The following is a 72,089-nucleotide window of genomic DNA, read 5'->3' on the forward strand; positions in this document are numbered from 1 at the left end:
CTGCGCGATTTTTATCGCGTCTGAGATCACGAGAGGCATTCTTGAGTCGACCCCTATCATTTTCGGGTCGATCAAGGAAGAGATTGTGGAGCTGATAGAGGATCACCTCCGAGCATTCAGGAGTGATATGGCGTCTATCCAGGTGGGTACACGCACGCTGTCCTTCAAGGACTTTTGAGGGAGCGGTGCGCCAGATTTCCATGGGGCGAAGGACCCCATTGCTCCCAGACGATGGATTGTAGACATTGAGTTTGCACAGCTGACTAGCTTCTATCCCGAGGGATCGAAGGTGAGGTATGCAGCAAGATGCTTGAGGGACAGGGCCAAAGATTGGTGGGAGTCGGTTGGTGACTCTCTGGGAGCCTTGGCTGTTAAGGCTATGACATGGCCGGATTTTGTGACCCGGTTCAAGGCTGAGTTCGCACCTGCGGTGGAGCTTCAGCAGTTGACCAAGGAGTTCCTGTATATATATAAGACAGATGACTGAGACAGTGGCGAAGATCACTGCCAAGTTCCAGGAGAGGGCACTATTGGTGCCCCAGTATGCGGGAGATGAGGACATGAGGAGGACCCGCTACCATGATATGCTATGAGCTGACATTCGGGAGCATGTTAGTTTCTTAGCTTGTCTTACCCTGGATTCCATTATTGCCAAGGCTAGGGAGAGGGAGATTGATCTGGAGTACATCGAAAGAAGAAGGCAACAGAGGGGCTAACGATGGGGGCTTCGGGGAAGAAGCCCAAGGGATCCGATGGTAGGCCGAAAGGCCAGTCAGGGCGGGACCGCTGTGGGAAATGCGGTCGGACACACGAGGGAGCTTGTCGCACTGGGTCGGGTTCTGGTTGCTATAAGTGTGGCAAGGTTGGGCATTTTGGTAGAGATTGTGCTGCCCCTACTCCTGCGATTCAGATATATGACCTGATTTGCTTTAATTGCAATCAGAAGGGCCATAAAAAGGCCAATTGCCCTAGATTGATAGCAGCAGCGGCGCCGGCAGTGGCGCTAAACTCAGCGACAGCACGAGTTGTGGATGGCCGGAAGGCCAAGGTGGAGGCTCCAGTGGTTCGGAGCCGAGCATTTCAGCTGACTGCCGATGAGGCATGAGCTGCACCCAATGTGGTGACAGGTATGATTTCTTATTTTATGCTTTTATGATATGTCGTTGAGGTTTTGATATATTATGTACTTTGCTTAGGATCGTTCCATGTGAACGGTATCCCAGTTCAGGTGTTGTTTGATTCGGGTACCACTCGATCATTTGTCTCTCTTGCGCTCAACAAGAAGTTTCCGGAGTCTTCGGGCATGTTGGATTGCCCTCTAGAGGTCGAGATTGCGGACGACCGGTCGGTACGAGCGTCAGAGGTCTACTAGGATTGTGTTTTGAGGCAGTTCGAGGAAAGTTACCTGGTGGACTTGGTTCCCATACCTTTACAGGGAAACAAGGTTATAATTGGTATGGATTGGCTGAGCCCCAATGGGGCAGTTATTGACTGCGTGCAGCAGTCGGTACGGATTAGGACCCCAAGTGGGGGAGAGCTGGTGTTTCAGCGCGAAGGGCCACAGCGAGGACCAGCTTTATGTTCGGTAGCGAGGGCTAGTCGCTACCTCCAGCAGGGTTGCACAAGTTATATCGCCTATGTTATGGATACCCGGGAGGCAGGTAGGGCGATGGTGGGCAATGTGCCCGTGGTACGAGAGTCCGCGGACGTATTCCCCGAGGAGTTGCCTGGGATACCTCCAGAGCGACAGGTGGAGTTCAGGATCGACTTAGTCCCTGGTGCGGCTCCGATAGCCAAGGCACCGTATCGGTTGGCTCCTCCTAAGATGCAGGAGTTGTCTTTACAGCTGCAGGAGCTATTAGACAAGGGATTCATTAGACCGAGTAGTTCTCCCTGGGGAGCCCCGATTCTGTTTGTGAAGAAGAAGGACGGGTCGCATCGGATGTGTATAGATTATCGGGAGCTGAATAAGGTAACAGTGAAGAACCGTTACCCACTCCCGAGGATTGATGACCTCTTTGACCCGCTACAGGGAGCATCTTGGTTCTCCAAGATTGATTTGCGATCAGGGTATCATCAAATGAGGGTCAGAGAGGAGGATGTACATAAGATTGCGTTCTGGACACGCTATGGCCACTATGAGTTTGTGGTGATGCCTTTCAGGCTCACCAATGCTCCTGCCGCATTCATGGACCTCATGAACCGCATGTGTAGACCGATGTTAGACCTGTCGGTGATAGTGTTTATTGATGATATCTTGGTTTACTCCAAGACGCGAGAGCAGCATGAGGAGCATCTGCGAGAGGTTCTGTAGACTTTGAGGAGGGAGAGCTTGTATGCCAAGTTCTCCAAGTGTGAGTTCTGATTGTGTGAGGTGCAGTTTCTCGGACACCTTGTCAACCAGAACAGGATATCGGTGGACCCGACCAAGGTTGAGGCCGTGATGAGGTGGGAAGCCTAAAGGTTTCCATCTGAGATTCGGAGCTTTCTGGGATTGGCAGGCTAGTATCGGAGATTTATTCAGGACTTCTCCAAGATATCCGTGCCCCTGACCAGGCTGACGAGGAAAGTCGTAGTCTTTCGCTGGGGGCCTGATTAGCAGGCCGCATTCGAGACACTAAGACAGAGATTGTGCGAGGCGCCAATCTTAGCCCTGCCAGAGGGCACGGAGGCTTTCATTGTGTACTGTGATGCGTCCATCTCGGGTTTGGGCGCAATATTGATGCAAAGAGGGCATGTCATTGCTTACGCTTCGAGGCGGCTGAAGCCTCACGAGGCGAACTACCCGACGCACGATTTGGAGCTGGGGGTTATTGTGTTCACCCTCAAGATTTGGCGTCATTACCTCTATGGGGTTCGTTGTATGATTTCCACGGACCACAAGAGCCTGAGGTATCTCATAGACTAGCCAAATCTGAATATGAGGCAGCGTCGGTGGCTTGATGTAGTAAAAGATTATGATTGCGAGATCCTTTATCACCTAGGAAAGGCCAATGTGGTGGCCGACTCGCTTAGCCGCAAGGCGGCACCGATCAGGGGTATTGGTCTGAGGATGACAGTGGTGACTTCGTTGTTGGAGCGGATTCAGGAGGCCCAGCAGGAGGCCATGAAGGAGGAACATCGGAAGAGCGAGCGGATTGTGGGGCAGGTTTCCTCCTTCGATTATGATAGCCGAGGGCTGTTGACACTACACCGTAGGGTGTGGGTGCCATATCATGGGGGTGTACGCCAGGTTCTGATGGAGGAGGCACACAAATCTCAATTCTCCATTCATCCCGGGGCAACAAAGATGTATAGGGATCTTCGTCTCGACTATTGGTGGCCCTGCATGAAACGGGATGTAGCGTGGTACGTGGAATGGTGCTTGACCTGCAGGAAGGTCAAGGCCGAGCACCAGAGGCCACACGGCAAGATGTAGCTGTTTGATATCCCGCTATGGAAATGGGAAGACATTACGATGGATTTTATTACAAAACTTCCCAGGACTGCGCGGGGAGTGGATTCGATTTGGGTCATCGTCGATCGATTGACCAAGAGCGCCGATTTTATCCCGATTCAGGAAAGTATTTCGGCCGAAAGGTTGGCCGATATCTATATTCGGGAGGTAGTGGCACGGCACGAAGTACTAGTATTGGTGATTTCGGATAGGGATGTGCGGTTCACTTCCAGGTTTTGGAGGAAGTTTCATGACGAGCTGGGTACTCGTCTGCATTTTAGCACCGCCTTTCACCCGCAGACGGATGGTCAGAGTGAGCGGACCATCTAGACATTAGAGGATATGCTGCGGGCATGTGTTTTAGACTTCGGAGGTAGCTGGGATACCTACCTCCCGTTGGCAGAATTCTCGTATAATAATAGCTATCATGCGAGTATTGACCGTCCTCCTTTCGAGATGTTATACGGGAGGAAGTGCAGGACCCCGATATGTTGGGATGAGGTTGGCCAGAGGGTCATGGAGAGAATCGAAGTGGTGCTCAAGACGACAGAGAGGATTCAGCAGGTTCGGAGCAGACTTCATACTGCTCAGAGTCGGAAGAAAAGTTATGCCGACAAACGCCGATTGGACCTGGAATTTCAGGTTGGGGATATGGTTCTCTTGAAGGTGCCTCCATGGAAGGGCGTCATCCGATTCAGGAAACGGAGCAAGTTGGGGCTCAGGTATATCGGACCTTTCAGGGTTATAGCCCGAGTGGGCAAAGTTGTAACACCCGTAGATCCGGGCTAGTCAATTTAGAGGCAATAGGGGTCGAAAACGACTTTTCGACAAAAGATTTTTTAGAATAAATAATCTTAACCAAGTTGTAGAATATGTCACAAGGTTTCCGTGCATATAAAGAACACCGAAATCTGAGTTATAACGAAGAAGTTATGACCCGTCGAAGTTTCGCGACAGAACCGGCACGACACCGAGAAGCGTAAATAGTAAATTTACGATAGAGCGAGATTTAGCCTTAGCGATCTAAATGAAAGTCGTAGAATATGATAAACTAAGAACATCGATAAAAAGAACGCCCAAATCTGACTTCGTATGAAGAAGTTATGATTTTTCGAAGTTTCGGACTAGCAGTGTACAACCCGAAATTCGAATATTAGATCAAGCGGTTTTTAGCCGACACGACCTGAGCGAGAATCGAAGATCTCGTTAAGAGTAGCGTAACGAGAAAAAGATGGGCAAAAACGGATGTCGGATGAAGAAGTTATGAGGATTTAACGGACCAATCCTGTCCCGGCCCGTTAATAATATAAAATTTAAATCGAGCCAAAATTAGCCGACAAAGTCTAAACAAAAGTTGTAGAGTACGTTCCCACCTTCGCGTGGATATAAAGAACGTCGAAAACGGAGCTCGTATGCGAAAGTTATGATTTTTAGAAGTCGGAAAGTGAATTTGCGAAATCTGTTGCGAGGATGATGACGTGGCACAATCTGGACCCTCCATCGCTGACTCAGTACCCGCCTCGGATGAGTGACGCGTCGCCCCTCGCTACGCCCAGCGTTCGGTCTCGTACGCGCCGCGTTCGCTTAGCCATGCTCGGTCCAGAAGAAGCCACGTCGCACCACCGAGCCTTCACCACCTGGTCATCTTATCCGAAGTTACGCCCCGCGTAAGGTCCTCGGTACGCCCAGCGTACTCTGAGGTTGCGGTCTATAAAAGGGAGGTGAAGCCTCTCGGATTTTTAAAACCTTCCACCACAAGTTTCTCTCTCTACTTTCTCTCACTAACCCCCTAACCTTCTCCTAAGCCTAGGTAAACCCCTAGCACCCCGAGGCTCCCAGAGTCCTGAGAAAAAGGAGTTTTCCGGTTTCGAACCGCTGCTCCAATTAAGTTCCGGTTTTCGATAAACTTCGTTGTAAGTGTGCTACGCTTACGCAATTTTTAATATAGCTTTCAAATAATTATAGGAATGTTATTAGGTCCTTAAAATAATTATTTGGGCTATTATTATGAGTTATATCGAGTATTATTAACACTTAATAATACTCAGACTAATTAATTTGTCGCGGTTATCGTTAGACTAAACCCTAGTGGTGTTGGTACTAGGTTTTATCGAAGGAATATCGTTTTGAGAGTATCGAAGCGCTGTCCGAGTGCTGAGTCACCACCTTTCAAGTGAGTGCATAGTTACTTTCAACTTACACATAGATATGAAGTATTTTATATAAATTACGTGTTGTGTGTGTATATTATCTGTATACTTGCTATCTATGTTGGATGAACGTTTTATACATGTTTTCAATGATTTAAACTGTATATGTATTTTATATCTACAAAATGTGTTGGGTAAAACATGGGTAGATGTAATAGTTGCTGTGTGACAAAATAAAATAATGAGAGGCCTCGTTATAGTTGTTCTTGATGATCTAGTCATCTAGCGGAGTATAGATGACGACCACGGACTATTCTAGACAGTCCAGTGGAACACTAGCAGGCTCGCAACCTGTAGGTGTTTATTCGAACTGTGTGTTTATTCGAACTGTGTGAACTGTGTGCTCATCAGGTATACTCCATCCCAATGATAGTCCTTTGACTAGGTCCCTTGTGTTAGATGTTTTAGGGACGTAATGTGAGGATAACGGAAATGGGTAATTGGGTTGATTGTTTGATGTTTAAAAGTAATCATTATATTATTCTGGGTTGAAAACCCTATGTGCTCACCAGGTTTCCCAACCTGACCCACTCAGTTTATTTATATCACAGGTGTTGATATGAAGTGACATTACACTGAGAAATTTAAAGAGATGTAGATCACTAGTGTAAATAATTGTAAGTTCTGTTTATGCTTATGTTCCTGTATTAACGATGACATCCCAAACGTTTTAAAATGAAATAAATACGTTTCTTCGAAAATGTTTTAATAACGTATTTACCATGTTTCTCTGGGAACAAATTCCGCAACATTTTTATGAAATGAAGTACTCTGATTTTATAAAGCATAAACAAAATCGGTCTTTTCTGGCCGTGAAAATGGGGATGTCACAAAAGTGGCATATAGGTTGGATCTGCCATCCGAACTCAGTCATATTCATAGCGCTTTTCACGTCTCCCAGTTACGGAAATGTTTGGCGGACGACTCGGCAGTGGTGCCATTAGAGGATATTCAGGTCGATGACAGTCTGAATTACATTGAGCGGCCTGTGGCGATCCTCGACCGGAAGTCGACGGATCTGATAAAAAAGAGAGTGGAACTCGTGAAGGTACAATGGCAGCACCGGAAGGGCTCAGAATGGACTTGGGAGCCGATGGACAAGATGATGAAGCACTACCCAGAGCTGTTTCAGGGTCAAGCAGCAGACTTCGAGGACGAAATCTAAAATAAGTGGGGGAGATTTGTAGCACCTGGTTCCTGGTATGTATTTTATTTAAGTATGTGTGCATTTTTGGCCTTGGACTCAGCGAGTTGAAGGACCAACTCGCCGAGTAGAAGGGGACGAGACGCGGGGTTTAAGTGATGGACTCGGCGAGTCGGTTCCCGGACTCGACGAGTAGGCTCTGTCTGGACAAAAACCCTAATATGAGGGTTTGCACCCTATTTAAACAACCTTATGCAACCCCCATCTCCCCTTTATGCTTCTAGAAACCCCTCATAGCAAACCCTAGCCGTTTTTGAGAAGAACTAAGGCATTTTAGTGGATCTTGCTAGTTGTGACCATAAGGAGGAAGAGAAAGGCTTGAGGAAACAAGTAAAGACCAAGGGAACCCGAGTTTGTGCACATTCTGCTGCTCATTGAAGGTAAAAGCTGATATCTTGCTCATTCATTTGTTAGATCCCTCTTTGAGGTGATTTAGGGCTTTTATAAGCCATTTTTGGTGGCCAACCATGTTTCCAAACATGGTTGGGGGTTTGAGCTTCTAAATCACGTCATTAAAGGAGTCACAAGACAGATTTGGGTTGATTTTACACCCATGAAAGGTCCCATGCACCATAGGATCTTGTTTTATGTCTTTTGAGCTCATTGTCCCATGCATGCATGTAAAGTTTGTAACTTTACGACTAGATCGAGTTTAGGGGCTTGGATCTATCATTTGGACAAGTGTTGTACATCAGAAATCAAGGATTTAGACTGTGGACATGACTGACTCGGCGAGTTCGTTCTTGGGACTCGGCGAGTCCAAGACTTTGAGTCCCATATCTTTTGGGGGTCAAAAGAACTCAGTGGGCTGTTAGAAAGGTTGTAGCAGGACAGAAAGAATGACCCAACGCATTGACTTAGTTTAAGAGTTGGAGTTCATGGGACTTGGCGAGTGTTAGAACGAACTCGGCGAGTCCAAGGCAATCTTCTTAAGGATGAATATGAACTCGGCGAGTTGTTCATCAACTCGGTGAGTCGGATGAGTTTCATGAGATGTTCATGTGAGGGTGGAACCCGTCGAGTTGACGACCCAACTCGATGAGTCGGTTCATGGATAAGGACGAGTAAAGGATGAGGGACTCCGCGAGTTGACGACTCAACTTGGTGAGTCGGGTCAACTTGAAGTTGACTTTGACTAGACTTGGACTGACCCTGTTTGGGGTTGTACTTGCTGTGTGTTGACTTGAAGGTTGTCGTTTAGGGATCGAAGAGTTGAAGGGAGTCGACTAGTGCACCGAGGATAATTCAAACAATGCACGACATTGAGGTGAGTTACCTTCCAGTAGGGGTGGGTCTAAGGCCATAATGACGGCCCACTAGTAAGGGGTATTCATAAGGTGATGGTATTTGTGATAATTATCTTGGTTTGGTTATGTGTCGGTTATGAGATTTATTTGGATGATATGTTATGTGTATAGTAGGGATTAGTTTCCCTAATAGAGGTCCGTAGGACCCAAGGGCAGGTCAGTACCCGGATATGCCTGACTGGATGTTTATGTCTGTTGATTGTATGCTAGTGATAGGGGTGAAATAGTCCCCAGTTACCGGTTGCAAGATACCGATGTTGATTACCGGTTGCAAGATACCGATGTTGGTTACCGGTTGAAAGATACCGATGAAGGTTACCGGTTGAAAGATACCGACGATATTGTACGGTATGTGGTATGATGGGGGAACTCACTAAGCTTCGTGCTTACAGTTTTGGTTTTGGTTTCAGTTACCTCTTCGTCGAAGGGGAAGGAGCCGGCGGTGTAGCAGCAGATCACATACACACATGGTTTCCTCATTAAACTTCTGGGATTGTACTCTGATTTTTATTACTTTTGATGTCATGATTTGAGACGTAACATTATGATTTTGTAAGGTGTTGTTTTATCGACAATGTTTTGGTAAAATGTTTTAAATTCAAAAATGAAATTTTTGGGCTTGAATTTTGGGATGTTACAGATGAGTCCTCCAGGAAAAATGTAACTAATTAAAAATAAACCCATACCAAAAACTAGGCGTTATAGGTTTCATCCCTTACCAAATTTTCAAAACTTAGGGTCTAAGAAATTGTAATTTCGAAATTCTTGGCCTAGAGGGTTTAAGTGACATAAACCCTAATTAGATCAATTCAACCATTATAGTGAATTCATTAGAAAACAAGCCAAGCTCCGATACCACTGATGGGCTTTATGCAAAACAAATAAGCTTAAACTCTTAAGTGTGCATGCAACCCTAATAAAGATCTATGTTTTCTCTATTGAACCTATAACTATGAACATCAAAAGAAAACCCTAAGAACACTAGGCTATTTTTGAAAATACGAAAATAGGGTTAAGGATTACATAACTTGATTTTTATTGTAGCAAATAACAAAGAAACCTTCCTGTTGATCCTTTGGAAGCAAGCACCACAATTATCGTGCCTCTAATGGAATCACACCCCACACAAGCAAGAGGATGAGTAGAAAGTGGGTAAGGGAGAAGAATTTCGTCCAAGCCTTTGCAAGAGAAGAGTTGGACGAAAATGGGATCCATAAGGTCCTTTATATAGTTGTACAAGAAACCATCGATAACCCTAATTTGAATTAAATAATATTAATTCAAATTTGGTGATTATCCTCTTCCTTATTATCCATATTTGATATTCTAGAAACCCTAGAATATCCCTTTGAAATCGTCTATGCCTTCCCTATGAAGGTTCTGGAGCCTTTTGTTCAACTATTGAACAACTGTACTTTAGACCCTGCACTTTTAGTTAGTTCTTCTAATCCCAAATTAATTCCAATTAATTTATGATTAAATACTAATTAAATATTATTATTTCTAATTAATTTTACCAAAGGTTGCATTAGGTAAAGTTACATTAGACCTAAAGCAATTTTTTTCTTGGCAAATGCAACCCTTTCTAAAATAGTTGCAAAACTTTTTTAGATGCAACTCTTTTTGAATGCAACCTTTGTTACGCAAAAACAACTTTTTTATGCTCATATGCAACATTTTTTTACACTGAGAGGCAACTTTGTTAACGGTTTTAGTTATGAAAATGCAACCTTTTTTATAATCAATTGCAACCTTTATTATGTTTCTAGTAAAGAACTGCAACCTTTCTCTATGATATATGCAACCTTTGTTATGTCTTTAATTGCAAAAAATGCACCCTAGTTGACAGTCGAATGCAACTTTATTTTTGTGAGTTTTCTAACGTTAATGCAACATTTTTTTATAATCATATAAACGCTACATATGTTTTACTACATTGCAACAAATATGCATTGCTACTAAAATTACACCATAACAATAATAACATAAATATATTATAGAAATCTATGGTGTCCTTTGACATTTCTAAATTCAAAATAACAAACATAAATCAAAGTCAACACAAAGTTGTCAGCTATAATCGCAAAAAAAAGTATTATGAAACATCCTAGACGTGTACTAAACATACACGATAAATCATATTAGCAACTATCGACCTTATGGAGGTTGGTGTTTTGTAAACTTCCGAGTCATGGCTTTAAAGTTTTCTCATTGGTAGTTAATATCTATTTGCATAGCTTCTAGTTCAACTTTTTTTTTTCATGACACCCTTGAATCCCTTTAAGCGTTTCAATCAGCTGCTTTCTTTCAACTTCATTTGCCTAAAATATCACTAAAAATACAATGAATATTACCAAGAAAAATAGGACCATTCTCATCAACCGTACAATCATTTTTTGGAAGCAACCTAACAGGGGACTCCAAAACTTGTGCTCATCTTCACCTTGAACATAAACTATATACCTTAGATGCTCCTTCACTTTTTTTCCATTGCATATACCAAGAGTCTCTACAAGTTAACTAAAAAAAGGTTTTATAAGTTTTAAATCATATAAATGGGGGCTGGAGATAAACTTATAGCTTACCTTACAACCATCATTTGAATAAAAAAAATTAAATTTGTATAAGAACATTAGAGAAACAATCTCTTACCGGAAGGAATTAAATTCAATCCATTCCATTTAAGTTTAGTGTATATGAGTATATAAGCAAACCACTAACATTGTAACAACAGTTTCAAGACAAACTTTCAAGAACCATTCCATTTAAGTTCATCTTAGAAATAATATAATTAAATTAAAAAAAAAGTTGACTATAGCATCTTACTTTCTACTTCTGGGATATATATGAATGGCTCATATAATCCATCCATCTCAATCTTTTTGTTACATGTAGTAGTTACATATCATATTGAAAAATTTTAATTATTTTTTCATTACCTTGAAGATAAAATAAATAAATCATTCATCTTAACTTTCAGATACAATAGTGGCAAGAGAAGCATTTGAAATCCCAACCTCTAATGTGTTTGCCCTTAAAAATTGTATTGGAAAGATTTTTCCCCTCTTATGTGTTTTGTCACATACAGGGGTTACATAATCACAATTTTCACCATCCTTAACATTACTAATTGCCTTACAAGTAAAAAAATTGCCAACACTACAATTGCAATAAGGATTGACTCACCTTTGTCACGAAAACGCTCTTTCCCACTTCAAGTATTGCGAACATTTGATATTATCACAATCTTCCCTAATACAACATAAAAAATAATATTACTATGTGTTTTTTCAAGTTTACAACTTGTTAATATCACAATTAGGTTAATGCTAATTTTATTAGAGTTTTAGAATTTCCTAGCTTGACCTTTTTCCAGTGTTTTGAGCATAAACCATAATCTACAACTCCAAATGGACTGATATTGAAGTTTCTGGAAACTAGACTCGATTTCCCAAAAATTTGTTGTTGTAGTGCTTTTGTCTAATTCGGATCAAAATAGCCTCTACAGCCCTTGCAATACAGCTCAACAATTTTGTCCAAATTTATGTTTGAATCAAGAAGTCATCTTAGGCTTTAGGGATTGGCTTAATCCATCAATCCCTTAGGATAATTGGTTGAATGGGTCTCAAATGTGTATTTTATATCTTTCCATCCTTGGTTGTATTTTCTCAACTTCTTTTAGATTCAAACACACAAATAATTTACAACGGGACACACATATAACCCAATTCATGTTTCCGGTTATTCCTAGCATAACTAACCCAATTCATGCGTCTTTCAAAATTGTGTGGTTATAAAACTAGAGTTATAAAACATTAACTTTTGAATAACACCACCGAGACCAGACTCAAGGTTAGGGAAAAACATACACGAAAGGAAACCCTTGATTTAAGACTCTGGGGCCAAAACAAGTCAAAACATGATGTTTTCTTTTAGTCAAAGCTTCTACTTGACTCCACAAGTACCAAGAGTGGTTGGTACAAGTTTAAACAGAAGTAAAAAGGCTTGAGACTCACTAAAAGCATTATAAATAATCTTGAAAACAGAAATCCCGCACAACAACAACTTTCGTTGGTTTAAGGGTTGTCGGAGGCGGTTCCGGCCTCCACAGCTCCGGGAAGGGTCGATAATCAAGCTAGAGTCGAGAGAGGTTGTACACACCTTTCCATGATCTAAAAAACTGAAGAAACGAGCTTACCATCCTCCTCTTTCTTGTTGCCTTCTTCATCTGATGCTCACTCTTTCACTCTTGCTCTTCTTCCTCGTTTCTCTATCAATAAGTATCTCTTTCCCTTTCATATAGCAGCTTCACAATCGATAAAGTAGATGGCAGGGAGGGTTAGCGTCGTTGGAATAGTAACAGAACAAAGAAAGAAGAGCCTCACATCCATTCATTTGGCAAAGTGTGATTAGAGGTTTAATTTTTCACTTTCGGTCCTCGGTGCTTAAAGCCCTGGGCACATTCCACCCTAACCTACAATTCATTTAATAAGATTTGCAACTTTTTTTAAAAAGTTGAAATTTTCAATAAAATTGTAAAAATTTGCAATTTTCAATAAAATTTGTAATTTTTTTAAATAAAGTTGCAATTTTCAATAAAATTTGCAACTTTTTAAAAAAAAAGTTGCAATTTTCAATAAAATTTGTAACTTTTTAAAAGCAAAGTTGCAATTTTAAATAAAATTGACAACTTTTTAAACAAAGTTGCATTAAATCTTCTATTGCAACCTTTTTATTCGACGAAACCTTTTTTATAATCAAATGCAATTGTTGTGAAAAGGTTGCATCTAAAAGGTCGCATTAGACTCACTTTGTAGTAGTGTGTATGCTAATCAAACATAACACCAGATTCAATAGACAGTCAAATAATTGATTTTACCCTAAACCCACAACCAAACAAGGAACATGAAATAAATCTAAATCAAACATTATCTTAATATTAAATCTTAGTTATGTACAACTATGATGCAAACAATAAACAACCACAATAATAATGTTAGTTTCGTATAACATATCAAGAAATTCTCCTAGACTAACATGCATCATAAATCCAACAATTCTATCATGCAATTCCTGAAGATCCCTAGCCTATAAACTAGCATGCAATTCTAACATATCATCAATACACAAAACAAGTGTAGGTATCATGGGGAGTAACTTTCCTTGGCTCTGGATGATTGTACACATCGCATCCTCTCCCTTAATTATTTTTAATTTTAATTATGAAAAATATTTTGTAGTTTCGTAGTTTGAGTCTGGAGTCACACAAGTGTTCATCAAATTTTTTGAAACCAGGGCTCTGATACCAACTTGTAACATCCCAAAAACCATGATAAATTTTTCATTTTTATAAAACATTTTCACAAAAATTAGATTATCAAATAATCTCTCAAAACATAAATCAACAGGAGGATGTGTACGATAACATCTTTGTCATACCCTAATCATATGATGTACCTGAAAACATTGAAATCAACAACTGTAAGCCAAAGCTTAATCAGTTCCCTTAAAAATACCCCACACAATAATATATATACTATTCATGCACATTGGGCCTACAACACAAGATTGGACCGCCCTCGAGCCTATATCATAAAGTTGTACCATTCTCAAGCCTACACCATAAAGATGGAGTGCTCCTGGGTTTGTTGGCCTACAACACAAAGTAGTACCGCCTCAACCCAACCATACCATGTAAACATATGCAATAATAATCAATAACCAACAAGTATAGCTAATCATATAGATCTACCAAATTAAACAGATCACTACAATGTACCAACATCCTACACACAAGGACACATACTATAGTACAAAGTATAGTGTGAAAACTCACCTCGCGGTCTAGAAGATAACAATACTAATCACAGATTCGATAACCAGTTGTACAGGTCACCTATACAGCAAACATGAACCAATCCTCAAACTATAGCTCAAAACGACAAGACAAGGTAGTTACCGCGATGTGGAATCGAGCTTAGTCTCCTCTAGGGTTTTTCTCAGGGTTTCCGAATTTAGAAGTTATAAGGCTAAGTTTGTGTTATCCAAAACCGATATTTGACCCATTTATTTATAAGGAGTTGATTTGAACTCCAACTGATAATTATCTGATATATTAGTAATTATCTTGAGTTTTGGTAATTATCCTAAAATCAAATCTTTCTAGAATTTTCCATATTCTCCATGTTTTTCTAATTAATTAATTAAACTATTACTTAATTAAAAAAACAAATCCCTAAATTAAATATCTTTTCATTTCTCTTTTGTTTTGCTCTCGTGTGTAACCCAAAGGACACTGCTATTTATAGTAAAATTATTGACTAATTAGGACTATGGGTATAATTCTCCAACATGCATAACATGGAGATTGCGACTAACGTTCATGAGTATTTAATAGTGATTTAAATATTGGATACATCCTGCACTTAAGGAGATTGCTTCTTGGATTCAATCATGAGTAAATTTGAGTTGATAATATCTTTTATTCTTAAAATGGCGACACATTAAATTCTTTGTATGCAAGTTGGTTGTGTATTAGTCTTACTCTAACGCTATACGTAACTGGTGGTTATAATGAGTACATATATGCATGATTTGACGAGTAGACAAAAACTATATTGTCAAATTTTATTTGTTCCTTTTGAATTAATTGGAAAACGATGTCAATGGGCCCCTCGATGATTTGTTGTTAACATTCGTGTGCTAGGCCTATCCCAGACTAAATTGATATGTTTGATTAGCAGTCTGATTTGATCCGCATAAGCCGTTAATTGAGAAACTTAATGTTGAACTCTTAGGTTGATTCATAATCAACGACTCAGTTCACACATATATCTTGTAGAAACAACGGAATAAAGGATCACTTATCTGAAGGTTGATTCTTGATTAGATCAAAGTTCGGAAAATGCTATGGAAGACGTGCTGTGTTGGTTATTTGAAGATTATTCGACCTATAGTAGTTGATAATTTGTCCAAGTAGGAGACTATTGGCCAATGTGGGACTAGCCCACTTGGTAGAGGCTTTGCCTCTTAGATTGAAGGTCTCAAGTTCTAATCCAAGCGTTGACGATTTTGTGATACTAAATTCTAAACACTAACCCCGTCGTTCAAAAAAAAGTGAGAGGCTGTTGGAAATAGGTATCCAATGTTATAACTAATTGGTATAACTTTGAGAATAATAATAAAGTCCTTTTAGGGTTGCCCTGAAGAGCTAAATAGCTAAAAAGGGATTTAAAAGTGTGAGATAAACAGTTTATTAATTTATCATAGCTTGATAAATTAATTAGAAACAAGTTAAAATTAATTTGGAATTAATTAGAATTAATCAGGAAACTATTTAAAGGTACATGGGTTAAATATTAATTGTTCAATAGTTGAGCAACTGGAATATTTTGGAATCCTTATAGGGTGGAATATTAATTTGGAATTAATTAGAATTAATCAAGAAACTATTTAAAGGTACCTGGGTTAAATATTAATTGTTCAATAGTTGAGCAACTCGAATATTTTGGAATCCTTATAGGGTGGACGGTTTTGGATGGAATCCTTCTAGAATTCGTCTATAGCTGTTGATAAGGCAATGATTTGAATTAAGATTAAATTTGATTATTTAATTAATTCAAATATGTTTTATCCGCAAGTTAGCTCAACTATAAATATACCATATATGCCTTCATAATTATGGTTTCTTCCTCTTAGCAATCTCATAGTTCGAGTTTTTTTTTCTATCCTAACTCCCCTTTCCTTATTTTCTAGTGTTTAGTCTTTGAGTGTGATTCTTTAGAAACACTCTACTTTGGGTACTAGATCTTCCAAGAGCATCAAGGAATTCGAAATCTACAAGTGTTTAAGTGTAACAGCTCAAAATCCAGGTAAGCTTTATGGTCCTTCTATTTTGAAATTTGGCAAGTGTAGTCCTTTGAGTTGTCTGTTGAATTGGCGAGTAAGCTGGGCGTACTGGGGTGTATGTCTCGCGTACTCACGCGCTTAATTTGGACGCGGACTTGACCGAGTACGCTGGGCGTACTCAGGGGTACGCTGGGCGTAGTGAGCCCAGATGCAAACCCTAATTTATGGCTTGTGCACTATAAAAGGAACATGTGGCCCTTTGCCCTAGCCACCATATTCCTTGAGTGAGTCCCTTGAGAAGCTGAGATCCGTGCCTTAGCCTGTGTGTGTATGTTTTGAGCTTGGAGTTAACTTTTCAAGGTGAAGAAGAGAAGGAGGAGCCATTGTTGGTGCTAGAAGTGGAAGAACAAGTGTAGATCCGTGCTCTACAGTGGTTGGAGATCTCTTTTGAGGTAAAAAGCTCTGAGCTTTCCTTGTTCTTCTTAAGTTTTGCTTTTGGGGACCATTTTAGGGTTTTTGGGTCCAAAGTTTGAGACTTTGTGTGCAAATAGTCTCCATGAGCATGAATCTGGCCTCTTCTAGTGTGGTTGATGTTAAGGTTTCATAAAAATCCAGTCTTGGTCATGGATCTAGTGTCATGCATGAGTTATAGTCCCATTATGGAAAGAGAAATGGTGTTTTGAGCACAAATTGACCTCTATAGCCATGCAAAGGCTTAAAGGTCTCGACTTTATGGATTAAGTCGTATAAAAGGAGTCGGATCTGGAGTTTAGACGAAAGTCTTAACAGATTAAGGTCTGAATGAGTGAGATAAGGGAACTGGGTGTTACGCTGGGCGTAATCCCAGTACGCGCGGCGTAGAGTGTCGCGTACCCTGATTTTGTGGAAGCTCCGGGTACGCCCAACGTACATGTTGGTACGCGCAGCGTAACTCGGAGAGGGTTGACTTTTGTTGACTTTTAGGGTTTGGTCAACTCTAGCGTATTTGAGCCTAGCAGGGGGGAGGGGTAAAATGGTCTTTTACCCTTTCTAAGAGTGTTTAGAGAGTTTGGTCTAGCCTTGGGAAATTATGTTGATGACGAGTGTATATTTCATATGATTAGGCGGAGGCTAGGTCCTATTCACCGAGTTCGAGGTTTTCCGAGTTACCGAGTTACACGAGGTGAGTTTTCTCACTATACGTTACCTTGAGTGGTATTCTGAGTTGACCAGAGTGTCTTATGTGCTATGTATGAGATTATGTGTTATATTAAAGATTACATGCTATGTGATATTTGTATGCTATATGATTATATAGACCGGACCGGAGGGTCCAACGATTCAGACAGGGCCAGAGGGCCCAATGAGCTATGACCGGACCGGAGGGTCCGACGAGCTGCGAGACTGGAGGGTTCCGCTGAGACATCTTGACCGGAGGGTAGGGTTTAGCTTCGAGTGGCGTATTTGTGGTATGTGGTATTTTGGTGAACTCACTAAGCATTTATGCTTACAGTTGTTGTGTTTGATGTCTCAGGTACCAGCGAGGACTGTGGGAAGGCGACGGCTTGACTCGTACACACCCACACCGATGGAGTTCACATTAGAGAGAGATCTTGGGATTTGTTTTGAAAACACTGTTGTTTTGGATTTGAGATTATGATATGATATACATTTTGTGGTTTAAAAATGAAAAATTAAATTGGAAATTTTACGTCGTTACAAGTTGGTATTAGAGCCTTGGTTTGAGGGTTTCAGATGCACCTTCGGGCGTATTTGAACTCAAACCGAGGATTTGAGAAATTTTACAACCAAAAGTGCAAATTTTCTAAAAAGAAAAAGAAGTTTTGGAAACAAGCAGAGTGGATGGTGTGTACGGTCAGCCAGCGCCCGAACGGTGAATCCCCAAAATACCCTTACATTATATGTTATGAGTTATGAGATATTATGTTATGCATGTTAGCGAGGCTAGGTACTCCTATGAGGACTAGAGTGGCCTGATTTGTGATTCCTTGGCCTAGGAGATTACTGCTGCTATGAAATACTTTGAGAGTGAGTAGGTAGCAGTGAGGAGCTCATGAGAGGTCTACTGAGGGTAGCCAGTGCATAGCGAGAGTAGAGTATTTACGACTTGGGATCCTAGGAGGAGGACTTGGGTTGTATATTGATTCGATGTGGACAATAGTATTGGGCCCGTACTATTGAAAACACCGGATTTGTGCGCAGTCCAAGTAAGAATCCTTGGGGTACCACAAGTGAGGATGATTGAGTTATCGAGTGTGAGTATACTCGAGAGTGTCCCTGATACTTCTTATGTTGTATTTCAGAGGTTGATCATGGTCGGGACACGCCATACCGCCGAGAGCAGTGGGGTGAGTGATGAGGAGATCCGTCGGATCATCCATGAGGAGGTGGCTGCTGCCATCAGAGCCGAGATTCTGGAGATGTTTGGGTCTATTAAGACCACACTGATTGAGACGCTTGACGAGCGTTACGCTGCCTTGACTGATGTTGCTGTTGTTGCAGCCACAGCAGCTGTTGCTGCTGCGAGACCCCAGGGTGGTGATTCGTTGTTGTACCGAGAGTTCAGCAACACGAAACCACCAAAGTTCGATGGTACACAGGATCCGATCACCGCCATGAGGTGGATCTCATACATAGAGGGGTGTTTCTATACGTGCTCGTGTCCGGAGCACTTGAGGGCACGGTTCGCACTCAACCAGCTTCGCTTGGGGGCGAAGGACTGGTGGAAGTTTGTCACCGCGAGCTATTCGACAGCTGAGCTGGCTGCAGTAGCCTGGGAGAGGTTTACTGCAATGTTTCGTGACGAGTATGTTCCCCAGGTGGAGAGGGAACGTTTAGCTTAGGAGTTTCTGACCCTCAAGCAGGGGACTGAGTCAGTGACAGTGATTACGAGGATGTTTCATGAGCGGGCGCTGTTTTGCCCGGAACTGGTGTCCACTGAGCAGGCTCGCATGAGCCATTATTTGAGTATTCTGAGGAGGTACATCCGTGAGTTCGTGGCGAACTCGACTTACCAGACATTTGCCGAGCTCTAGGCAAATGCCCGGAAGAGGGAGATTGAGCTTGAGACACAGGCGAGGGAGGAGACTGAGTCTCAGAAGGGTGATTGGCGACCGACGCAGTCGCAGCCGGCCGCCAAGCGGGCAAAGCCCGCTGATTCGAGGATGGGTAGCTCGAGGGGCCGCACTTGTGGGAAGTGCGGCAAGAGCCATGATGGTTCGTGCAAGACTGGGGTATGCTATAAGTGTGGGAAGGAAGGACATTTTGCGAGGGATTGTCCTAAGGGGTTCTCGGTTTGCTTTCATTGCAACCAGACCGGCTATCGGAAGGCCGAGTGCCCCCAGCTTCAGAGGTCAGCGCATGGATCTGCACCTGCATTTCGAGCTACCGAGACCCGGCCAGTGAAGGCCGAAGCACCGAAGGCTAGGGGGAGAGCCTTCCAGTTGACTGCGGAGGAGGTCCACGCAGTGCCTGACGTCGTGGCAGGTATGTAATCTTTATCTATTTTACGTTGAGTTTATGCTATTGAAATTGCCATATGTTATGCGTAGGTACCTTTCTTGTGATTTCTGTACCTGCATTAGTGTTGTTCGACTCGGGTGCGAGTCGGTCTTTCATATCTGTGACTTTTGGTCGACACATTAGTCTTCCGAGAGAGGCGTTGAGTCTGTTGGGTTTTGAGCAATCTAACACTTCCTAAGTGTGCATGCAACCCTAATAAACCTTGGATCTATGTTTGTCTAAATACATGCAAAATAATAATTTTCCAAGGTTCATAACCTATCTAACATGGCATGGGATACTTTTAAACATAAAAGAATTAGATGAGATTACATACCTTTTGATGATGAGTTCAATTCCTAAGGAGTTTGAGGGCCAAGCACCAATAGTGTGAATGCCTCAAATGGAATCACAAATCACCACAAACTCTTGGAAAACTTTGAGAGAATGTATACACACATAGAAATCGGTCACACACAAACACATATTCTTTCTAGTTACACTAGTCACCCCAGTGGCCATTTCATGCAACATAATCATGCTTATATAGAGTACATGATTAGGGTGAAACCCTAATAACCCATGACCTTTCCTTTTCCAAGGATCCATGGGTTAAAAGCTCCATGGATCATCCATGGACTTCCATATAAGCCTAGCCCATTAACAAATGAGTGTTAGCCCACACCATATAAAACAATAGCCCACAATTTAATTAGTCTTCCTTTTAATCTCTAAATTAATTCATAATTAATTTAAGACTAAGACTAATTAAATAACTTCATATTAATATATTATAACTTACAATATATTAATAAACATATGTGTATAACTCTCATAAAATTATCCATAAATAGTTTGGATGAAATGCAACCCAAATGGACCATGCCGGGTCGGGTCAAGTTTATACCAAATAAGTTATGGACTTAGACACCTTATCCAATAGACTCCCACTTGGATAAGTCTAATAACTTTATTTGCGTATGTTACTTCAGGAACCAACCAGCAATCGTAGCTCTCGAAAACTCCGTTGAACTATGAAGCGCCATTTTAGATAAGTGATCATATAATCCTCTGTTCTCATGATATCAGCCGGACAAATACATGGAACAACGTCGTACTTATTATCCAGCAATTTGTTTCCCGATTTCCGATTGGTTTGACAAAGAACTTAATCGAACACATCAATTTTAGTTCTGACCGACCGGTACATAGGTCACAACAAAATCATCGAGGGGCCCAGATATCGCTTCTATTTCTAGAAGGAACAGATAAACTTCGACTCATATGCTTGTTCTGCTACTTGTTGAATTGTACACAAAGGCACGTTTTATAACATCAAGTTACTAATGCGTTTACGTGCAATCAATGCACAACCAACTCATAGGTAACAACTCATATCTCTAGGTTTGAAGATTTATATGATATTACCGTCTCACGATCACTCGAGATAAATTCCATGAAGAGATACAAGTGAGCGTGGGTTTAATCCAATACTCATAACTTATGAGCACTCATGAATGTTGTAGCAACCATTGCTATGACTAAACCCATTTAGCCATCTACAAACTCGATTCATGACAGTCTTGATTCATACCTACTTCCAACATATGAACGACTGTGGAGTGTTTAAATAACTTAGTCATTCGGAAAGAATGACCTAGCTATTCTGGAAGTCAAAACATGCAAAATGAAACACAATAATAATCGAATCCAATATGGTCTCAGAACCCTTTTGAATATAAATAGAACCACCTTTTATTTATCACCATATTGATTACACATTATTCATTGTATAATGTTTCAAACAATCAACTTAAGACTCGAATAAAAACAACAGTCGTCCCATGCTCCTAGCATGTACACTTTGTTTTTCTAAACAATAGTTATGCCATACTCCAAGTATGCACACTATGTTTGTCTATGATCCTTACATTGTGATGTAGATCAATTGAACATGATTCCATTGATACTCATTTCACAATCCCAAATCCATATTGTAAATGTGAGAATCCCCGATTCCTATCATTTACCAAAAAAACTGTTAGATTTTAAACTTTTATGTAATGTTCCCCTTGTAATGATTATGCACAAAGTCACCAAAACCTTGTCACCAGTCATTACAGAGTATTCCAAAGAAGGTCAACTTCTATGGAACGGAAGTCTCATATTCAAAGTACATTGCTTTTAACATCCATCTTGCATTAAGGTTTTCTAATCTTACATAGATTGAATAACTTCCACCTATGGAGATATTTCCATAGTCCCATTTTGACTATCACTTCCGAACAAGAGTTACTTCTTTTCAGAATATGTCAATATGGTCCTTTTCGACAACTTACATCATACTTCCAACTTTCCCTGAGCAACCAATCTTTGGCGAACCTCAGATTGTCCTCGACAATTACTTAATCACTTTAGTCATATCCAGTTCTAGACTTTTCCCTTCTCAATGCCTTAAGCATTTGGAAAATTTAGAAAAGATGAATATTATAGCACATGCAATCGATCCTATATCCGAAGCATATGGGACACGATTCATGATGTTTGACATAAAGACATGATACTAGACCAGTCTTTTGCTACAATATTTTTTATTTGCCATGTTTTCAAAATTTGACTATGAAGAGGGATGCCGTAATCATAATCGAATTTTGAAAACGCAATATATATAGAATTTCCCTAAGTCGAACCATTCAGACATAAAATTCATACATATATCCTTGACTAAAGATGATTAAAATCTCAATAAGCTTCTAGAATTGAAATGAAGTATAATTTCCTCTCCCTTAATTATAGCAAAACAACTTTTCAACCCCTGTAACTTCACGAATTGAAGCTTTGTTTTCTATAATTAACATTGCTAACTTGCAACACTAAACGTAATAATCATGCTCCCACTAACATGATGATTATCAGCATAACACTTATGCTCCCACTAGCTCTGACATATTTCCAGAAATCTGCTGGACTTCTGAAATTTAGATTCATACACCCTTTCTTAGATAGCTCACATGTGTGTCTAAGAAATTTCAAGAACTATGAAAAGGGATGCCGTAATCATAGTCTCAATTTCTTAGACCTTTGCCATTTCTCACAAGTCCATGTTAGTGTGCCGGTTAACCACACACGATCCACTAACGACTTTTGAAAATGCAAATAACACAATTTATATCTACGTAAAATCTACTTAGTGAAAGCGTTTCCTCACCATCATTTTCGTGAATCGGAGAGAAACCTTATGACACTTAGATTTTATAGTGTATGAGTCCCTATCCATGTGAATTTGTCAAAACCATAATCACAAGATAAGATTAGTGACAAATTCAGCCTTACATGGATTAAACTTGTTCAATCTTAGTTTCTTGTCACCTTGGTAGCACAAGGCCCACCAATGCTTCCAAGTTGAACTCTGATAACTTACATGCAAATTCAACTTATTTGAAGTAGGTACAGAAATAAGAATTATGTCAACACGATAGGTTGCAAACCTTAAGTCGTGTGCTAGTGATAAATTACAGGTTTTACTCTTGATTAAATCTTGAAACTCTTTCAGGATCTTTAAGGCTCCCACTGTCCCCTTGACATATAAGTTTCCTCAGTCAAGAACCATTCCTTGACAAAACAAATATTCAAGGGACAATACGGATTCTTATCAAGACTAACACTTCACACAATTGGTCTTAGTTGGTCTTTGTCTCATCCAAGACATCACAACTTACCAATCTCAAATGTACAAGAGTAGAAAACATTTTACTCTTACATTTGACTAGTGTTAATAAATCTTCCTTTATGTCACTCAAGGTTAAAATCTTGGAGTATGACTCTAAGAATTGTTTTGGAACGAAGTATGACTCATCTTCTTGATTTTAACCAATCCAACAATTCATGACCTTTCTTCTTAGCCATAACAATGCACTAAGACGTCCTTAGAGTATGAATTTGTGATATGGTTTCATAATCATTAAGATGATCATGAAATACGATACTTAAGTACTCTCCCATCCTTTCAGATTTGAGAAACTTTTATCTTTCTGCCTAATTTGATTCTTCTCATTTGTTTTGTCATACATTGTAACCTTTCCAATGTTACAGAATTATACTTAACCTCATAAGTATAATCATATTTACTAATCTTTAGTAAATCATGACAAATCAATCTTTGTGGTGGACCTTGAACAGCGCACACCCAGTGTACCTAATTCCTTAGTCCTTCAATTGACTCACATATACATGTGATCAAAGAATTAGTCTTAATTTTCAAAGATAAAAATTCTCATTCATCATACAATACAACTTGTATGATTCCAAGTTTCTGTCCAAATGAAACTTGGGTGATGAAAAACTTTCTTCATTCGGTAAATTCAGACACTACCACAAATGAAGGAATCAAATCCACTTTCCAATATTGCTATTACTGGAAACATATAAGCAACAATTTTCCACAGATGCCATTGTAAGGATATTTTTAAAATAAATAAAATTAAAACCCTTTTTTTCTTTTATTTTAAAACTTTGCGGAAAAACTTATCCTTACAATCCACATGAAAACCTTGTTGTTATCTATTCATAAGCAATATATTATAACTCTTAAGCAACAGATCAGAATTCTGATTACCGAACCATGCGATCGAAACCCACCTTCGCAATCAGAATCAACATATACTTACTTTAAGCTTCCTATCTTTTCTTTGATTCTTAAAAACATCAGCATGTGACCCATTCACATTGAATCTCCAAATAGGAACTTGATAGAGTTAGACAGTGGACCTTACCCGAAGTAGAGTCAAACCTCTTGACTTGATCAACCTTATGACCTTTCAGGTGAATAGGGCAGCTTCGCAACCAATGCCCCTTCCTTTGACAACAAAACACATGGAGCCTTTGGTAATGGCACATGAGACTATCTCAGACTTAGCCTTTCTCTTTACCATTTGGTCAACCGAGTTGACTATAGCCGATCCCTTTCCATTGGGAAGAGAAATCCTTTTCTAGATATCCAATGCTACCATTGTCAATGTCCATTTAAGACTTGGGAAGTTGTTCTTTCAATCAAATTTGCTTTACTAGTGCTCCAAATCATTGCTGATTCCACAGCACCAAGCAAATAGATAACATCATTAAGGTTCATGTCATAGTCTGTCTCATAGTAGTCCCAAAGAGACTCACTATGTTACTAAGAAAGTGATTGAACATCCAACTTTCACGAGACTTTGACACCCAACTCTCCCGACTTGTCAATATGTTACTTTATCTCCAAAATATGAGTACACATAGACTATGCTTGCCAATAGGGATGAGTGACTTTAAACTTTTCAAGAACTTGTGGGTGAGGGAGAATAATTGGAGGAGGTGGAGGAAGTGAAGCATGATGTTAAGGGACACCATCTTCAAGAGATTTGGGAAGATCATAGTTGTCTGAACCAGACATCTATAATGGGAGAAAATCAAGTTAGTTGATTCAAAGTCCTTAATATAACACCCAATATGAAATATTAAGGCTAGGACCCAACATAATATTTTATAATTTGGAAGAGGGATGCCGTAATCCAAGCTATAAAATATTTGAAGGTAGGCGAATGACGATTCACCAATTTCCACCATGAAAAACGAAATAATTTATTAGGTTTTAATTGGATTTGAAATTCCTAGATCTTTTGAGATTCATTGAACTTTTCAATGGCATGTTTCAATCTCGAGTGTGCCCTCTCAAATTTTGTGACTGGGATGCCGAGGATCACAAAACAAGGTGTGAATAACCATACCAATTCACTTGGTACCCTTAATATTATCACATAATCAATGTGCCGGTTAACCACACACGCTCCATTGATCTATGACAAACATTAAGTCACCCTTCGTGATCCTTACTAGTCCAAGTTAGTGTGCCGGTTAACCACACACGCTCCACCAACGACTTGGTAAGGTACAAAGTGTGAATTCCATGGGCTAGCACCAAATTCACATTTTTCCTAAAGTAACTAAGATTGGGAATTAAATAAAAAAATATTTAGTTACTTTATAATAATCATTATACTTTTAATGAGAATTTAAAGTCATTGTCCTCCCCTTCGGCTAACGACCCTCCACCGATCAAGCAAGCAGTGGGTGAGAGTGGACACCCATTAAGTCGCCATTTTATAGGCAACAACCTTATACCCACCTTATAGACCGGCTTCGTGAATGAGGCCTACTAACGGTAAAACGACTTGTTCTTATACATATATATAATAATTAACCATTAATGTTATAAATAGTATAAGTGTTGAATTTTAACTTTTAAAATTCTAAGTGTTGGAATTAAAGTTTATTAAAGTGTGTGAAACTTTTCCAAATTCCAAAACTTGAGGGCAAGTTTTGAAACTATTCAAAACTAATTAATTCCATGATTTATGTGTTTAAAGTAGTTTTAATCCAAAAACTCTTCAAGTTCCATAACTTGAGGACAAGTTATGGAAGACTTTAAACTAATAAAAGAATTACTTTTCTTTATTTTTATAACTTATGGAATTAATTAAGGTTACACTTTATTTATATATTTATTAATGAAGTGACTCTTGAACCTCCATAACTTAAGGACAAGACTCTTCATCTTTTGTAACAATCCAAGACTTTTCATTTCATAACTTATGAATTAAAGGTTCATAAAAATGAAGACTCTTCATTTTCATGTAACTTATGTGTTTTAAGTGTGTGTTAAAGAAAAGTGACCTTTGGATATCCATAACTTAAGGACAAATTATGGACTCCATTAAAACACATAAATGATCAAGAATTAATTCTAAACAATTCAACAAATAATTCCTATCATCTTCTAAATTCATAAGGACATGAACATGATCATCAAAATTTCAAGAATTATATGAACACATAAAATCATGGAATTTTGATTATAACTTTGAAATTGGTCCACCATCATCATTACCACATCAAAAACAAGTTTTATGTGTCCAAAACAGTTTAAGGTAATGATTCTAGACCAATTCCAGCACCAAAACTCGAAGATATGCTGTCTGGGGTTCCAACTCGTCGAGTGCATGAACCAACTCGCCGAGTTGGATGAGTTTTGCCTTGGACTCGTCGAGTCCCTTCATGGACTCGGCGAGTCAGCTGTGCAGACAGCATAAAATCTTCGATTTTCAGCAATTTGCATCAAGTATTCAAACAAGCAAGCCTAGGCTCTGATACCACTGTTGGGTTTTGAGCAATCTAACACTTCCTAAGTGTGCATGCAACCCTAATAAACCTTGGATCTATGTTTGTCTAAATACATGCAAAATAATAATTTTCCAAGGTTCATAACCTATCTAACATGGCATGGGATACTTTTAAACATAAAAGAATTAGATGAGATTACATACCTTTTGATGATGAGTTCAATTCCTAAGGAGTTTGAGGGCCAAGCACCAATAGTGTGAATGCCTCAAATGGAATCACAAATCACCACAAACTCTTGGAAAACTTTGAGAGAATGTATACACACATAGAAATCGGTCACACACAAACACATATTCTTTCTAGTTACACTAGTCACCCTAGTGGCCATTTCATGCAACATAAGCATGCTTATATAGTGTACATGATTAGGTTGAAACCCTAATAACCCATGACCTTTCCTTTTCCAAGGATCCATGGGTTAAAAGCTCCATGGATCATCCATGGACTTCCATATAAGCCTAGCCCATTAACAAATGAGTGTTAGCCCACACCATATATAACAATAGCCCACAATTTAATTAGTCTTCCTTTTAATCTCTAAATTAATTCATAATTAATTTAAGACTAAGACTAATTAAATAACTTCATATTAATATATATTATAACTTACAATATATTAATAAACATATGTGTATAACTCTCATAAAATTATCCATAAATAGTTTGGATGAAATGCAACCCAAATGGACCATGCCGGGTTGGGTCAAGTATATACCAAATAAGTTATGGACTTAGACACCTTATCCAACAGAGTCGACCTCTGCGGGTTTCCATAGCAGATGAGCGTGAGGTATGTACTCCCGAGGTGATACGTGGATGCGTGCTGGAGATCTTCGGGGTGGAGTTTCCGATTGATTTGATTCCGATTGCTATGAGGGATGTTTGTGTTATAGTAGGCATGGATTGGTTGAGCCGTTTCGGGGTTGTCATAGATTGCGAGAGGCAATCGGTGACGATCCGAGATCCTAGTGGGGGAGTGCTGACAGTTTATGGCGAGGGAACTCGTGGTGGTTCGGTATTCTGTTCGGCTGCCAGAGCGAGGCGGAGTTTGTAGCAGGGCTGCAAGGGGTTCGTAGCCTATGTGACGGATGTACGAGAGGCCGCTGGGAGGCCAAGTGCAGTGGATGAGGTGTCGATAGTGCGTGAGTTTCCGAACGTATTCCCCGAGGAGTTGCCGGGTGTGCCTCCCGAGAGGCAGGTGGAGTTTCGTATCGATTTGATTCCCGGGGCTACGCCTATCGCTAAGGCGCCATATCGGCTAGCTCCGCCAGAGACGCAGGAGTTATCCTCACTGCTGCAAGAGCTATTGGGGAAAAGGTTCATCCGTCCCAATAGCTCTCCCTGGGGAGCGCCGATCCTTTTTGTCAAGAAAAAGGATGGTTCACACCGGATGTGCATTGATTACTGAGAGTTGAACAAGTTGACGGTCAAGAACCGTTATCCGTTACCGAGGATCGACGATCTATTCGATCAGTTGCAGGGGGCGTCTTGGTTCTCCAAGATAGACTTGAGGTCGGGATATCACCAGATGAGAGTTCGGGATGAGGATATCCAGAAGATGGTGTTTAGGACTCGTTACGGGTATTACGAGTTCGTGGTGATGCCATTCGAGCTCACCAACGCACCAGCGGCGTTCATGGATCTCATGAACAGGGTGTGTAGGCCGATGTTGGATCGTTCGGTAATTGTATTCATTGATGACATCCTGATGTATTCGAGGACCAAAGAGCAGCATGAGGAACATTTGAGGGAGCTCCTCGGAGTTCTGAGATCGGAGAGGCTTTTCGCCAAATTCTCCAAGTGCGATTTTTGGTTACGGGAGGTCCAGTTCTTAGGGCATCTCGTTAACCAGAATGGGATATTGGTTGACCCAGCCAAGATTGAGGCTGTGATGAGTTGGGAGGTGCCGAGGTCACCTACGGAGATCAGGAGCTTCTTAGGGCTGGCAGGCTACTATTAGAGATTTATCAGAGATTTCTCCAAGATCGCCGTGCCACTTACCAAGTTGACCCGGAAGGGTGTTACTTTCTCATGGGGTCCAGAGCAGCAAACCTCGTTTGAGACCCTTCGCCAGAGATTGTATGAAGCTCCCGTGCTCGCACTACCGGAAGAGATGGAGGATTTCGTGGTGTACTATGATGCATCGATATCGGGGTTGGGAGCGGTGTTGATGCAGAGAGGGCATGTGATCGCGTATGCATCGAGGCAGTTGAAGCCTCATGAAACGAGATATCCCACCCATGATCTGGAGTTGGGGGCTGTGGTGTTCGCCCTCAAGATTTGGCGTCACTATATGTATGGGGTTCGGTGTAGGATATACACTGACCACAAGAGCTTGAAGTATTTGATGGATCAGACCAATCTGAACATGCGGCAGAGGAGATGGCTGGATGTGGTAAAGGATTATGATTGCGAGATCCTGTACCACCCGGGCAAGGCTAATGTGGTAGCTGATGCCCTAAGTCGTAAGGCAGAGGGTGCCCCGATGCGGGATATTTGTATGAGGTTGACGGTGATGACTCCGGTATTGGATACCATCAGAGGGGCCCAGGACGAGGCAGTGAGGCCGGAGAACTGTAAGAGAGAGCGAGTTATCGGGTAGGTGTCAGGGTTTGTTACCGATAGCCGAGGGCTTATGACCTTTCAGGGTCGGATTTGGGTACCATTTGTGGGCGGGACGCGTACTATCTTGATGGAGGAGGCGCATAGATCGAAGTTTTCGATCCATCCCGGGGCCACTAAGATGTATCTGGATCTGAAGTGGGAATATTGGTGGCCCTGTATGAAGTGGGATGTGGCGTGGTTTGTTGAGAGATGCCTAACATGTCGTAGGGTTAAGGCCGAGCACCAGAAACCGCATGGTAAGCTGCAGCCACTTGAGATTCCGGAGTGGAAGTGGGAGCAGATATCCATGGATTTCATCACCAAATTGCCGAGAACAGCAAGGGGTGTCGACGCGATCTGGATGATAGTGGACCGATTGACGAAGAGCTCCCACTTTCTCGCTATTAGCGAGAGTTCTTCTGCGGAAAGATTGGCAGAGCTATACGTGAGGGAGGTGGTATCGCGGCATAGAGTACCCATCTCGATCGTGCCAGACCGAGATGTGCGTTTCACTTCCAGATTCTGGAAGAAATTTCACGAGGAGTTGGGTACGAGGCTTCATTTTAGTACCGCATACCACCCACAGACTGACGGGTAAAGTGAGCGGACGATTTAGACGCTCGAGGACATGCTCCGAGCATGTGTGTTGGATTTCAGCGGGAGCTGGGACACATATTTGACATTGGCGGAGTTTTCCTACAACAACAACCATCATTCGAGCATCGGTATGCCACCCTTTGAGTTGTTGTATGGGAGGAGGTGTCGTACCCCTATTTGCTGGGGTGAGGTGGGGCAACGTGTGATGGGTAGTACGGAGATAGTGCTTCAGACGACAGAGCAGATCCAGCAGGTCAGACAGAGGTTGTTGACCGCTCAGAGTCGTCAGAAGAGTTATGCGGATAGGCGACAATCTGAGCTCAAGTTCCAGGTCGGTGATTTCATACGCCTGAAGGTATCTCCTTGGAAAGGAGTGATTCGATTCAGGAAAAGGGGCAAGCTGGGGCCCCGGTATATTGGGCCGTTTAGGGTGATCGCGAGGGTGGGCAAGGTATCATATCACCTAGAGCTATCTGCGGAGTTGGACCATATTCATGATACCTTCCATGTGTCGCAGCTGAGGAAGTGCATTGTCGATGAGTCGGCAGTGGTACCGTTGGAGGACATCCAGGTGGACGCAAGTCTGAATTATGCCGAGAAGCCGATTGCGATTTTGGATCGGAGGATCAAAGTTCTGAGGAACAAGGAAGTGCCCCTGGTTCAGGTCCAGTGGCAACATCGGAAGGGGTCCGAGCTGACCTGGGAGCCGGAGTCAGAAATGCGGGAGCAACATCCGGAGTTGTTCGTAGCATGAGACTTCGAGGGCGAAGTCTGGTTCTAGTGGGGGAGAATTGTAACAGCCCAAAATCCAGGTAAGCTTTATGGTCCTTCTATTTTGAAAGTTGGCAAGTGTAGTCCTTTGAGTTATATGTTGAATTGGCGAGTACGCTGGGCGTACTGGGGTGTATGCCGCGCGTACTCACGCGCTTAATTTGGACGCGGACTTGACCGAGTACGCTGGGCGTACTCAGGGGTACACTGGGCGTAGTGAGCCCAGATGCAAACCCTAATTTCTGGCTTGTGCACTATAAAAGGAACATGTGGCCCTTTGCCCTAGCCACCATATTCCTTGAGCGAGTCCCTTGAGAAGCTGAGATCCGTGCCTTAGCCTGTGTGTGTATGTTTTGAGCTTGGAGTTAACTTTTCAAGGTGAAGAAGAGAAGGAGGAGCCATTGTTGGTGCTAGAAGTGGAAGAACAAGTGTAGATCCGTGCTCTACAGTGGTTGGAGATCTCTTTTGAGGTAAAAAGCTCTGAGCTTTTCTTGTTCTTCTTAAGTTTTGCTTTTGGGGACAATTTTAGGGTTTTTGGGTCAAAAGTTTGAGACTTTGTGTGCAAATAGTCTCCATGAGCATGAATCTGGCCTCTTCTAGTGTGGTTGATGTTAAGGGTTCATAAAAATCCAGTCTTGGTCGTGGATCTAGTGTCATGCATGAGTTATAGTCCCATTATGGAAAGAGAAATGGTGTTTTGAGCACAAAGTGACCTCTATAGCCATGCGAAGGCTTAAAGGTCTCGACTTTATGGATTAAGTCGTATAAAAGGAGTCGGATCTGGAGTTTAGACGAAAGTCTTAACAGGTTAAGGTCTGAATGAGTGGGATAAGGGAACTGGGTGTTACACTGGGCGTAATCCCAGTACGCGCGGCGTAGAGTGTCGCGTACCCCGATTCTATGGAAGCTCCAGGTACGCCCAGCGTACATGTTAGTACGCGCAGCGTAACCCGGAGAGGGTTGACTTTTAGGGTTTGGTCAACTCTAGCGTATTTGAGCCTAGCAGGGGGGGGGGGGGTAAAATGGTCTTTTACTCTTCCTAAGAGTGTTTAGAGAGTTTGGTCTAGCCTTGGGAAATTATGTTGATGACGAGTGTATATTTCATATGATTAGGCGGAGGCTAGGTCCTATTCACCAGGTTCGAGGTTTTCCGAGTTACCGAGTTACGCGAGGTGAGTCTTCTCACTATACGTTACCTTGAGTGGTATTCTGAGTTGACCGGAGGGTCTTATGTGCTATGTATGAGATTATGTGTTATATTAGAGATTACATGCTATGTAATATTTGTATGTTGTATGATTATATAGACCGGACCGGAGGGTCCAACGATTCAGACAGGGCCAGAGGGCCCAATGAGCTATAACCGGACCGGAGGGTCCGACGAGCTGCGGGACTGGAGGGTTCTGTTGAGACATCTTGACCGGAGGGTCGGGTTTAGCCTCGAGTGGCGTATTTGTGGTATGTGGTATTTCGGGGAACTCACTAAGCATTTATGTTTATAGTTGTTATGTTTGATGTCTCAGGTACCAGCGAGGACCGTAGGAAGGTGACAGATTGACTCGTACACACCCACACAGATGGACTTCACATTAGAGAGAGATCTTGGGATTTGTTTTGAAAACACTGTTGTTTTGGATTTGAGATTATGATATGATATACATTTTGTGGTTTGAAAATGAAAAATTAAATTGGAAATTTTACGTCGTTACATTAAGAAGCAAATTTGATTTTTCTTAAAGGTTAGTAATTATATCTCTTTGTAGTATTATTTTTGTAGTTTTGATAGTAGGTTGCTATAACTAGTAAAACCTAGATCCTCGATTGGATGTACACTTAAGGTTATTTTAATTGCTTCCGTTGCCAACTATTAGTATATAGATCCATAGAAATCTTACCATTGCCCACTATGATTCCAACATACCAAACACACGTAAGGAACTTAATCGTAGGCCTTCCACCTACTAAACTTAGGTGTTTTGGATGTTTGCTATGGTATAAATCTCATCATTGCTTTAATCATTCTTTGCTAATACAAACCATTAAGTTGTTTCTCAGACCATCTTCCATCTTTAGGCTTAAGGTCAACTCTTTTTAGTTTCAGGCAACCCAATGGCAACTTAATGGATTATTTTTTGGCATTTATGTTATCTTCTAACTATGTCACTAAAGCGATAATATGTCATCGATCTGTGAGTCGGTGTTGAGGACCACATGTTTCGGGTCATTGGCATGCAACACTTGTATGACCTTCTTTTATACTAGACGGTAAGATTAACATGCTTTTAATCAATGCATATTTTATACCAAAATATATACAATACGAAATACAATAAATATAATTCCACAAGACATAGAATGTGAAAGATATTGAAAATAATCTATCTCCAAACACCACCAATAAATTAGCTCAAACATAATATAGGAATGCAATTTTTTTTTAGTCTAAGTTTGAAACTTTAAACCTTTTTTTGTTTGAAAATGCATGTAGATATTTTAACATAGTTAAAAATTAAAACTTTTGCATAGAAAAATTAAAAACCTACTTGTACTCACAAAATAACATAATAAATGTTAGCAACTAATAATTAAATTTGCAACTTGACCGGTTCTAAACATCAATAATCATTTTTCAAGCATAAAAATCAATTTGTTATACACTTATGCATACTTATCAAATTTTATTTTCGTTATTATCCTTTTTATTAATGAGTTTTGAAAATACATACACCAAAATTTTTGTGATGCAAGTCCACGATCCAGGATGCGAGTGAGCATTAGCAAGGCTGTGGGCTTACCTACTCAATTTTTTTAATTCCAACTCTATCCCTCTATAAAGCTCTTTATTTGGTAACCTAGACAAAAGTTAAAGCGTCATTCCACCACAAATTTTCAAAAGAATCCACCACAACCACCATGAGGAAGCTCTACAACCATACCAAAGGTAAAATCCACCCTTCACCACCGCCGCCGTCCGCCACGCCTGAGCACCACCTATCCTTGCTCCCTTTGGCTATCGCCACTCTCGCCGCCGCCCTTGCACCTGAAGATCAAGAAGTCTTGGCGTATCTCCTCTCAAGTTCTGCAAACACCACCATCTTCTCAACCGGCGGCAAACCCACCAACAAGTCCGGTGGTGGAGCCAGCAGCGGCGGGGACCACCTTCCACAGTTTAACTGCAACTGCTTTAGATGTTATACCAGTTTCTGGGTTCGTTGGGATGCTTCACCAAACCGGAAAGTGATTCATGAAATCATCGATGCTTACGAAGATGGTTTGATTCATAACAAGAAAAATGGAAAGGGCAAGAAAGAAAGAAAAAACAACAAGATTGCTTCATCTTCTTCATCTTCATCTTCATCTTCCTCTTGTCATGTTTCTCACGCGCCGCTGACTGCTACAGAAAGCGTAATCAACGCGCCGCCGCTGAGTGAGCAACGGAACAGCGACGAAGAAGATGAAATGGCTACTGGGTCATCTGAAAAAGGGTCTGTGAGAAAGATTGTAAGCTTCATTGGAGAGAGGATTTGGGGTGTTTGGGGTATCTGATCTTAGATTTGATATTTGTTATAATTTTAAGAGTAACGAGTAAAATGACCAAAGAGCAAAAGCTATTTCCCAGTTTTGTAAATTTTCCAGAAATGGGCATTTAATTGGTCTGTTGGTTCTTCTCCATGTAAAATTTCAATATTATACTTTTTTTTTTACATCAATTTGTAAATTGTGTTTTAAAAAATGTCAAAATTTTTAACCTCATTTGCTCCCTATTAGAAAATTCAAGGCTGAATTTAACAAAAAAAAAGGGCAAAAAATTATCTGGTATATAATATTGTGCTAAAGTAATTTCAAGAATCTTTAATAGTTATAAATGTTGCAGGAAAAACCACATCATTTTAGCCCATTGAATTCGCTACTGGTTATAACGAATGTGAGACATGATATCACAAACTTTATTACTTAAAATTCTTTATGTTCTTGCTATACATGAAGAAAGATAACGGAATCCTAAAAAATATATAAGTGTAGAAGAACAAGTCTAATGGCATAATAATAATAATAATAATAATAATAATAATTAATGAATAGTTAAAGCTATGGTGGGAAATTATCAATTACTATTTTAAGAAGCTTGTAAAATATCCAGTTTTTTTGTGCTTATGATATAAGTTATGACAAAAACAATTTAAAATTATATAATGGGGCAATAACTGTTTACAATTAACTGTTCAGTCATTTATTATTTCATGAAAGATCAAGTTCATGTTTATATCATATTAAATGATATTAACTTTTGATAAGCCATATCATATAAAGTTAAATAAAATAAAAAAAAGTTGTATAAGTAAGTAAAAGAACGAAAAAGTTGTTGAAGAGCAGTGATTGAAAATTTGATAATGGTAGGTGTCATGGAGACGACTTTGTTATCAACTCGAGTTCTAAATTGGTAAATGATTGTAATGTTATTTTATAAATTTTGAAACCGTTTCAGACGGTTGGACCCATTGACATGGGAATCGATTTGTTTTATGTATAAAATCAAGCATAAAAATCTTGAATATCATCATATAGTTGTCTTTTAACATATGATTTATGCTTAAAAGTTCGAGTATTTTGATTCAAAATAAAAGTTTAAAGAGGGAGACTATCTCTCATTCTATGTCAAGTGATGCATTTTTGGATTTGAAGTTGGATATCTTTAACACCGTGTGTTATATATACATCACCACCAACTGTTATTTTTAGTTTGGGTTAAGTTATTGTTAACCAAACAACTATTCCTTTTGATCATATTTGAACACTATACATTTTAGTACTTTAGGTTTCTAAATTATTATTTTACCTATTAAAATGTGAAATGTCCTTATTTAATCCTGGAACCAGTTACATATGCCCATGTGGCTTATTTTTAAAACAAAATAAAAATAAATACAAAACCGGATGTAAAATGGAAAAAAATGTAAAAGAAAAAAAAAATAGAATTGGAACTTAACGTTTTATTGTCACATGATGATTTCCTCCACCCCACCGTGCTCAACATGGTACCCAAGGATCACATACCCATCGACGAAGAGATTTTTTTGGAATGGGAAAATTATATTAAACATCCTACAAGAACAACCCCAACCCCCCGATAGCATAAAAAGGAAAAGAACACTTCCAAGCAAACAACGAAAAACCACAATGTTGCAAATAATATCCACTAATTGCATTGTTAAGTTTGATTGTTCTATTAGAAAACCAAAAGGAGGAATGTGTCACAATAAAATTGTTCCAAAAATAGTCTCGATGATACTAATAAGTATCAATCGGGAAAAAGGGCCACAAGAATTATGGAAAAAAGGACCTCCAAGGAAACAAAAAAAAACCACAATGTTGCAAAGAATGTCCGCTAATTACATTATTGGTTTATTATTTAGAAATCATCAACAATCATGCTAACGCAATGTTCTTTTTCTCTGAGTAGTTGTATTTTTGGTTTGTTGTCTGAAAAATCTCTTATTATTATTATCTCTAATAAAACAATCATTTTTCCTATAATCAAATTCATTTGAAAACTCAATTTTTCCTAACTTTCTTTTTAACTAATACATTAAATATATTACTATCTTAATTTTAATATCAACTTTATATTTTATAATATAATATACTTAGTTTGTTAATTTAGATATAATAAATTCAAAATAATTTCAAGACAAAACTGCAAAAATGGTCTTTTTTTTTAGGTTTAAACCAAACTTTGATTTTTTTGGTTCAATGGTTTTTTTGAACATGTTTGTATGTGGTTTTGGTCTCTTGAAAAACTAAAAAAACTAAAATGACCTCCTGATATTTTTCATATTTTTTTCTATTTAGTTTTAAGTTTTATTAATAAATTAGGGGCCCACCCCTCTCTCTCCCTCATAGCTATGAAGATAATCCATCAAAACACCACCATCATCTTCTTTAACACTTCATATTCTTCAAAAAAATAAAAACCACGCCCCCGAAACATTTTGGGGTTTGTTTTTTTATCAAGAACTCCATATACAAATGCATACACACTTAAAATAGTCCTTGGAATCGATCTGGAAATCAGCAATAATGGATTCACCCACCTGCAATATCATTGACAGCCCTTTGCTTCCATTCGTTCTTCAAGCTTCATAATGATAATAGTTCCAGAGGGTTTGTGATGTCGAGATTTGATGAGCCCTAGTCATTATGCTAAATCATTGACTGTCTTTCCTCTTGTGCTCCACTGACGAAGTCATCAATTCTACCACCGCCACAGATACGCTAAACTACTGCCATTACCACCTCCAACGAGGTTTCCGACCCAGATCTGGAAGGTTTGTTGCCTCCGACAACAGATGTTGAGAAAGTGGGTTCTCCAACAACACCTCTGGAAGACATGAGAGAGAGAGAGAGAGAGATAGAGAGAGAGAGAGAGAGAGATCTGATTTTGTTGCGTGTGTGTTCAGTTGATTTTTTGTGTGTGTACCAGATCTGATTGTTTGTGTGTGTTCATCAGATCTGATTTCGTGTGTGTTCATCAGATATGATTATTTTAGTAACATATATTTGTCAAAATTTTAAATTATTATATTTTGCGCAACGTAAGAACGTTTAATAGTTTACCATTAAAAAAATGTCGTACATATATTACGAAAGAATGAACTATTATATAACATTACATAAAATCAGTAGTCAAATAGTTAGTCTAATATGAATACAACCGAAAATACACACTTTCTCGATCCAGAAAAGTCCAAATATTTTGAATTTTTTTTACAGAAAAGTCTCGATTTTTTAACTTTTTGAATAGAAAAACCCAAGAAACCGGCTAATTTATTCACTTTAGCTCCTTTTGACATTTTCAGCAGGTAATGAGACCAAATCATTAATTTTTCCAAAATAATGAGAATTTTCTACGGATTTCGTTAAAACTTGTATATATTATATAAACGTATTTTTTTACGTATTTATATTTACTTTTACATATTTATGTATTATTTAAAAGTTTTTATATGTACATGTTTACGTATTTTTCTGTATTTTAAATATATAAACGTATTTTTATGTATTTATATGTGTTTTTTAGTATTTTACATATTCATTTATGTAGTTTTATGTGTTATTTTTTTTATGTATTACATATTTATATCTATTTTTACGTATTTATGTATTTTTTAAAGCTTTTATATGTATTTTTTTTTACATTCTTCTATGTATTTTAAATTTATAAACATATTTTTTACATATTTATATGTATTTTTAAGTATTTTTTATATTTTTTATTTATTTTTATTTGCTATATTTTTTTATGCATTATGTATATATATATATATATATATATATATATATATATATATATATATATATATATATATATATATATATATATATATATATATATCAGTATTTTACATATTGTTTATGTATTTATATGTGATTTTTTATGTATTACGTATTTATATGTTTATATACGTGTATATATATATATATATATAAGTTTTTATATACATGCTTATGTATTTTAAATATATAACTGTATTTTTTTACGTATTTATGTATTTTTTTTTACTTCAAGTCGTCTTCACCATTTCATCCAATTCGTACAGCTTCTTCGAGTATGTATAGATGGTTTTCCTACACACCCACATATTTTAAGCTTTTTCCCTTTCGTTTATCTTGAAATAAAACATTGAATGAGAAAAGCTTAATATATGTGGATATGTATGAAAACCATCTAAGCATACTCGAAGAAGCTGTGCGGATTAGATGAAATGGTGAAGAAGACTTGAAGTAAAAAATACATAAATACATAAAAATAATACGGTTATAAATTTAAAATACATAAACATGTACATAAAAAACTAAAAAAAAAAATACATAAAAATACATATATAAATATGTACAAATACATATAAATACGTAATACATAAAAAACACATAAACATACATAACATATGTAAAATACTTATAAATACACACAAATATGTTAAAAAAATACACTAATACATTTAAAATACATAAAAATATATAAACATCTATATAGAAAACTTAAAAAATAAATAACTACGTAAAAATAAATATAAATACGTAATACATAAAAAACACAGAAAAATACATAAAAAAATATATGTAAAATACTTAAAAATGCATATAAATACGTAAAAAATTATGTTTATCCATTTAAATGCATAAACATCTATATAAAAAAAAACTTAAAAATACATAAATATATAAAAATAAATATAAAATACGTAATACATAAAAATAACACATCAAAGTACATAAAAGAATATGTAAAATGGTTTAAAATACATATAAATACATTAAAAAAATATGTTTATATATTTAAGATACATAAAAAATACGTAAACATATACATATACAAACTTTAAAAAAATACATAAATACGTAAAAATAGATATAAATACGTCAAAAAAAACGTTTATACATTTTATAAAAATTTTGACAAAATCTGCAGAAATGTCTTATTATTTTGGAAAAATTAACAATATTGTCCGATAACTTGCTGAAAGTCACTATTATTATTGGGGCCTTCAACATCTTACACGAACATTCAAAATGCCTAAAATACTTATTGACATTCTAGATGGATGTTGTGACAATATTGTTGTAGATGATCCTATAAGAGAATGTGTTTTTTTTAAGTTGCTTGTTTTCTTTCTCAATATATGTGTTGGAGGTAGTGATACTATATATTTGTTGTTGAGAAACCAAAGAATATAATATGAGTATATGTAAACTAATTCTTATTCATGTCTATAAATAAACACAAATGATCTTGTGAATCGATAGTCTATTATGCATGAACATCATGCGTAGATTTGACATAAAGCATGGCCACAAAATAAAGAATAACACAAAATCGTGAGAAAAATCCAGAAAAAGGGAAAATAATAGATCATTGTGTGTCGATATGTCCGGTCAATGGAAAAGTGTAACCAAATCGTGACAAGTGACAATGAATAGGTGGGAAAAGTCAGGATGCGACCAGTAGGATTATTCGCAACACAAAGACATGGTTAAGTGGCAGGACACATGTCACATTTTCCAGATATGTGGCAAATTCTAGGATGATACGTGGTTCACAACACGACGCCTTGGGTGACGCGACCCATTTTCCTAAGGGAAAAATGTGTTACGGTTCCTACGGGAACACTGTAATGGTTCCTACGAGAATGGTTTTATGAGATTCCTATGAGAATATTGATATGTAATTCCTACTAAAATATTTTTATATTATTCCTACATGGATATTGTTTAAAGGTTCCTTTGTGAACATATATAAAGATTCCTACGAGAATAATGATATGTGATTCCTATGAGAATATTGATATGTAATTCCTTCAGAAATACTGCAAAAAAGATTTCTTTGGGAATTTGCAAAAGATTTCCTGAGAGTATAGTATGGAATATGTTGGGATGGAATCCTCGTGTATGCAGTTTATCTGTAAATTTGTGTTATAGGGAACTAGCTTCCCTATGTTTTATCCTTTATGACTTGCTGAAGTCATGAAGATTTAAAGTTTCCATGATGATGCAATCATGAAGGTTGGGTTATATCGTAGTAACACCAATGAATTTGTAAGCTCTGATAAAAATTTTGAAGGTTTGTTTGTGTAAAACTGGATTTTAGCATAACTGTAGGTCATGGTATTTATACAACCATGAAGATTAAATGGTTGTTTAAAAAGTATGGGTGTTACAAAGTGGTATCAAAGCTAAGATTTAAGCAAACTAGGTGTAACATCCCAAAATTCAAGGTAAAAAATTTCATTTTAGAAACTAATCCAAAACCATAAGTGTTTACAAAAAATAGTTTCCAAAAGTCATAAACATGAATCAAAGTATCCCAAAATCATATTCTCATAAAAATCCATGATGATGTGCACGATCAAGCTTTCACCTTGCCTCTAACCTCTGTAGTACCTGAAACCATAACAATCAAAATCTAAGCCAAAGTTTAGTGAGTTCCCCCAAAATATCATCACACAATAAAACATATGCAATCATGCATGCTGGGTCCAATCAGTCATCAAACTAGAATACCTTCGGGTCCACAACCATCAAGCTAGGATACCCCCGACCCAATCAGTCATCAGAATGGAATGCCAATATGCAACGCGTCCAATCAGTCATTTGACTGGAATACCCTCGGGTCCATAGTCATCGAGCTAGATTACCCCTGAGCCCACAACATGAGTCAGGCTTGCCTTTCTGGCCCACAACTCATGTCTGGATTGCTCTTGGGATTGTTGGCCTCCGTACAGAGCAGTATTGCCTCAACCTAACCGCACTATGTCGACATATGCAATAGATAAACATATAACCAGCAAACAGATAATCATATAGATCTAACATATCACCACAGCATAACAACATCCTATATTGTGACATCCCCAAAATCACGGCCACAAAAGACCGGTTTGTTTATGCTTTGTTTAAAAATCAGAGTTACATTTTAAATGAAAGTGTTGCGGAATTTGTCCCAAAACAAAAATATGATAAAGATTTATCAAAAGCATTTCCATAGAAATGTATTTCATTAAAAGACTCGGGATGTCATGTTCGTACAGATCAAAAGCATAAACAGTACAATATAAGCCTTACTACATTATTTCATATCTACAGGCCTATATCCGTAATCCCTCGTCCAAAACATCACACCTATGCTCATGCGCCACTACCTGTAATACATAAAACTAAGTGGGTCAGGCTTGGGAGCCTGGTGAGCACACAGGGTTTTCAACCCACAATAAATAAGTTTATTAATTCAATCAACAATAACCCGATTACCCGTTCCCGTTATCCTCACTTTACGTCCCTAAACACCTATCATAAGGGACCTAGCCTAAGGATCATCATCGGGACGGACACTACTGCTAAGGGGATTCCTCAGCAATAAATGTCCTAAAGGCAACCATGTGGGGGATGGAGTACACCGGTGAACACGTCGTTCACAAACACCTACAGGTTGCGAGCCTGCTAGCGTTCCACTGGACTGTCTAGAAGAGTTCGTGGTCGTCATCCATACTCCGCTAGATGACAGAAACAACAACATCAACATCGAGGCCTCTCATCATTTTATCACACATCAGCTATTACATCTACCCATGTTTTACCCCAACATTTTCGTAGATATAAAATACATATACAGTTTAAATCATTGAAAACATGTATAACAATGTTCATCTAGCATAGATAGCAAGTATTCAGATAATATGCACATATAGCATGTAATTTATATAAAATACTTCATATCTATGTGTAAGCTGAAAGTAACTATGCACTCACCTTAACGTTCGATAGACGATTAGTGTTCTGGAATGGATGCGAGGAGGTCGAGTAGTATTTCCGTGAATATGAATCTCCGAGAAAATTTAGTTTCCTAAGGAAATATTAATATAATTAATATTTGGAGGGTAGTTTGGTAATTAACCAAGGTATGGGGTCCATTTACTAATTTAATAAATCAAATGGTGTTATGTTTGTCAATACTTTTCAAATTAATGGCTAAAATGAATTATATAAATTCCAAGTTTGCATCTTGGACTTATTTTGCGATGAAATTCCATGGAGGGGGCTTTTAATTATTTTGAATTACTATAAGGACTATATGTAGTTAATTGAAATGGAAGTTTGGAAAAGAAAAAGGAAAAAAGAAAAATATGTATATATGTTTCTTTCGTATTTACATATATAAATATATATGTTGTTTGTAAATTAAGAAATAAGAATGGGCTACTTTTGTAAACTAAACACAACTTGAGGGTTTGTTTTCAATAAAATAAATGGAAGTTTGAGCTTTATTTTCAGATTTTACTGATCAAACAAACAATTTGTATGTATGGCTAATAAAAGAAATGAATGGCTTCTTTCTTTTGGCTACTGATCGAAAATACATCACATATGTGCATGAGGTTTTAAAAAAAGAAAACACATGAATTTGCCTTGCTTCCCTAGTGAGTTCGAACAACATAGGAAAATAATAATAATAATAATAATAATAATAATAATAATCTTAGCAATGGAGGACATACGGTGGCACCAATATGGTAGTGATGGTGCAAGATTGGTGCTGGACGGAGGAGCTTGTGACAACAGTAGGTGGTGGAAATGGTGGTTATTCAATCTAAGGGAGATAGAAAGGGATATAGAGATCAAGATTGAGAGAGAGAGAGAGAGAGGGGAAGAAGAGGAAGATGATGGCAGATTTTGTGAGTGAGAAATGAAGGTGTCTAAGCCTCATTTTATAGTAAACACACACACTCACATACAAGTTTGGGCCATGCCTCCAACCAAGCAATGTACTCACAAATTGAAGTGTGCAAGCAAAAGAGTGAGGATGAGGAGAAGATCACGTGGATAAGACCAAGAGGAGAAGCAATTGGCTGGGGATTTTTCTCCCATGCAAGTCATGTGGGTCCACATGGGTTTTTTTCCTCCTTTAATTGCCCAAAACACACAAAATCGGGTGTCTCGAGATCTCAACATCGGATTGCGTTTTTGAAAATTTCTTATGAAAGAGGGTAATTCAAGGATTCCATAAACCCGAACGGATTAATTTTTGGAGTTATGGAACCCCGGGAAATCGCACTTAAAGTTTTGCGTCTAAACGACACTCGATGTCCTTTTTCGCAACTTTTATAAATATTTTCGTTAAAAATATTTCGAGTATGAAATCAAATACTAGACCATATCTTGAGTCCAAAAACGCCCTCGGAAATCCCGTCGGCAAAGCATAAGTACCGCAAAGGATCGATTCGGTTTTACGCGATTAAAGAAAAACAGTGTTTTACTGTCTGATTTTCGTAAAACTGCCGTATCTTTTGCATACGAACTCCGTTTTCGACGTTCTTTATATCCACGCGTAGGCAGAAACGTACTCTCCAACTTTATGTAATTATATCAGGTTTATCTCACAATTTAATTTTGACGCTTGTTTTTATTCTTTATTAATTATATCTTTATAATTAAATAATAAGCATATAAATTCACATAATTCACAAAATACTCAAATATTTCATCTTTATTACTTCAAAAAAAGAGTTACAAGAGTTGACCTAGACTATTACATTGACAAAAATGCTTAGCCCTGAAACCCGGGCGTTACAATTCTCTCCCCCTTAGGATGATTCCGTCCCGGAATCATGCATCAGCAAACAGATGTGGATAGCGACTCATCATGTCATCCTCTGTTTCCCAAGTGAGATTCGGCCCATTCGAATGTTTCCATCGGACTAGCACCAAGTCGACCATCTTGCGTCGTAACTTCTTAGTCTTATGGTCAACAATTGCCTCAGGCTCTTCGACCAGCCTTTTATTCTCATCCATCCTTAACTCTGAGATTGGAATTATGTCGGGAACATCTCCCGTGAATTTCCTCAAATAACACACATGGAAAGTGTTATGAATACCATTGAGTTCTTCGGGAAATTCCAACTTGTAAGCTTGGTTCCCTATCTTCTGAAGAACTTTGAATGGTCCAATAAACCTTGGACTCAACTTTCCTCGTTTCCCGAATCTTATAAGTCCCTTCCACGGTGAGACTTTAAGCAAAACGGAATCCCCATCTTCGAAGGTTATCGGTCGTCTTTTCTTGTCAGCATAGCTCTTCTGACGATCCTGGGCTGCTAACATTCTTTCCCTAATCACCTTCAACTTCTCAGCAGTCTCATGGACTATCTCGGGGCCCATAAACTGCTTCTCTCCGGCTTCAAGCCAACAAGACGGCGTACGACACTTCTGTCCATACAAGGCTTGGTAAGGTGCCATCTTGATGCTCGAGTGAAAACTATTGTTGTAGGAAAATTCTACCAGAGGTAAGTGCTCGTCCCAATTTCCTTGGAATTCGAGGGTACATGCTCTTAGCATATCTTCCAATGTTTGAATCGTTCTTTCGCTCTGACCATCAGTTTGCGGATGATAAGCAGTACTCAAACACAACTTTGTACCTAACTCCTCTTGTAGACTCCTCCAAAACCTTGACGTGAAACGACTATCACGATCTGATACAATCGTAAGAGGAACACCGTGAAGTCTTACAATTTCCTTCACGTAAGCATTTGCGAGCTTATCCATAGACCACTTCTCGTTGGCTGCTATGAAGTGTGCACTCTTGGTGAAACGATCCACGACTACCCAAATCATGTCGTGACCGTTCTTCGTCCTGGGCAGTTTAGTCACAAAATCCATGGTGATGTCTTCCCATTTACCCATGGGTACAGGTAAAGGTTCTAAACTCCCATACGGTTTCTGATGTTGTGCCTTAACCCTCGCACATGTTACGCACTCGGCCACATACTTCGCAACATCGAGCTTCATCGTCGGCCACCAGTAGTAGGGTTTTAGGTCCCTATACATTTTAGTGGTACCGGGATGAATCGAGTACATGGTCTTGTGTGCTTCTTCCATCAGAAGATCTCTTATTCCTCCCGTCTTAGGTACCCAAATTCGATCTTGGAATACCTTCAGTCCACGACTGTTTGTACCGAACACTAACGTTCTTCCCAAACGTTCTTCCTTTCGGTCATTTTTCTCTAAAGCTTCTTCTTGAGCTTTCCTAATACTTTCGACAATCGTCGAGACGACTTCAATTCTTAACGCCCTTGGCCTTTTCCTTTCCAGATTGACTTTCCGACTGAGAGCATCAGCAACAATATTTGCTTTACCTGGGTGGTAAAGTATCTCACAGTCGTAGTCCTTGAGAAGTTCTAGCCAGCGTCGTTGCCTCATGTTCAACTCCTTCTGATTAAAGAGATACTGGAGACTCTTATGATCAGTGAAGAGTTTGCACTTCGTGCCGTAGAGGTAATGCCTCCATATCTTTAAGGCAAAAACTACCGCTGCCAACTCCAGATCATGAGTGGGGTAGTTCTTTTCGTGCTCTTTCAATTGTCGAGATGCGTATGCTATCACCTTTTCTCTTTGGGTCAGAACACAACCCAACCCGACTCCAGAAGCATCACTATAAACCGCGAAATCTTCGACTCCATCGGGTAGAGAAAGTATCGGTGCTTCACATAACTTCTTCTTTAGTTTCTCGAATGCCTCATCGTGTTTCTCACTCCACGTATATGTAGCTCCTTTATGAGTCAAAGCTGTTAATGGAGCAGCTATCGAAGAAAAGCCTTGGATAAATCGTCGATAATATCCGGCTAATCCTAGAAAGCTTCGAATTTCCGTGGGACTTTTCGGACGTTCCCACTTCATCACAGCCTCGATCTTTGCGGGGTCAACCATTATTCCCTCCTGGTTAACAACATGGCCCAAGAATTGGACTTCCCGTATCCAAAAGTCACATTTGGAGAACTTTGCAAAAAGCTTCTCCTTCTTCAACACTTCTAATACTTCCCGTAGATGCTTACCATGCTCCTCTTGGCTTTTCGAGTGGATGAGAATATCGTCGATGAACACTATCACGGATTTATCGAGGAATGGTTTAAAAACCCTATTCATCAAATCCATGAATGCTGCGGGAGCATTGGTTAGCCCGAATGACATAACCAAGAACTCATAGTGTCCATATCTCGTTCTGAATGTAGTCTTCTCAATATCCTGCTTTCTCACCTTTAGCTGATGATATCCTGACCTAAGATCGATCTTTGAGAAGTAGCTCGAACCTTGCAGCTGATCGAATAGGTCATCAATCCTCGGTAATGGATACTTGTTCTTCACCGTTGCCTTATTCAGCTCTCGGTAGTCTATACACATTCTCATACTTCCGTCTTTCTTCTTCACGAATAACACCGGAGCTCCCCAGGGTGATGAACTAGGTCGAATAAAACCGTTGTCCAACAGCTCCTGAAGTTGCGTCATGAGCTCCTTCATCTCCGTCGGTGCTAATCGGTAAGGTGCCTTTGCTATCGGTGTTGTTCCTGGTAACAAGTCTATACGAAACTCCACTTGTCTATCAGGTGGTAATCCGGGAAGATCTTCGGGAAAGACTTCCGGATAATCGCACACAACCGGTATATTCTGCACCTCTTTCTTCTCCTTCTTGGCATCGATTACGAATGCCAAGTATGATGCACATCCCTTTGACAAACATTTCCTGGCTTTCATCAGGGAGATGATTCCAGAATTCACTCTGCGTTTGTCCCCGTACACCATAAATGATTCTTTTCCGGGTGGGTTTACCTTTACTATCTTCTTTCGGCATTGAATCTCAACATCGTTGGCGCTAAGCCAATCCATACCCAAAGCGATGTCGAAACCATTTAACTCTATGGGTAATAGCTCTTCGTGGAATTCGTTTCCGTTTAGGTCAATGATGATGTTCCTAATACAATTACTATCAGGTACGAATTTGCCACTGACAACTTCTACAATCAGGGCATTATCTAGTTTTTCTACAGGCAATGCTAATTTCCCACCAAATTTATGCGACACAAAGGAGTAGTTGGCTCCAGAATCAAATAGTATATTTGCAGGCAAACCATTTACAAGAAAGGTACCTGAAGCGACGTCTGCTGCCTCCTTTGCAGCCTCGAGCGTCATCTGGAAGGCTCTCGCCTTCGGCTTCGGTGGTATGTTGGGTCTTCCTGTCTCCTTCTTCTTCGGGCAGTCCTTCAAAATGTGCCCTTCTTCATTGCACCCATAACAGGCTTTCTGGTTGAGGGTGCATTCATTGGCGTAGTGCCCAGGCTTTCCGCACTTGTAACAAGTGACCCCTCCGTCACACTTCCTAGAGTGCTTCTTCTTGCACTTGTCACACCACTTCGCTTCTGATCCTCCTCCCCTCGAACCAGACTTCGAGAATCTACTCTTCTTGTTGGAATTCGAGGATCCATTGAACTTCCGTTTCTCACCAACCTCAGCCCTCTCCAGACCTCTTTCCTTTTGTTGGGTCTCCACGTTCTTAGCTGCTCGAACAGCTGATTTCAGAGTGGTTGCCATCTTGACTGTTGGGCCAAAGTCAGCCGGCAGTCCGTTTGCGAATTTCTCAATTTTGGAAAGTTCGGTTGGCACTAGGTATGGAAACAACTTCATCTTTTCCGTAAATGCAGCAGCATAGTCATCGATGCTCATTCTCCCCTTCTTCAAATTTTGGAACTCATTGTTCAGATCAATCAGGTCTATCTCTGAACAGTACTGCGCCTTCAGTTGTTCCAAGAACTCATCCCATGACATTTTCAGAGCTTCTCCCCGTGGCATTGTATCTGCCAATAGCTTCCACCAACTCAAGACTCCAGTTTTCAATTATCTCACAGCGAAGACAGTCTTCTGCTTCTCGCTGCAGACGCAGCTCTCAAACACCATCTCCATCTCGGAGATCCAGTCCATAATCTCAACAGGCTTTGGGCTTCCTGAGAGACTTGGTGGTTTCGCACCCAATAAATTTTTGTACATCCGCCCATCCTTGTTGTTTCTCCCTTCTGGGCCATCCTTTTGCTCACCTTGAGTCCCTACTTAACTCACTTGGCGGCTATAGTTCCCTTCCTCAGATGGCTCGGGAACTGGCTCCGTCGGTTCAACATGTATGGTAGGTTCGTCCCTATTTTCGTGGAGCATCCATCTCATTTCTTCCCTTTGTTCAGCTAGCATAGCCTGAATCATGGCTTGAACTCCAGCCATGGTGACTAGCTCAGGTGCAACTTCTTGAACAACAGGTATTTGCTGAACCACTAGGGGTTGGTTCCTACCTCCATTTGCGTTCACGTTTCCGTTACGGGTCCTTGCCATCTTGATCTATACACCGAATAAGGTGAATTTAGATCTTTATTTAGGATAGACGTTTTAAATCGTCCTTATCACTCTGAAACGTTTACATGCTAGTTCTAATATCGTAGTCGTACGTTTAGAATCCTAAACACATAAGGTTTCCAGATCCGGTCGGCAACAAACTATAGATCCAAACAATTAACAGCATATTATGCACAAAGCATTTAGCACATAAAAGCATTTTAGGCACAATTCCTAAAATAAGCTAGTGCTCACACCTCACAATCATCGCTTAGCATTCTAAGTTTAAGTCTAGAAATCCTACAAATTCCTAGTTCGCTTAAACTAATGCTCTGATACCAACTGTGACATCCCCAAAATCACGGCCACAAAAGACCGGTTTGTTTATGCTTTGTTTAAAAATCAGAGTTACATTTTAAATGAAAGTGTTGCGGAATTTGTCCCAAAACAAAAATATGATAAAGATTTATCAAAAGCATTTCCATAGAAATGTATTTCATTAAAAGACTCGGGATGTCATGTTCGTACAGATCAAAAGCATAAACAGTACAATATAAGCCTTACTACATTATTTCATATCTACAGGCCTATATCCGTAATCCCTCGTCCAAAACATCACACCTATGCTCATGCGCCACTACCTGTAATACATAAAACTAAGTGGGTCAGGCTTGGGAGCCTGGTGAGCACACAGGGTTTTCAACCCACAATAAATAAGTTTATTAATTCAATCAACAATAACCCGATTACCCGTTCCCGTTATCCTCACTTTACGTCCCTAAACACCTATCATAAGGGACCTAGCCTAAGGATCATCATCGGGACGGACACTACTGCTAAGGGGATTCCTCAGCAATAAATGTCCTAAAGGCAACCATGTGGGGGATGGAGTACACCGGTGAACACGTCGTTCACAAACACCTACAGGTTGCGAGCCTGCTAGCGTTCCACTGGACTGTCTAGAAGAGTTCGTGGTCGTCATCCATACTCCGCTAGATGACAGAAACAACAACATCAACATCGAGGCCTCTCATCATTTTATCACACATCAGCTATTACATCTACCCATGTTTTACCCCAACATTTTCGTAGATATAAAATACATATACAGTTTAAATCATTGAAAACATGTATAACAATGTTCATCTAGCATAGATAGCAAGTATTCAGATAATATGCACATATAGCACGTAATTTATATAAAATACTTCATATCTATGTGTAAGCTGAAAGTAACTATGCACTCACCTTAACGTTCGATAGACGATTAGTGTTCTGGAATGGATGCGAGGAGGTCGAGTAGTATTTCCGTGAATATGAATCTCCGAGAAAATTTAGTTTCCTAAGGAAATATTAATATAATTAATATTTGGAGGGTAGTTTGGTAATTAACCAAGGTATGGGGTCCATTTACTAATTTAATAAATCAAATGGTGTTATGTTTGTCAATACTTTTCAAATTAATGGCTAAAATGAATTATATAAATTCCAAGTTTGCATCTTGGACTTATTTTGCGATGAAATTCCATGGAGGGGGCTTTTAATTATTTTGAATTACTATAAGGACTATATGTAGTTAATTGAAATGGAAGTTTGGAAAAGAAAAAGGAAAAAAGAAAAATATGTATATATGTTTCTTTCGTATTTACATATATAAATATATATGTTGTTTGTAAATTAAGAAATAAGAATGGGCTACTTTTGTAAACTAAACACAACTTGAGGGTTTGTTTTCAATAAAATAAATGGAAGTTTGAGCTTTATTTTCAGATTTTACTGATCAAACAAACAATTTGTATGTATGGCTAATAAAAGAAATGAATGGCTTCTTTCTTTTGGCTACTGATCGAAAATACATCACATATGTGCATGAGGTTTTAAAAAAAGAAAACACATGAATTTGCCTTGCTTCCCTAGTGAGTTCGAACAACATAGGAAAATAATAATAATAATAATAATAATAATAATAATAATAATAATCTTAGCAATGGAGGACATACGGTGGCACCAATATGGTAGTGATGGTGCAAGATTGGTGCTGGACGGAGGAGCTTGTGACAACAGTAGGTGGTGGAAATGGTGGTTATTCAATCTAAGGGAGATAGAAAGGGATATAGAGATCAAGATTGAGAGAGAGAGAGAGAGAGAGAGGGGAAGAAGAGGAAGATGATGGCAGATTTTGTGAGTGAGAAATGAAGGTGTCTAAGCCTCATTTTATAGTAAACACACACACTCACATACAAGTTTGGGCCATGCCTCCAACCAAGCAATGTACTCACAAATTGAAGTGTGCAAGCAAAAGAGTGAGGATGAGGAGAAGATCACGTGGATAAGACCAAGAGGAGAAGCAATTGGCTGGGGATTTTTCTCCCATGCAAGTCATGTGGGTCCACATGGGTTTTTTTCCTCCTTTAATTGCCCAAAACACACAAAATCGGGTGTCTCGAGATCTCAACATCGGATTGCGTTTTTGAAAATTTCTTATGAAAGAGGGTAATTCAAGGATTCCATAAACCCGAACGGATTAATTTTTGGAGTTATGGAACCCCGGGAAATCGCACTTAAAGTTTTGCGTCTAAACGACACTCGATGTCCTTTTTCGCAACTTTTATAAATATTTTCGTTAAAAATATTTCGAGTATGAAATCAAATACTAGACCATATCTTGAGTCCAAAAACGCCCTCGGAAATCCCGTCGGCAAAGCATAAGTACCGCAAAGGATCGATTCGGTTTTACGCGATTAAAGAAAAACAGTGTTTTACTGTCTGATTTTCGTAAAACTGCCGTATCTTTTGCATACGAACTCCGTTTTCGACGTTCTTTATATCCACGCGTAGGCAGAAACGTACTCTCCAACTTTATGTAATTATATCAGGTTTATCTCACAATTTAATTTTGACGCTTGTTTTTATTCTTTATTAATTATATCTTTATAATTAAATAATAAGCATATAAATTCACATAATTCACAAAATACTCAAATATTTCATCTTTATTACTTCAAAAAAAGAGTTACAAGAGTTGACCTAGACTATTACATTGACAAAAATGCTTAGCCCTGAAACCCGGGCGTTACATATATACCAGGATACATAATCATATGGGCCAGCATTGGTGCCTTTGACCCATGAGTACAGTGAGGAAGCACACCTCACAGCCGGAACAGATAACAGAAAAGAACGTTGCTCCAACTGTTGCCTCTACCGGTCACTTATACAAATAACAATGACCTAAACTCAACCTACTACTCAAGACACCCCAAAACGCCCCTAAGTCAAACTTGGTCAAACCCATGGTCGAAGGTCAAAGTCAGTCAAACTAAAAGTCAAAAAAGGTCAAACTGACTGAGTACACCCATCATACTAAGTCTCTACATTGAGCATAGTCAAGACTTAGCCAAAAATACGAGATTCTAACCTAGTACGTGGAACACACCCTTTGGTACGCCCAACGTACTTTGTCTAAATTGTATTCTCCTCATTAAGTGCTTAATTTTCAAGGGCTTAACATCCAAACTCAGATATAGCCCCAAAACATTATCTTAAGTCATGAAGTTTCCACCTTTATGACTCTTCATGGCTAGAAAAGGTCCAAAAGTTAACACCCTAACTTAATATTCCACTAAAATATCATAACTCTTGCATGGAAGGAAGAAAGGGACCAAGATCACATTTTTATGACTCAAAACACCCAAAAACATCTAAAAGGAAAAATCATTTGGATTAGAATGAACCATACTCATGGATATCAAGATTATGGGACCAAAAAGCTCATAATCCCAAAACTAGCTAGAGCTAACAAATGCATCATCAAGATTTAATCTTTATACCTTATCGAGTTGAGAAAAGAAATGTAGCTTTTGGATCCACAAGCTCGAGCTTCAACAATCGAAAATATTGAACTTATCTTCCATCCAAAATACACCCAAAACATATAAAAGGCTCAAGATTTTCTCTAGGGTCTAGGATTTTGAGTTGGAGGCTCAAGAGGATGGAGTCTGATGTTAGAAAGGACCCCAAGGGGTTAGAGTCCTTAAATAGAGCTCAAAACCATGAAAATAGGGTTTTTACTCTGCGGCAGTACGACCAGTGTACCTAAAGTTACGCCCTAAAAATGCGACTTCCTCAGCCAGTATATCCATCGTACTCCTAGTGTACGCCCAACGTACTGTCAGATTCTCTTCTTCCAACTTAATTTCAAACAACCATAACTTCTTTGTTCTAAATCCGTTTTCGTCGATCTTTATATCCACAAAAAGGTATCGACGAGCTCTATAATTTTATCGTGATACTTGTGAATAAAACATCTCAAACTAAAATCCTTAATTTATGTAAGAAGCCCGAAACATAACCCTTCCCATTTTACCCTTCAGCTTCCATCTAACAATCCAAGGTTTAAATCACTTATCCAACATCATACACCTCCAATAGAGTCTAGGCTCCATTCTATTGAAGCCCAAGGCCTCCATTTGATCCATTAATTATCCATAATCCTGAAATAAGAACTTATCGAAACAGGATGTTATACTAGGTTTGGAATCTCCATACCTGGGCTTAAAATGTGAAATATGTAAAAAGATGATTTCGGTGACAAAATCCTTTTAAGGGGAAACGAATTGTAATGATCGAAAATCTGAGTATTTCGCCATACTCTATTTGGTGTTTAAAGCCTGTTTTAGGCACGACATGTTTGAGAAAAATCAAGAAATAAGAAAAGTATAATAGAACGCGACGCGTTGTTTATATGAAACGACACGTCGATATGTCCATTCAATGGTCACATGTCACCAAATTGGTACAACTAGCAGTGAATATGTGGCAAAATTCCTGATGCAACATGTTGGTTGATTCGTGATGCGAAGACATGTTTGAATGGAAGGACACATGTCGCGTTTATAGGACATGTGGGAGCTTCTAGAGAGATATGTGGGTCGTGACGCAACCCCTTAGGTGACACGATCAGTCTTCCTAAAACCTATATATATATATATATATATATATATATATATATATATATATATATATATATATATGGGGGTTCATTTAATGAAACAGGGCCTTTTTGCTGGCAAGAAAGAGAAAAGGATGGTGTAAGTGATTCATACATGAATGTGTTATGGTTTCTACAAAGTGTTGTTATGAGATTCTAAGGGAATATTGATATAATTCCTATTAGAATCAAGGTTTTCAAAATCAAAATTTTATTTAATATCGTTTTACGTTTGGCAAAATCATAATCGTAAAATCGGATCGGGATCGAAAGATCATACCAAAATGAACTCATATTGAAATTTGTTCGCAAGAAATCGATAATGGAATGAAGTTGAACTTCTCAATCATTGAATCATATTTTTTTCTACAAACCATAAATATTAAGAAGAAAAAAGCTTAATTAGAAGAAAAAAGTTCATTTTGATCATGTACAACTAAATACATAATGTAACGTCGTGTTTCGGGTATGTCTCTTTTAACTTTTAAGTAAATTAATATTTTGGATTTTGGAGTTCTGGTGGCTATGACGTGGTGATGGAGTCCTACGATGTGGCCTAGGTTAATATTTGCATGGAGACTAATTTAGTGTCATAGCGTGGCGATCTATTCGTCACGGCGTGGTCGCTGTTTTATAACCAACCCTAATTCGGGGTTTGTGCTCATATTTAAGGGATGTGATGGCTAGGGTTGCCCACCCTCGGTCTCAAACACTCTCCTTTAGCTCCCAAAAGTAACCTTATCCTCCATTGCTAACTCTTGAGCTTTTTGTGTTGTGTTGAAAAAGAATGTGCCCTTGAGCCTTGTTTCAACAAGCAACTTTCCCCATAGATCTTATGCACGTTTTCTTGACTTTTGTAAGTCCTCAAGCTCCATTTTTTATGCTACTTGTTTCTAGATTATCCCTTTTGGCCCTTAATCTTCATGGTGTGGAAATTTGGAAAGTTGGATTCCATAAAGTTGGAAACTTTATGGATCCTTGTGGTTATCTTAGTATCATATGTTCCAGATCTGAGGATCTTTGGAGTTTTGGTCCCATGTTCAAGCTTTGAGTTATTAATTGTCATATTTTTGCCCTAAAATGGAAGGACATGCATTGGACATGTATGTACATAAAGCTATGATTTTTATGGCCCATTAGGTATATGAAACCCTTCTCGAAACTTTAGAAGAGTAACTCTAGTGATAAGGTGCTTAATGGGTGTTTGCATGCCTTTAGATACCTTGAAGGATTTAGGGTTTGGGATCTTGTCTTATTGAGGTGTCTTAATGGATAAAGTTGGGAACTCTATCCCTCAAGAACATAGAAAGGGCTAGATCTGATTTTTGGAGCTCTTAGAGTTGTAAGAAAATGGCTTAATAGGTTAAGTTGTCCAGATCAGTCCCCACAACGTGGCCTTATGTTGCCATGACATGGCGACTGGGTAAGAAACCGTTTATTTCGTCTTTTCGCTGCCACGATGTGGCCAAGGATAGCCACGACATTGTGACCAGCCGAATGTTGACTTTTGACTTTTGACTGTTGACTTTGATCAAGTTTGACTTTAGGTCAAATGGAGTAATTTGAGTTGTAGATTAAGGCTTGGTCCATGTTTGTTGTTTAGGTGACCTATAGAGCTGGTATTTGGAGCAATAATCAGTTCAACTATCTATTAGAATTTGAGGTGAGATTTCCTTACTATACTTGTGGGTCGAAGGCACCAATGTCGGCCCATTAGGTCGAGTTATGTATCCTTGTGTATAGGATGTTGTTATGTTGTAGTGCTCTGTTAGATTAGTAGATCTGTATGATTACTATACTTGCTAGTTTTTGTTATTTGTTGCGTATTTTGACATAATGTGGTTGGGTTAAGGTTCATTTGCTTTATATTGTAATCCAACAAACTCGGGGAAATCCAGTCCTATGATTGTGGGTCGGATCAATCCAGTCTGATAACTATGAGTTTGGGGTAATCCAGTCTGATGAATATGGACCCGAGGGTAATCCAGTCTGACGCCCGTGGACCTAGTATGAATACTTATATATATATGTTTTGTTGTGTGGGGTACTGTAAGGGAACTCGATAAGCTTTGGCTTACAGTTTGATTTTGTGATTTTAAGTACATCACATGATGGGGCAAGGCGAAAGCGTGATTGTACACATCATCCTTTGGATTTATGTTGAGGGTTGTTATTAGATACTTTAATTTTATGACTATGTTTTAGAAACAACATTTTTGTATAAATTGTGGTTTATGAAAATGGGTTTTAAAAATGAATATCTTTATCATGATTATTGGGATGTTACACATAAGATCATAAAGAGTTTATTATGAGTGTGTTATGTTATAACACCCGCATATTCGGGCTAGTCAATTAAGATAAAATAAGTGTTAAAAATAGCTTTTTAATAAATGATTATTTAGGATAAATAATCTTAATGAAAGTCATAGTATATGTGATAAGGATTCCGTATATAAAAAGAACACTGAAATCCGACTTCGTATGAAAAAGTTATGCTTCTTCGAAGTTTTGCGATTAACCGGCACGAATTTGTGTATTGTGAAAAGTGAATTTTTGATAAATTACTTTTTAGCCTAAGTGACCCAAAAAAATTTGTTGTAGTCATTAAACCAAGAGCGTGAAAATAGACAATGTCCAAATCTAACTTCATAAGAGGAAGTTATGATTTTCAAAGTTTCAACGTAGTAATGCAGGCACAAAGATCGAAATTCTAACCGGTTGATTGTTAGCTGAAACAATCTGAGCGATAAGTGACGATCTTGTTAATATGAACCCATCAATGTAAAGAAAATCGAGAACAAAGTTCCTATGAAGGAGTTATGAATTTCGCACAGACTTTAACAATCTAAATCAGTCTAAATATGAATTTTTGTTAGAGCAAGAATTAGATGTTGAGACCTTAATGAAAGTTGTAAATCCCATTGATAGCTACATGAGTATATAAAGAATGTATAAAACGGAGCTCATATGAAGAAGTTATGCAATTTTGAAATCTGAAAATTCGCACGTGGGTATTACGCGACGTGCGTGACGACGTCGCACTCTCCGAGGGAGACATGTGGCGATGTCGGGACAACCCTCTCTCCCGAGACATGATGACATGGAGTAACATAGATATGACACATGGAACCATAAGAAATAGCCACATGGAAGCCTTCTAGAAGGAGTGAGGTGGACCACGGAGACAGTGACACGTGGCGAGCATCCAAAGGAGCAGCTCCAACAGCAAGGCACGACACGCCTATGGTAGGTGTGCAGTGCGTGCCCTTATTCCTATAAATACCCCTCGAAATTTCTTATTTTGTCATACATTCCACATTCATTTTCTCTCAAACGTTTCCCTGCTTTCGGTCCAACTTTTCCTATTTTCTTAGGGTATTTTAGCAAGGCTTTAGTGTAGCTAGGAGCTCGACAAAATAGAGCTTTCGGTTTTGGAGATCTGTCCACACGTTTTTCCTGGTTTTTGCTAAAACCTCTATAAATTACGCTACACTTTTTTTCTTTCAGTTTAAGTTATATTTATGGTCATAAGTCATTATTATGAACCTATAAATACGATTTATCACTAATTCCAAGTCATTATACGGATTGATTTACTTACCAAAGAGGTGTCTAGATTGGTCATGTTGGCTTGGTTGTTGAATTTCAGAAAGGCTATATGTCGAAATGATCATGCCTCATAACTGTCTTGTCTAGCTGATTCTTATTTGATAGATCTTGACGTAGACATTGGGATTAGTGAGGATTATAGACTATAATTATTATAGTCATCAGGATTACGAAACTAGACTAAGGCTTAGTACTTTATGCGTCTAGGTCTTTTCAAATTACGAAGCGAAGCGTTGCCGAAATCATCAGTCATCCACTTAATTTCATCAAGTGAGTGCGTAGTTACTTTTAACTTACACATAGATACAAGTATTCTAAATGCTTAAATGCTATGTGGGTTGTCTTTTCCGTGGCTGATATATTTGTACAATATGATATGATTGTTACTTGATCTAATCGTATGTTATAATTAATAATATGGTTGGATAGCAATAGGTTGTGCAATATAATAAATGAGAAGCTATGATAGGGTTGTGTAAGATAATGGTTGTGATAAGTTAGTGAGATTTGTGTGACACAATAAGTCGAGACTTGTCGTGTTTATCCAAAAGTACTATCGTACCTGTCCAAAGTACCCTTGTATTGTCATGCTTATCCAAAAGTACTATTTGTACTGTTGTGACATGACTAAAAGTATTGTCATGCTGTCGTGTCTTCTCATTTAGGGAAATATAGATGACTGTTGTCAAAGACTGTAACATCCGGAATTTCAGGTATTATATTTATTCTTTTTATTTTGATTTTTGTGGAAGAACTCGGCGAGTTGGTGCGTAAACTCGCCTAGTAGAGACGCGATTTCTCACCCGTATTAATGATCGGACTCGACGAGTCGCATTGGTGGACTCGGCGAGTCTGCGCTGTTTTATGAAACCCTAATTTCTCAGGTTTGGGGCCTATTTAAAGGGCCTTATGGCCGTCATTTGTGCTCACCAGTCCCCAGAGCGAAACCCTAGTGAGCTTGAGCGTTTGGAGTGAGAGAAGGAGCCATTTTTGGTCTTGGAGGTGTTATCTAGCAAGGGAAAGGAAGCTATAGCCAAGGGGAAACAAGAGGATCAACTTCCTGAAGATCTGAGGTCCAGAACATCACGTTTGAGGTACTATTTTCGAACCATTTTCTGTTAAGGTGATGTTCATGTTGATTTAGGGCTTATTGAGCCCTTTTGTGGCTAGATCTAGTGCTTCCTTGGTCCCTTAAGCGAGTTAGGTTCTGGATCTGGACCCTTGGAGGTCCAGAGTGTCCCTTTGTCCAAGCTTTTTATGAATCCATGGAGGTTTTGGTTTGGGATCTTTGTGCTTGAGGTCAAAACACCATTTATGAGTCGTTAGGCGTGTTATGAGCGCCAAGACATGAACTTTACGTGATAAATAAGCTTGGAAGGACTGGATCTATGAGTTAGTGGAGCAGATCTGACCTCAGAAGGTCGTTTAGGGTTGTGCATGGAATGCACTCGCCGAGTCCATTTCCAGACTCGATGAGTTGGTGCGGGTTGTTCAGTGATTTCGAACCAGGGGTTGAGTAACCGAGTCGGGTGAGTGACTCGGTGAGTCGGAAGGGACTCAGAGGAATCGGGTCCCCGTAGAGACTCGACAAGTCCATGCCAGACTCGGCGAGTTGAGTTGACCGTTGACCGTTGACCAGAGTTGACCGGTGTTGACTTGATAGGGTTGGTCAACCTTAGTTGGGAAAGTGTTAGTTAGAGATGTATTGTGTTATAGGAGGATTATAGCTCGGGAGATCAAGCACTAGTGATTTCAGGGATTTACGAGTTACCGAGATACGCAAGGTGAGTCTTCTCACTATACCTTACCTTGAGTAGGTAATCAGAGAGTATTTGTATGCTATATGTATGTTATGTGTTGTACTGCATTATTTCTATGTGATTTATGTTGTGCATGTTTATAGAGTTGGAACCGGAAGGTTCACAGAGTTAGAACTAGAGGGTTCACAGAGTAGGGTCCACGGACCCACAGAGTTATAGCCTCGAGTGGCTAATATGTGCTATGTGTGGTATTTTGGGGAACTCACTAAGCTTTGTGCTTACAATGTTTGGTGTTATTTGTTTCAGGTACTAGTGAGGATCGCGGGAAGGCGCCAGTCTGATCAGTACACACACAGGATTTTTATGTTATGAGATCTTGAGATTTTTATATGCTACTAATACGAGTTTCAAACAATGATGTTTTTATGAATATTGAATGAAATGTGTTTTGTATAAAATGAGAAAAATTGTTTTGAAATTTACGGTGTTACAAAGACCCTTTAGAAAAGATCTCTTGGAATCATCAATCTAAGATTATGAAGAGAGAATAGCGGGAATGGGGTAAATAGGATATTGAAATGTTGAAGAATATATAATTATAAGAATATAATATTATGGGTTGAAAACCCTATCTCCCCATTTTTCTCAACCTGAACCACTCATTTTCTTTGTATCATAGGTAGCAATTCGAAGGTACTGATAGATAAAGTAATTATCTGCGGAGAGATTAATGGATTTCGTAGGCTGCTAGAATAATGATGTAAGGCCCATTTATGCTTTTGTTTTGTATCAATTATGGTATCTCAAGTTTTAATAATCAATGAAAATCATTTTCTTCAGAAATACTTTTAATGGAACAAATTCCGCATTTATAAAAAAATCACTTTGATTTAAAATAAGCATAAATAAAAAAGTTTTAAAATAGTCGTAAATTTGGGCATGTCACAGTTGGTATCAGAGCATTAGTTTAAGTAAACTAGGAACTTAGAAGATTTCTACAGTTAAACTTAGAATGCTAAGCGATGATCGTGAAATGTGTGTCTATTATATTTTAGGTAATTTACTTAAAGTAACACAAGAACTAGTTCACTTTAGGACAAGATGCCTAATTTGCTTTTATGTGCTAATGGTTTATAGCATGCTTTAGGTTGCATATCTAAATTGTTATTATTAGGTTTAAGGTATGTTGCCGACCTAGAATTAGGAAATATTATGTGTTCAGGTTTCTAAACATTTAATTACAATATTAGAACTGACATATAACTTTTCAGAGTAATAAAGAGGATTACACATCTAAACCTTCCCTATTTATATTCTCGTCTCGGTACACCGAACGCCTGCTTTGGTGTGTAGAAAGTCATGGTGAAGACTCATAATAGACTAGGAAATATCAACGAGAGCTGACAGCCTGAGCCTAAGTATATGATGGGTCATGCACCGGTCATTACACCTGCACCCAAAGCTATCATAATGGTAGAAGTTCAGGCCATGATGTGAACCATGCTAGACCGAGCAAATGGAGGAAATAAGGAGTCATACGATAGTGAACGATACCTATCAGAAGATATCATAAGTGGTACCTTGCCCTTAGAATACGCCTGATAAAATAATAGTACGTCTAGAGGTGTACGACATGTCTGAAGTACACCTTCTATTGGTGGGATGATAGAACTTTTGGTGTAATTCCTGAAGTCGTTCGATCATCTGGCGTTACCACCACTAACCAAGTTGAATCAGGATTGTTGTTGAAGATACGCATTAAAGAAGTCCCAGTGGAGTCTAGGGAAATTTTTATGATTGTTTGGACACATTCTTATGTGTTAAATTGTTTTTGTGATTTTAGAAATAATAACTTGGGACTGTGAGGCAATTATTGGGACGAGTATGAGTAGGTGTGAAAGGTAGTAGAGGCCTATTGTACTGGAAGCACATGACTCGTACTTGGATTAGGGAAAGTCACAAGGTTACTAAAGCTCTAATTATTTGAGTTATTTTCTTCATTTCCATCATTACCTTTGTTTCAGTAATGACTGCGAAGATAAATATTTTTCGAACCTTCGTGGTAATATCAAATCGAGTCCAACTATTCTATAAAGTAAGTTCGATGTAGTGTCCGACTTTAGATTGAATGAAAAGAATAAACAAATCAATCCATTAAAATATCGCAATCATCGATAAGATTTAGTAGCCTGTAGCTAGAAATACTACATGCTAGAATGTGATTATATCAAATTAGAACATGAAGAAAGGTATCTTTCATGATAGAGTATGACTCAAAGAGACCTGAGTATAATGATTACATCATACGATGAGAGGACATTAGAACATGACCCATCGGTCTGTTACGATAAGTCATAGTAAAAGACCTTATCATAGGTTAAGTCAATTTTAGAAGGAGTCGGAGCCTCCAATGGAGATCGAAATTACAAGGAAAAGCAGGTGCAAGATTAAGCATTGTCAACATTCAAGAAGAGTTAGAAAAGACACAAGAGATACGGTTATTACCTATGATGGAAAGGTAACGCACAAAGTCATTATACAATCCCTGTTTTGTTGATGATTTTGGGACGTAATCATCCTAAGGGGAGATTATTGTAACACCTGCACATTTGGGCTAGTCAATTAAGATAAAATAAGCGTTAAAAATGAATTTTTAATAGAAGATTATATAGGATAAATAATTTTAACAAAAGTTATAGTATATGTGACAAGGATTTCGTACACATAAACAACGCTGAAATCCGAATTCGTATGAAGAAGTTATGCTTCTTCGAAGTTTCTCGGTTAACCAGCAGAGCTTTGCGTATCGTAAAAAGTGAATTTGATAAATTACTTTTTAGCCTAAGTGATCTAAATGAAAGGCATAGTAGTTATTAAACCGAGAGCTTGTATATAGAGAACGTCCAAATTTGACTTCGTGGGAGGAAGTTATGATTTTTTGAAGTTTTAGCATAGTAGTGTGGTCACATAAATCGAAATTCTAACCGGTTGATTGTTAGCCGAAACAATATTAGCAAGAATTAAAGATCTCATGAATATGAACCTTCCAATGTAAAGACAATCGAGATTGGAGTTTGTATGAAGGAGTTATGAATTCTGCACGGACTTTAACAGTCTAAACTGGTCTAAATATGAATTTTTGTTAGAGAAAAAATTAGATGTTGAGACCTTAATGAAAGTTGTGGATCTTGTCAATAGCTATGCGTGAATATAAAGAACATGAAAAACGTTGATCGTATGAAGAAGTTATGTAATTTTGAAATTTTGAAAATTCACATGTGCGCAGTGCACGCGTTGTAATGTGGCATTCTCTGGGACGTGGTGGTGTGGGGACAACCCCTCTCTTCCGAGACATGATGACGTAGCATAACGTAGACATGAAACGTGGCACCATAAGATATAGCCATGTGGCAGCCTTCTAAATGGAGTGAGGTGGACCAAAAATACGGCGACACATGGCGAGCATCCAAAGGAGCAGCGTCACCAGCAGGGCGCAGCGTGCATATGGTTGGTGTGCGGCGTGTGTCCCTAATCCTTAAAATACCCCTCAAATTTTCTCATTTTCTCAGACATTCCACACTTATTCTCTCTCAAACATTTTCCCTGCTTTCGATCCGACTTTTCCTAGTTTCTTAGGGTATTTTAGCAAGGCTCTAGTTGTAACACTAGCCAAAATAGGTCAATAACAATCACATGTGATTATACCAATCATGTAATGTGATTTTGTCAAAACAAATAATGTAGTAAACTCACTATGAATTTCATGATGATTCTAATATAAATATGAACTTTCATACATACTTTATAGTATAAATCAAAGTATACGTCCATACGATTCCAAAAATATAGATAACATCTAAATCTGACTTCGCGTGAAGAAGTTATGATAAACCGAGCACTATAAATGTATATAATAATGGGAATTTAAAATAGGAATAGAATTAGCTATTGGAGTCTAAAAGAGAGTTTTAGTACTCCTAAATACCTACGCGTGGATATAAAGAACGTCAAAAACGGAGTTTGTATGCAAAAGTTATGGCCTTCCGAAGATTCAGCTGTCAGAAACCCTAATTTGACTGAACTCACGACGTGAGCACAGAAACTCACGACGTGGGGAGTCATTTTGCTACATTTCAGGTCTAGAAGGTGCGTGACGAGGCTACGAAGTGATAAGATCCAAACTCACGACGTGAACATTGATATTTCACGACGTGAGGAGTCATATGTCAACCTTCGGAAGCTAGAAGACGGATGGCAAGTCTACGAAGAGATAATCTCAAAACTCACGACGTGAACATTGAGATTCTCACGTCGTGAGGGTCCAAAATCCTTCCTATAAATAGCAGGTCCAACCTTGACACTTCCTTACACCATTTCCTTTTCTCCTCTCTCCTTTGCTGAAGCCCTCTTACATCCCGAGCCCCAACGACCTTGTACGCTGACCGTTTCTGCTTAGATTACATAAAATCACGCTGCTAAGGAAAGTTTCACGGCCCCACTTTCTAATATTTCGGGGGAAAACGCATGCTAAATATTATATATATATATATATATATATATATATATATATATATATATATATATATATATATATATATGTTATTATTATGTCTATATGATAGTATATCAGTATCAACGTAGATAGTTATAATAATCGGGATATAGTTATTTCGTATCTGAAAGTATACAACTATCGTAAAGCTGTTAGCATGTTATTGTTATAGTAGTATACTAATGTAGATCTTGAGTTATACTTAGGATTATGTATATATGTTGTGTGCGATATAGTTCCAGAGTTATACTCGGAAGTTCTATATGTTAATTCATGAGAATGTTGTTATTATTGGTTTTATGTCAAGATAAAACCAGGTATGTTATATGTTGTTGTTATTGGTTTTATGTCAAGATAAAACCTGGTTTTAATTCTAATTATAGATGTTGTACTACCGCAAGGTTTGATCCTTGTACTACCGCAAGGTGTAATCCTTGTACTACCGTAAGGTGAAATCCTTGTACTACCGCAAGGTGTAATCCTTGTACTACCGCAATGTGTGATTCTTGTAATAATAATAAGAGGTATAAAACTAAGTCATACAGTCGCAGCTACATACTCATGGTAGCACAACTTTAGAAGCATTATACTTTGTCGATATACAAGTATGAATGTTAAGTATAAGTTTCCCAAAGACTTATACTCTAAGTATAAGAATCTAGTAGGTATATTACTTGTATATTAAGTAGACCACTATACCTATCCTACTTACTCGCATAGAATTGAAATAGATTTATATGTAGCGGTTTTACTCGTATAGAATTGAAATAAGATTTATACGTAGCAACTTAGTTTGTATGGAATTACAAACATTATATTTATAATATATGAGACTTATAGGTATATACTTATTTGGTAAGTAAACCATTATACATAGGATATATATATTTAACGTTGGAAAGTCAAAATAATACTTTCAAAACTATACTTTTGAACTTGGAAAAATGTATTATTTTTATATGGAGTCAAAACCTGTGGATTCACCAACTTTATGTTGACGTATTTTAAATTGCATGCGTTTTCAGGAAGTTGATAACTATGATACGAGAAATGACGTTACACTACCCGGTGTTTCTGCCGACGGCCGGGGTGTGACACTAGTGTAGCTAGGAGCCCGACAAAATGGAGCTTTTGGTTTTGGAGATCTATACGCGTGTTTTTCCCGGTTTTTGCTAAAATCTCTTGTAAATTAAGTTACACTCTTTTGCTTTTAGTGTAACTTATATTTATGGTCATAAGTCGTTATTATGAACCTATAAATAAGATTTACTGGTAATTCCGGGTCGTTATACCGATTGAGCTACTTACGGAAGAGGTGTCTATAATGGTCACGTTGGCTTGGTTGTTGGATTTCAAAACGACTATATGTCGAAATGATCTCGCCTCCCAATTGTCCTTCCTAATTGATCATTACTTGATAGATATTGATGTAGTCATTGGGATTAGTGATGAATATAGACTATAATTATTATAGTCACCAGGTTTACGAAACTAGACTAAGGCTTAGTAATTTATGCGTCTAGGTCTTTTCAAAGTACGAAGCGAAGCGTTGCCAAAATCAGCAATCATCCACTTTTATCAAGTGAGTGCATAATTAGTTTCAAGTTAAACATAGATACAAGTATTCTAAATCTTTAAATGCTATGTGCGTTGTTTTTGCCGTGACTAATATATTTGCACAATATGATATGATTGCTACTTGATCTAATTGTATGTTATACTTAATAATATGGTTGGGTAGTAATAGGTTGTGTAAAACTATAAATGAGAGGATGTGATACGGATGTGTAAGATAATGGTTGTGATAAGTTACTCAGAGTTGTGTGACACAATAAGTCGAGACTTGTCGTGTTTATCCAAAAGTACTATTCAAATTGTCGTGCCTGTCCATAGTACCATTATATTGTCGTGCTTATCCAAAACTACTATTTGTACTGCCATGCCATGACTAAAAGTATTGTCATACTGTCGTTCCCTATCATTTATGGAAATATAGATGACTACTGTCAATGATCCTTTAGAAAAAAATCTCTTGAAATCATCAATCTAAGATTAGGAAGAGAGAATATAGAGAATGGGGTAACTAGGATATTTAAATGCTGAAGATTATATAATTATAAGAATATAATATTGTGGGTTGAAAACCCTACGTGCTCACAGGTTTCCTAACCTGACACACTCTGCTTCGTTGTATCATAGGTAGCGATACGAATGTACTGATAGATAATGTAATTATCTACTGAAAGATTAATGGAGTTCGTAGTGTGCTGGAATAACGATGTAAGACCCGTTTATGCTTATATTTTGTATCAGTTATGGCATCCCAAGTTTTAATAATCAATGAAAAAAAATTTCTTTAAAAATACTTTTAATGGAACAAATTCCACATTTATAAAGATCACTTTGATTTAAAATTAGCATAAATAAAAAGTTATAAAATTGTCGTAAATTTGGGGATGTCACATATGCCTAATTCAAGATGTATTTATGAAATGGTGATGGTTCTCAAGACTTCTTGCAACTTTTGATGCCCTATTTTAACTTGAATAGACGCTTTTATGATACTTGGCTATATAACAAAACTACTGAGGTGAGATCAGGATCATAGTGTGATCGAAATCGTTTTTGACTTGTAAGATCTTAAAATCGTAAGATCTTAAGATCAAAATCAGAATTTTAACAACCTTGACTATAATGTAATTGTTATATGATTCCTACATGAATATTGTTTAAAGGTTCCTTCGGGAACAGAGATAAAGATTCCTACGAAATACTAATATGTGGTTTCTAAGAGAGATTGAAATGTGATTCCTTCGGAAATATTGTAAAAAGGTTTACTTTGGGAAACATTGTAAAAGACACCATTAAGGTATAGTATGGCAACTGTTGGGATGGAATCGTCGTGTGTTCGGTTTATCTATAAAGTGTGTGTTATAGGGAGCAAGATTCCTTATGTTTTATCGTGTATGACTTGTTGAAATCATGAAGATTCATAGTGTTCATGATGATGAAATCATGAGGGTTGGGTTATATCATAGTAACACTAATGAGTTTGTAAACTCTAGTAAAATTTATGAATGTATGTCATGATATTTGTACAAATGTGATGATGAAATGATTGTTTAAAATGTATGGGTGTTACATTGTAGATGGTTAAGAGCCACCTGTGCTTTCCTCTTGCTTGACATTTGATTTTAGTGTTTTTTTACGAATGTAGAAATCACTAATGCGGGACATATTCATCAGTGACTTGTACATTTACAAATGGGATTAGAACACTTATGATTTAACCTCTGTTACATGTGATTTCCTCTAAAAAAATTCAAACACCTCCATTTTTAACCAAAATCATATGTAAACTTATCATAAATGTATAAAACCTATTAAAAGACAAATAAAACATGAAATATTTCATAACTTATAAAGTTTTCGGAGAATATTGTTGTTGAGCCATTAGAGAGAATAGAGATGATTTCTTCAACATGAAATTATGAAAATGATGGTTATTTCCAAAATTTGAGGTTAATATACTTTGGGCACATGAATTGAAAACCGACAATATCATTAGCCCACTATGGTGAATTCACAGATAATATATATGTAAAACCACATATGACTTTAATTGTCTGCGATTTTGATGACTAAAAATAATAGTATATTAGTTTTTGGCTAAAAATGGCTAAGTCAAAAGATTTTAGCTATTTTTATAAACTCCTGCAGTTATTATATCATTATCGTGGATTTTATCATTCCTGCTCTCTACAATATACAAACTACAAAACGTCCGAAAAATTCTACTTTTATTAGCCTAAATTCAAGAAGAGGACAAAGTTATTGATTACATCAACATTACCTCCTCTGGTTTTAAGGATTGCATTCACTCCACATCTTCCTTGCAAACCCCTCACACCAACTATATCCTCCCCGCTATTTCTTTCCATTTTTGCTTTCTAAAATATGAATATTATCAAATGGTTGAAGAAGGTGATTTCTCAAAAGAAAAAATTGTTCAAGAAGGTGATTTCTCGAAAGAAGAGCTCTAACATTCAGCCTCAAGATTGTGATGAACATCCTATGCGTTCGGTTGTCGTTCACTGTGATGATCTATTTGTTTCTGCTAAGCATCCATACACTGAATTTGATTATGTTAATTTTATGGTCACCGGATATAATTTTGCTGCTCATAGTTACTCCTACACAAGAACAAACATTTTTCTATGAAACATCGAAAAATGAATAGATTGAAGATGCGTGTTTTTCTACAATGTATTTTTTTTTCTCTAGGTTTGTTTTTTTGTTTATGTCTTTGACTACATTGTTCTTTTATTCAAATAAACAACACCAATGACATTTGCTTAAATCATTTATCATTTAGTACAAATGGAATAAACCGTTCGGTCTTGTTTACAATGATTAACGATGCGTTTGGACTTGTGCTCTTTCATGTGATTATTGCAACTTTTGGGGGACAAATTTATAATCAAAAAATAACCTTTAATCAAAGTTGTCATATAATGGGATAATGTTATATTTAAAAAGTTCTGGTTTATTTATATTCGAACTCATCTTTTGCATATATTTTGCGATTCAGAATTATAATTGGCTGTTATCCTAGAACGAAAGTATATATCAAGTTAAACAATCCCACCTCTAAAAATTAAAACTACCCCATTTCAAATTAATTTCACAATCAAATAATGGTACAAATTATGAAATTAACAACAAATGAACTCGAAATTACACACGTTTGAACAACAAACAAAGATTCAAATCAAGCGTGGACCTTGAAGAAGGCCATAAGAGGTTCATACACAACTTGTCTAGCATTTGTACCCATAACAGGATCAGCATGAGCATAATCCTTCCTAAATTGAACCACAATCTTGTTCTTATCATGATCCTTGAGTATTTTCAGCAAATGCTTAACATCTTCAACATCAGAAAGCGAGTCAGCACCACCATGGCCCAGGAAAAGCGGAAGGTTCTTAGGTATGTTGGCTATGTTGTAAACTGGAGGTGTTGACTTCCCATATCGCCTCCTGTTTTGTCCCCCATCCTTATAATCATACATACTAATTGTTCCTTCTCTTATCACTGTCAAAAACTCGATCCATAAATAAAGATCATTTCATGCATGTTGATAATATCACAATACAATCAACGAATATAAAATAGAAAACCTACTTTGAGCTATATGAATCAAGTTCTTCGTGGAGCTTGACTGAGGCTCATGGTCTAGAAAAACGTCGACTATCGAAGGCTTCAAGCAACAGTTTTTGCCTAAACCCATAAAAGACTCGATTTTTAGTTCTTTAATCTTACTATTTTCGAATCCAAAACTTGTTTTTTATTCATTTATGATACCTGTGAATGAATTCAACAAGTTGGTACAATCGATGAGTGGATTCACGCATATTTTCTTGAGAAGCTTGGTTACAGCATCCCTGGTTACATAAACAAAGATCTATGTGAACAAATATGCAACAAGCGTTAAACATTCGCAAATCACCAAAGCTTACCCTTTTGGATTAAACTCATGAAGTCCCAGCCATCTTAAAGTCTGTTATACAGAAAACAGTCAGAATATTACTATAAAAGGTTATTAAATTTTGATAAAATATTCAAGATTTGGAGTCTTTACTTCAGCTAGGAAGTTTTCAGCAGCAGTTCTGCCTAATGGGGACGTGATCTGACCTACATAAGCAATGGGACTAAGCAATGCAGCTGATCTTGTCATGCTTACAAGCTCTCCTTTTGAAAATGCAGCCATTCCCATCAAAGTTCCCTAAAAAATTAATAAGCAAAAATTAAATACAAAAAATTACACCATGGTTATATCATATATGTAATTACTATAATAATTAGATAACATTAATGTTATATAAAGATTGAGCTCTCACCAACGAGTGACCAACATAATGCAGTTTCTGGCCTGTTTGACGATGAACATATTGAAATGTAGCTGGAAGATCGTATGCTGCTAACTCATCCCATGTCCAGTCCCAATAAGCCTAGATTTCATTTTTAGTAACACTTTCAATAAAAAAAAAAAAAAAAAAAAAACTGTCGCAAAAAGATATTTATGTACTTATTGGCAACTAACCTCACTATCAGGATTGAGAGATACATGACCACGACTATATTTGGTTCCTCGTGAACTAACAAGCCATACATCAAATCCATTGTCGGCTAAAACCAAAGCTAATGATTGATCTGGAGGGCTCAACAGCCATGTTATAGCATCCTGACTCGTAAGAAAGATTAAGATTAAAGGAAACAAAAATTGATATATGAATGTAATTAATGGAAGGAGTGATTAATTACTAACCATTAGAAGACCATGTTGCAAAAGAACAGGGATCCTATTGCCTTTTTTGCCACCTACGCGTCCTAATGGTATTCTTTGTAAGCTTAGTATGTAACCATCTTTTGTTGTCACTTTGTGTTCTTCACAAGTGTAGCCACGTGGCTGCACCATTGACTGACAGATGCCATCGGCATTTGAAGCAGATAAAACTGCAGATGTAGATGTTTCGTTCCATGAGAAGTGTGATCGGTTTGCTAAAGCAGAAGGATAAAGGAGAATGAAGAAACATGTAATTATGAAAACCAAACTGTTGGCCATCTTAAGTAACGGTTAATTTCTTGCTTGTGACTGAAAGTGGAACGATGTTACATATTTTTTATAGAGAAAGGAGAATCATAGAAACAAAATTGAGCATATATTCATATAAAAATTAAGAAGACAAAAAGATTTTTTTGAAGGTCTCTATGATTGTATTTGTGTAATTTTTTATGCAATCAAAGGAGTTGGATCATGGAATCTTCCCAAGTCCTGTGGCTAGAATAATTTGTAGTATTCATCGAACCTATACGAAAGCATGGATCCAAAAGTTTAGAGGATATCTAAACCCAAAGAGAACACAATTCCTTGTTCTATCTTGTTCTTGCTTTAAAATATCTACCTACACATGCATTCGTCTAGATCGTCTTTAAAGTGAGAAACTTTCTTTAAGATAACATGAAGGTACTTCAATAATGCACTGGTATTGTCCCATCTATCAGTGACAGATAAGTAGATGAACAGCTAAGATTAATTTCTCCCATCAAATATGTTTTCATGGCTGCTCTCAATCGTGTTAGATGGCAGCAGTCAGTCAAGAATCATACAAGGGGCAGTTGGACCTTGTTATATTTTAGTTTCTCAATTATCATGCGTAGCTAGCCTTTAATTTTCCGTTTTGGTTGATTGAATAACTGAGTTTTAGGATCAAGCGCTTGGGGTTTTCGGGTGTAGATTTATCTTTGACCGAGAAATCAATAATATATACCTTCGATTGGTTTATCGTTTGCCTACATTCTCCCACATTAAATTAAATAACATATTGTTGATCGTTGAAAATAACTAGGACCAAGTAATTGCGATGTGAATTATCAATAGTTTAAGACAAAACTTCATATGTGATTTTCAGAAAGTTTAGTCCTTAAAGTTCAAAAAACTTTATAGATGATCCATATGGTTTCAAAAGTTTTAACAAACGGTCTTTTTTGCTAACTTCGTTAGCTTTTGGTCGTTAACTATTATTTGATTATAAATATTGAAGGGCATTTCCTCCATTTCACCAACACAAGGACCATTTATATGTTTTTTCTTATTAAAAAAAAGAAAAAAGAAATATATTAAACCTAACCCCCAACCCGTTTTCTTCCTCACCAGACCTATCTCCGCCCCTACCCTTCATCTTCATCCTTAGTTACAAGAAATCGAGAGTTTGGTGTTTCGATTAACATCCTATGAACCATCCCATTAACATCCTTGACCGCATAATCAATCTTGAAGATATCAATTTCGCAAGCAACGAACTCGAGAGCAGTTTCGAGAAAACGAAGGGCTCCGAAGAAATCGTGTGTACGTATGTGAATTCAGAACTAAACCAACTCCCTAATGGGTGAAAGTCCTCTACACTTTTTTGTGTGCGTGTTGACTCTTGTTCTTCCCGTGACTACAAGGCACCATCTCCTTCGTTCCAATCAGGTGTGTATCTGTTCAAGATTTGATTTGCAGGTGTGTTAATTTGATATGCTCACGTTTTGATTGCATTTGTCTGGTGGAAGCATTATGTTAGAAACAGTTTTTTTGATTTCAGTATGTCAATATTGATTTTTGATCAAACTTGATTCTGATGTTAACAAAGAGTGGGGTTCAACCAGGGGCAGAAAACAACCATTACAACTAGGGGGGTTGAAACCTAAATTCTAAAACAAAAATAAACCATATAATGTAATATGGTTCAAAGATACATCAAACAATTAAGACAAGATAACTATTAAGATATATTATTACATTGTTAATCAAAGTAGAACTTATTTTCTAGTTTATTATGTAATCGTATTTTAAAACAAAACCATACAAATACATAGAATATTGATTTTGTATTTTTTGACATGGTATATTTTATATCACTTAAAATAAACAAATATTATTTGTTTATATATGGAAATGTTTGTTGTTAATGAAATTATTTTAGTTTTTACTTAGCGGATTATTTGGATGTGAATTCATTAAATAAAGATGATTATACATAAAAAAAGTTGTAAATATATAATTTAAATCCTCAAATAAAATAATAAAAGAAAACTAAGGTAACTCGTTTCATTACCTATCTTATTTGATTCACTAAATTCAACCACATTATTAATTTCATTAATTATATATCCTTTTCATTGTAATCTAAAACCTCATTTAAAATTGATATACTCTTATCTAAAAGTAATGACAAGGTCAATA

General features: G+C 38.0%; 2 protein-coding genes and 1 long non-coding RNA gene across 3 annotated transcripts; 1 reads left to right on the forward strand and 2 right to left on the reverse strand.

The window, feature by feature from the left end:
- The first annotated feature begins 33,386 nt into the window (after positions 1 to 33,386).
- Positions 33,387 to 34,372, forward strand: LOC111878862 (uncharacterized). Its single transcript, XM_023875346.3, has one exon. The coding sequence runs from the start codon at positions 33,607 to 33,609 to the stop codon at positions 34,237 to 34,239; it is 633 nt and encodes a 210-aa protein (XP_023731114.1). The 5' UTR covers positions 33,387 to 33,606; the 3' UTR covers positions 34,240 to 34,372.
- A 14,480-nt stretch (positions 34,373 to 48,852) lies between these two features.
- Positions 48,853 to 51,290, reverse strand: LOC111878855 (uncharacterized). Its single transcript, XR_002845956.3, has 3 exons — positions 50,388 to 51,290; positions 49,636 to 49,729; positions 48,853 to 49,028 (listed from the first exon to the last, which is right to left on the reverse strand). It is a non-coding gene; the product is annotated as an uncharacterized LOC111878855 (long non-coding RNA).
- Positions 51,291 to 68,047: 16,757 nt separating this feature from the next.
- LOC111878843 (triacylglycerol lipase 2) lies at positions 68,048 to 69,926 on the reverse strand. The gene is made up of 8 exons (XM_023875331.2): positions 69,630 to 69,926; positions 69,405 to 69,545; positions 69,202 to 69,312; positions 68,943 to 69,086; positions 68,821 to 68,861; positions 68,666 to 68,745; positions 68,486 to 68,581; positions 68,048 to 68,395 (listed from the first exon to the last, which is right to left on the reverse strand). Exons 1-8 carry the CDS (start codon positions 69,924 to 69,926, stop codon positions 68,073 to 68,075), a joined length of 1,233 nt encoding a protein of 410 aa, XP_023731099.1. The 3' UTR covers positions 68,048 to 68,072.
- Positions 69,927 to 72,089: the final 2,163 nt, after the last annotated feature.

This window comes from Lactuca sativa, chromosome 5 (assembly GCF_002870075.4).
Source record: "Lactuca sativa cultivar Salinas chromosome 5, Lsat_Salinas_v11, whole genome shotgun sequence".
NCBI classification, from domain to species: domain Eukaryota; kingdom Viridiplantae; phylum Streptophyta; class Magnoliopsida; order Asterales; family Asteraceae; genus Lactuca; species Lactuca sativa.

Bases quoted from the DNA above. Each gene is read 5' to 3' on its own strand.
- LOC111878862 (XM_023875346.3), top strand. From the start codon at position 33,607: ATGAGGAAGCTCTACAACCATACCAAAGGTAAAATCCACCCTTCACCA.
- LOC111878843 (XM_023875331.2), bottom strand. From the start codon at position 69,926: ATGGCCAACAGTTTGGTTTTCATAATTACATGTTTCTTCATTCTCCTT. The intron at 69,087-69,201 runs GTGAGAGCTCAA...TTAATTTTTTAG, and splicing joins ATTATGTTGGTCACTCGTTG to GGAACTTTGATGGGAATGGC. The intron at 68,396-68,485 runs GTAGGTTTTCTA...AGTTTTTGACAG, and splicing joins CTTGATTCATATAGCTCAAA to TGATAAGAGAAGGAACAATT.